Source organism: Phasianus colchicus, chromosome 6 (assembly GCF_987193195.1).
Source record: "Phasianus colchicus chromosome 6, bPhaCol1.hap1.1, whole genome shotgun sequence".
Taxonomy (NCBI): Eukaryota; Metazoa; Chordata; class Aves; order Galliformes; family Phasianidae; genus Phasianus; species Phasianus colchicus.
Genome location: NC_143441.1, coordinates 23,891,359 through 23,963,447, shown reverse-complemented (window position 1 = coordinate 23,963,447; position 72,089 = coordinate 23,891,359). Strand labels below are relative to the sequence as shown.

Here is a 72,089-nt window from a genome sequence, read left to right as displayed (position 1 = left end):
TGGAAGTGATTTCCAGTAGATATGTATTTCTTCAAAATATTGACTTAATACTTGAAGTTAACTTTAGGATTTGGACCTGCCTTGAGAAAACCATGCATTATAAAGGAGGAGCACTTTGGCTCTTCACTTTATCAAAACCACATTTGCATGCCATTCCCCTAATCCTCCAGAACTCAAAATGCAGTGCTGGTGAAGCAGAACAGTTTCTACTTTTCTATGCAAAATTTATACAAATGCGTCCAGAGCAGAGCTGAGGGTTTCTGAGGCTCATGAACTGCATGGTATGGTCCAAACTAAATGCATGGACTAAGACACAGATGTATATTTCAACAACAGAGTTGCCTGAATAATATGTATAGAGCAGCCAGAGGGAAAGCAGAAATGGAGGGAGGGAGACCTAGATCCTTTTGTGTTTTGCTTCTTATTTCCCCCCTCCCCCCCCCCCCCCCGGGTATTAGCTCTTTGCATCTAAAAAAGAATTCTTTGTCCTAAAATGCACTGTGAAAAGACTGGAGAAAAAGATCCAGAAGATATGAATTCTCTCTGTTGATACTGATTCCCCAGTTCTAAAATTCCTTCTCAGATCAAAACCTTGTATCAGTTACAATGGAGTAGCTCAGCTTCTTACAGGAGCTGGTTCAATATGCCAGTATTCCCATTACACCATTTTCCATGTGTAACACTTAGTCCTGTTTGCCTTTGTCAGAATTTGAAACTAAAGCTGCTAGAAACAAACAGAAAAGGGTGTTTTATTCTATGGAATGCCACAGAATTACTCTCAAAAGACATGTTTTTTGGCTGTTAGGGTGGTTACCCATCTGGTTATACTTTTAAAGAAAAATGATGATTGAATATTCCTTCTTATGTGAAACAGAATTGCTAATTCAGAAATATCAAAGTGATCTGGTTTTTGTTCTGTCACAGCCTGGTGTTCAGGTTAGTCTATTAAACTACTTCAGCACTTTATTTCACCTACTCTGACTCTGCTGTTCTTTAGCCAGCCTTTGATACAGCAGTACTGACTTGTGCTCTTTGCAGCCTTCTCAGATGGCCATAGTGCAAAAATCCACTTAGCATTTAAACCTTAGGCTTAAGAAATGAGCTTTAATGGTCTTGTCCTGCAGAAAGTGTATTTACTGGATTTGTTCACTGTCAGAACCAAAACAGTCAACAGTCTTACCTGTCCACAGATCCAGGGACTGCTTTCCCTTTGGCAAGTCTGTAGTTCTGACACAATTTCATTTACATTTTCATCTTTGCATCTTCTCATCCCTTATGGCAGGTAATTGCCCAGAGAGATCCTTCTCCTGTTTAGTTCCACACGATCACGGTCTTCTCATTTTCTAGCAGTTTTATTCCATCTTGCTTTACTTTTCCTTTCACAGTAAAATTTTGGCCCTTGTTATTGTATATATATGAGACTTCATATATTGCATACTAAGAGAAAAGTGAAGGAACATTGCTACATTTATAAAGACTGAGCAACATCTTGCTATGTCAGAGATACTCCAGAAAGGAGGTACCTGGATAAAAGTGACTGCTGAAAGTGATTGGGATGTCAGACTAGTTCTGTAGTAGTGGATGACATCTGTTTGCCACCCAAAGTCTGGGAAATCCCTACCAACTCACCATTCAGCTTTTGGTTGAAAACTGATTTGCCCTTGATTTTTATAAATAATATTGCATGAAATGCTTGTTTTGAACAATGTGGTTTGGATTAAAGATGCCTGTTCATTGTCATTCCTGTGAACCACCACCTACTCTGATATGAGTGTTTTGCATAATTTATACCCGAGAAGCATTTTGCAAATGTGAATCACTACACGAATGATGATTTATCATTTTTCTGAGATGTGCTATTATTAATTATCCTGTTAAGATTTGTTCCAGAGACTTCTGGAAACTGCACTGACAACACCATGATCTTGGCAAGCCCATGGACAGGGCCTTTGTTACTTAAAGGAAGCAGAAAAGAGCTAAATACTCACAGCACAAACATTTTGCCACCTGGGCTCAGCAGCCTCTAGAGACCTCGGCACTCAGAGGGTGTATGAAGATGTGCGTTATTGTGGGGGACAGCCTTTCCCTCTCCCCACAAGTCTGGGGAGCACCCCTAGCCCACCCTGCCATTAGCCATGCAGGAGCCTAGCAAATGCTTTCCCATCATATTCCCTCTCATCCCAAGAGCAACATGAAGCAAACATGAAACTATATGCAAGCTTTGCTGCCCTCACACCTACATCACACACAAACTCTCATCAAACCTGCAGTCATATTTCTTGGCATCACCTATTGCTTGACTCAGTCTGGGCAATCAATGCCCATTTGCCCCTTTAAGAAAGGGGGGGAAAAAAAGCAGGAAGTTTTTCAAAGATTTTCAATCACAGCGGAGTTCAGTCTTTGGTGAGAGGACACATGGGACAAATGCAGGGCAAGATGCCTTGCCATGATCACTTTGCACTTGTGAACAATTTTTCCCTACCAGTGACAATGAACTGTCAGAACAGAATCCAGCAGAACACCTTAAACCAAGATTCTTAGTACCAGACAGAATTCACGGACTTGAATATCAAATGAAAAAGTAATGTAACTTATTACAACTCTAGAAATAATAAAATAAAATAATAAAAAAATCAAAAAATAAAATCAATCAAATTTTCAGTTCTTCAAAGGGTCCTTCCTTAGCCCTCTGTTCCAGGCTAAAGCCAAATTCATGCTGTCAGGATGCTGCTGCGGGGAGCTAAATTGTGGGATGTCTGAGCCATGAAAGCTGAGAGTCCAGTTGAAGAATCAGTACCTGTATTACAATGTGGAACAGACTTTTTTTCCTGATTTTGCAGCTATTTGTGGTTGTTTTTTTTTTTTCACTGAAAGAAAACTTAGAGGAAGGCTGTTTTCATTGTACTCTTCTCTGTTAATGTGATCAAAATATCTTGTAAAGCAACCATCTTGGGTCAAGATGTAGACAAAGTTGATACTTTTTACAAGTACAAAAGCTATATTCTAACTCTCATCAGGTGATCTACCTGAAACACAAATGGTCAGTGATGTCAGGAAAGGCTTCTGATAACTTCACACTAATGTTTAAAGTAAGGAGATAATAACATATACTAATTACACTTTTGGAAAATTCATTATCATTGGTGGTTTCGTATGACATATGAATTTTTCAGCCTGAGACATGCAGAAACAGAGTTCTGTTATTAGTAAGACTACTTCACAATACCTAACCTGGAAGATTTGTTGTGAAAAGAATGCAGAATTATTCATGAAAAATTGTACTGCCTCGCATAGTCACGCTGAGTCCATTCATACTTACCTCAGCTATGAATGAGGCCCATTCAGTTGAACATAGGAAGGATTTGCAGGGTTCAGATTCCAAGTCTGACACAATTAATAGTGTTTATAAGTTCAAGAATGTTGCTGTTAGGACAGAGTGTATTCAAGACAAGTGATCATATTTCATAGCACACTTAGTGGGTGAAGAGGCACTTGACATAAGACATTCTCGTTTTCATAATCCAAACTGTTTTGTTGTTTAGGAAGGTTTACATTTTCTTCAGCCACTTTCCCTTCCTTTTTCTACTGATTTCATACATAACAGAAGTTTTATTTTCTTGCTATTCCACTGCGTTGCCTTCTGGAAGATGTAAATAAACAAAATAATCTTTTTGTTTGAGTATCAACAAAACTGAGTTTCAAGAAGCTTTTGTATTTAATGGATCTGCAGTTACATGAAAGGAGACCGCAGTGTCACGAAACAAATAACAGCAACACTTTCTGTAGCAGACAAAATTAGGAAGATTCCAAGCTGAGAAGGGTTCATAAAAATAATGGATCTCAAAATAAATAAAAAATAAAGAGGCATTGGAAAAATATCTATTTAGGGAACACTGAATTTGGTAAATATAATTCTTCAGTCAAAATAACAGTGGCATTAACATTTTTGTTTGCTCCAGTATTATTTCCCCCCATATGGCTATGCAGGTATGGTAGGACCACTTCGGTAGTAACATACTGATTTCTGTTCTCAGAACTAGGAAACATTGATAAATCTGTGCAAAAAACATGGGCTCTGCTTATAGGAGAGTATCTATATTTGTATTCTCAAGTCGCATTGAAGTACAACTGATTTAACATCAGCTCACATAGACGTTTCCTTAAACAAAGGGGCACAATGAGGAGCAAAACATACAACCTGAAGGAGATAACTTTCAATAAAATGTGTCTACAAATCAGCAAAGTGGACACATACATCATTTTGTTTTTGGCCACGATTAGACAGAAGTGTTACCTCAATTACAGGAAAGCATACAGGTGTGAGTGATGTAAAAACCAGGAAAAAAAAACAGGCTCCTGCTTGAGGCCCTTGTGGAAATCAAGATAGGCTATGGATATTCTTAAAAAACAGGCTGGACCCAAACCAACGTGAAAGAAAGACTTGAACTGCAAATATCCCCTTGCAGATACAAAAATAGCTTTGAGGGAACTGAGGCAGCTGCAGAGCCCTGAGCCTACAGTGGGAATGAAGCTGTCCCTGTCCGATGAGTAACACACACAGTGAGCTCGCTGTCCAGGTGGTGGGCCTGACTTAAGCTTTTGCCATTTGTCAGCATTTAACATTGAGCAACAACCAAAAAAAAAAAACCACCACCAACCAACAATAACAACAAAAACCCTGTCTTCCTTAACAAGGAGTTCCTTTCAGCTGGTTATTAATTAGAGAAGCAAATGCTGGATCTGTCAACCCTCTGCAGAGCTGCTCGCAGGGGAAAGTACAAAGCAAGGACCTGCTGTGGGGCAAGCTGATGACTCACTTTTAATATCGGGTTGAGCCAGGCTCTCAAATATTGCCAAGTTAACTCTGCAGGGATCCCCACTTCAGCCCACTCAAGTTTCCTAATAACAGCACTGCATTTCAGCAGGCTTTGCTGCGGCAAGGCACTTTGATTTGTAAACAGAGGCAGTCTAGGAAATAATGTGCCGGTGCAGTTAGACATGTAATGTCGTAAGAAAACAAAGTATAATAGGAGCACTGCCATTAAGTGGCCAGGGGATTTTGCTCACATTTGAACATGACAGCGATTAATAAGAGATAATTTTTAACGGTACTTTAAAATTCTACCCATGCCCTCTATAGTCCCAAGAGGGGACTCTCTGCAACATATAAAGAGGAAAAGATTGCTGGTAAAGGTATGCTTACAGAAGCACGCATTTTAGAAAGATTTAATTTGTACTCAGTGCACCAAACAGTGTTTTATTCAAAGAGTGAACGTTCCTGAATTCTGACACTGGGACTTAAACCACTGGGCTCGCTGGAATACATTTACATGTTCTTTAGACATTTACTTGAAGTCCTCTCGTCTCAGCATGGTGAAATTTGGGATGCACAGAAACACTCCAGAGCACTGACTCACTCCTAGCAGATTTGCATCTCATTCTGCCCTGGCATAAACTGCAACTTGTATACTGTTGCCCCACAGTTCAAAAGATGCGTATTTATTGTCCTGGCCATATGACTGAGAATATATTGCTATGTAAACTCCACATTACTCTTCCTGCTTGTGGACAAACCCCTTTCTGTTCAGTCATACAAAGCTTTTCTTAAAACAGACGTCTGTATGGTTATAAGACTTCACCACCAAACTGATTGAAAATCCAGCAGTGTATCCTGAAATGTTAAACAACTCTGTGAAAGAGGTTAACCCACCCCTTTTCCCCTTCAGCCATGTGAGCAAAGCTTCAAATTGGGCTGTGGCTAGCAGTCTTCATACCATCCTGTGCCTGGCACTCCTTCAGCATTACAGCCGTGTACCTTCCCTGCATATGTAGCTTAATGTGCAGCAGGTATAAGTAGTAGTAGTAATTTTTTTTTTTTTTCCTCTCACTAAATCACTTTTGCTTCCACTGAGCGGCCACAGAAAGGAAGAAGAAAAACCCAGCCAAGGGATATATAAAAATCCAAAATCAGACAAAAAGGGAAAAATTCCCAGCAGATTTATGCCTTTACACCCACCTAATCTGCCCCAGCCAGCCAAGGAAATGGGACAGTACACTATGCACTTCTGTTTTGTGTCTAGTCAGTGGGTTGCCAAACCCCTGTGCTCCTTAGTCCATGGCAGGTGACTGGAGATATTCTGTTGCTATAAAGTGCTCACCTCCTATCACTCCTGTAAGTTCTCTGTTTTGATGTACTGGTCATCAAAATGATGTGGTTTCCTAAGATATTCAATTTTTGCATTAAAAAGGAATTATCAGCAGGAATATCCGGATAAATCTCATCAGTGCTACCAAGTCACTCATTAAACAAAACCTCTTTTAGCACTCCCTTAAATACATTGTACAAATTCAAAGCAAATACTATTTTTAACTATTATTAATTAATCCTCAAGTGTCTCTCTGTCTCACTGCAAGTCTCAGCAGGCAATAACAGACACCACATAGTAGTATATGCAGCATAGCACTTAAAAAATAGTTTTCCATTAATAGGTACCATCTTCTCAGGAGCTTATACATTTATAAAAATAGTGAATCTATTAATCATTTACAATGATCTTAATGTCTTGGTTTTTCTTCAGTCCAAAACAGGCTTTTGGATTGTTTTTGAATGCTGCTTGGACTGAAGAAGTGCATTAAAGTGTGAATGCTGCTTTGAGAAGTGTCAAAACAAGAAGCACATAAAAGAGAGATCTTTGGCTGGCGTAAAATACAATAATTCCAGTGAGGAAAGAGACACCAGTGAGGATTTAGTGCTGGCTGTACACAGCCATGGACATGCACAGAGACATTCTTACACATTTTACTTGTCATTTAACAGCATTATCCATGTGTCTCTCAAACAATGGTCATGAGATGTGAGGTTGTCAGGAAAAACTGATTTTCTCGGAATTAACCCAATTTTTATTTACTCCATAGTTATTATCAATTGGCATGTATGTACAGCAGTGGAGAAGTATCTGAAGAATGAAAAAGGCAAGCAACAATAGTGAAAGAGATTAAAGATCTCTAACTCTACTGGGCTTAGTATCTCTCAGATGGATTGGTGACATTACATATCTGTACATGTGTAAGGCAGTTATTTTGGCATGCAACCATTAGCTAGCAGCCTTTATGGAAGGATACAGCCACCAGTCATCTTAGAGAACATAAAATTAAACAATGATGTATGCCTCCATAACATTTTTAGTTCTTCAGTTCCTGGATGGCTGACGATTCCTTCAGAATGTCATGTTTCAGAGTGGAATATTTTCGAAACTAAAAATTTTGTGTAAACAATGTATAGAAATACATATTTCTCTCATATGTAGAGAAAAACTCCAAGGATTTTATTAGGATTGTAGTGCAGGAAGTTCAGAATTTGTCTCAAAGCTTATGTCTGCAGTTACAAAATAAGGCCACACATAGCTTTTCCCCTGTATACATACATTTGGCATTATATCCACAACACTCAAAGCTATGCAGAAATAGTGATTTAATTATAATGAGCCATCACACTTCTTGGCAGTACTAACTGTATCTGACCTTTGCATTCTCAGAGCATTAAAATGGCTTTCCGAAAATGTGTTCATTTTTTATTGCGGGAACATTTTTCCACTAATACAGACACAGACAGAGATAGTATGGATTTACCCTGCTCTATTCTGACTTGATGAGAAAATGCCAAAGGAAAGTTATTCATAGTCTTCAGGGCAATTAAACCTGGCACAGGTGCAGTAAATTCCTTTTTTTCCTGCAGCTGAGACCAATCCCAATGGTGCTAATTTGACTGTTTCTAATTTCAGTATTTTGCATTTGCTAATCTTCTCTGAAAACTGAATAAGACTTTTCTAAATCTTTCTTTCCTTCCCCCCCCCTCCCCCCCCCACCAACAGAACTTCCTAAACTAGTGAAGTGTTTAATGTACGTGCACTTGAGGAAACACAAGCTCCTCAGAACACTCAGAGTGTTTAGGAGACAGAGGTGTACGATGAGAAGCCTGTAGATCAGGAGAGGGACTGAAATGTACTGTATTGCTTTTAGCTATTTGTTGGAAGTGAGAAAGTTGTGAACTTGCAATGTACATCTCTCCATCCTCTCTGTAGACATAGGCTGGAAAATAAGTGTATATACAAGCACTTCAAAAAGTAATTTGTGTTTCCTGAATTGCAAAGATTATAAATTTTACTGAAGATTTTAGGAGTGTATAATTAATGAATGTACAGATGTTATACTTATGAAACATACCAGAAATTTTAGCTACGCAGCTACCATACCAAAACAGAATAGATAGAATGCTTACCCATATCCTGGGCTCACTATGAAAGATCTGGGATCTTCAGACAAAACCTTTCCTGGCTGGTAGTCAGCTCTTAAATGTGTCTAGGAGAGGTGCAGCCAGGCTCCACCCCTTCCAGCAGCACAGATGAATTGCCTTCACCTGCACTCCTCTGGCTGAGTCATTGCTTGCCTCAGGTGGTTAATTAGAGGTTCAGGCCATGATTCAGCAGTTCCCATACAAAGGAGAATAACTGCATTGAATTTGGGAAGAGCGTAAATTGAGTTTTAAGGTGAAAGCCTAATACCTTGCCATTATATTATTAAAGCAATCAGCTGTAGTACACAAGAGGACTGTAATCCTACAAGATTAAAAACAACAACAAAACAGTGTTTTTTGTGCTTATTTTCTTGCTTTTCAGCCTAAACTGTGATAGAGTTTTCTATCTTTTCTTCTAGAAAATTCACTAACAGTCCTAGTTCATATGGAAGATGCTTAGCTATATCAGTGAAGTGCAAGTAGCTGGAAGTGCAATAGAAACTGCATCTAATGAGCATGTGCTTTGACATGACTCCATTAATAAATAAATGATTATCACTAGATAAGGGGCCTAACAGTAGAATTTACCAGTGTGTATGCCATTTGTGCTCCGGTTGCTATTCCTTATTGAATAGTTCAGGACATTGGGGCATACCACATTTAAAATCAGATAGGGTTATTCCTTTCATGTTTCATTGACATTGTGATAAAGATTCTGGGATTTGGTTGAATCTTATTGATTTTTCTCGTGTAGGATTTCATTTTTCCTCAATTTTCAGTCTGGAGGAATGAGCTTCAAAGAGCACGCCCACCACCTTCTGCAAGTCTCAACATCAAGTTACTAATCTAATTAACATCTGTAAAAATTTCAGCATCACATTGACTCAACTGTTCTTGGAGCCCATGACACCTAGTTAAGTTACTTTCCAACACTGCTGTAAAACACAAGAGAAAGCCTAAGGTCACCATGTTTGCTGTACCCTTCAACTTGAGACCCTGATTGCTTTACCAACCGCTCTTGAAGTTGTTTTTATAACTTTCTAAGGAATACTACATATTTGGTCCAATATTTTCATTTCCCATCCTTACCTGTCATAACAAGTAATCTTTAGATTGAATATAAAATTCAAAAACTAAAAATAAAAACAATCAGGAATAATACTTGTGAAAGAAGTGCACAAAGGGTAAACAATATTAGCAGGAAAAAAAAAGTGTATTTCTACAGTTTTACATCTTTTGCCTTAGTTTCAGTTGGGCATGGTCTCCATTCAACAGAGTGCATTAAGGGCATAATTCTTGAGAAGAAAGTAAAAATCTGGACCAAGTTTTCAAGAAAAATTTCTGTTGAGGGAGTGGTCAATAACTGTTTTTGCATTAATAGTTTTGGAGGTATCTGCTCTTCTAGAATTGAGGGAGTTGGCAAATCATAGAATCATCAAATGGCTTGTGTTGGTAATTCAAAGATCATCTTGTTGCAACCCCCCTACTGTGGGAAGGTTTGCCCAGGGACCACCCGGCCTGGCCTTAAACACCTCCAGAGATGGGGGCATCTGTAGCTTCTCTGGGTAACCTGTTTGAGCACCTCACCATCATCTGAGTAAAAAAATTCCTCCTAACGTCAAACCTAAATCTCCCCTCTTTTAGTTTAAACCATTCCTCCTTGTTTTATCACTGTCAGATCATGTAAAAAGACAGTCTTCCTCTAAAGCTCTGTTTAAGAAATGGAAGGCTATAATGAGATTTCCCTGGAGCCTTCTCCAAGCTAATCAAGCCCAGTTCCCTCAACTGTTCTTCACAGGAGACGATGATCATCCTTGTGGCCCCCTCTGGACCTGCTCCACAGCTTCTCCTCATTCTTGTGCTGAGGGCCCCAGATCTGCATGCAGTACTCCAGATGGGGCCTCATAAGGGTGTAGTATAGAGGGGCGATCACCTCCCCCTCCCTTCTGGCCACCCCTCTTTTGATGCACCCCAGCATACAGATGGTCTTCTGGGCAAGTGCATACTGTTGGCTCATGTCAAGCTTTTCATTCATGAGGATCCTCAAGTCCTTCTCAGCAGGACTGCTCTCTATGCTCTCTAGTTATTGTCTGAGGTAGAGATTATACATTCCCTAACAGAAGGCCTTTAAGTTTTATGCTACTACAAATTAAATTGGTTTTAACCATCTTACTTTTGTTCTGTGTTTTATATAATACTTATATAAAATATAATACTTTATATAATACTGTGCAAACTACTGTGCAAACTCTTTAGTTTGAAGAAAAGAACAGTAGCAGAGTTGGGAGACAATGCAAGGTAAATGTATATACTTTCAGGCATAGAATAAATTTTCTTTTAAAGACTTACAACACTTTCTTGAATTTATAACTGAAATGACGATACAGGAATAAAAAAATGATGATACAATAATAAAAAAAAGATGTAGATCTGTTTTGAGATGATTCTACAAAACTTATGCAGCCAAGATGTAAGCAGGAATCTTATTATCGTCTGAATTTGAAAAGCATTCAACACTGTGTGAATGTGATCCTGATTTGGACATGTGGATATGACATACTTTTCTATTTTTCTTATTTTTTCTCCTGAATTTGTAAGTGGATTTTCCTAAGTGTAAAATCTAGTACAATATTTTTCAGGCAACCCAACTACCTTAAGGCTTTTTGTTACTTAAACTGACACTTTTGATAATTCTGGTGCACATGTTTTTTATTAGCTACGTTATTCATTTCTAATTTTCATAGAATCTATCAAACTGTAAATAGACATCAGATATTATTTTTCTATTCCCCCACGTCCAAACAGATTACAATTTAATGAATAATGTGCAGTTTTTAACTGGGTTGGAGTAGAGCTGTGGATCAGATTTTGCAGCTGTAGGGAATGAGGCCTAGCGCCACCCAGAGTGTTTTCTTAAAAAGATGGAATTTCAGTGCATCCCTCTTGTCCCAAAATCTCCATAAAACTTTCCATGGCCAGTGTAGTTCCCAGCCCTTCACAGACACAGCTGTGCAATGAGTGGGATTTACCACAGCCTCTACCACTAAATGACCAGAATATTCCCATGTTCTTAAAAAATCCTCATTTCAAATCATCCAGCCATGAGAGAGTTCTGGAGGCACCCCAAAGAAAGGCATCTGCTGCTCCTCCATGAAAGCCAGTGTTGCTGGCATGTCCATTCTGCCTGAGCTCCTACCTGCAGTTCCAATGGTGCTGATGGAGAAATGTACACCCATAACTCAGGCACATATCTGGGGACAAGCACATTAAGAGATGATTAAAAATGGGACAAAAAGATTCAGCCAAGCCATTAGCCTTAGGCTGTAACCATTGCTTTCTGAACAATACCTAGTCTCATATGTACACTCCTCAGTTTCTCCTTCAGTTTCTGGAAGTGATGATTATTTCAGAAGAAATTGATAAACATAAGCGTACATAAAATATGGGACAGATCAAATAAAGGTATTTTGGTATTAAAAGCTATTAATTTTGTGCAACGTATATTTGAATTTCAATTACTAAATTCCATTAAGCTAAAATGATATATATAACTCAGACTTCAGAGTGTTAATTTCATAGTCCTCTCTAAGCTGTTCCTGCAAAGGTGCTAGGGGTAATTAACTGCCATTTTCTCAGTAATTCAGAATCTGCAATTAATCAAAATGCAGGGCCTGAGTGATTGTAGAAAACAGTAACACTTAGTTCATTATGTAGCACATTCTCATTCTAGTTGTTTTATGTTAGGATCAGCTACACTTTTCTCCCGGAATTTATTATTCTTAACCTTCAGCCAATTAGTTTTTCTCACTTTACTTTAACTTAAAACCTGGTGAGTTTGTTATATATATGTGTACCATTGCTTGTCAGTTACACTGGTTAGAGACCTGCAGGACTACATGTGTTTAAGCAATTAGGAACCTAGTACTGTCCAGAAAAAAAATAAATAAATAAATGCAATTTTCCTTTCTTAAAGCAATAGCTTTTCTTTAAAAAAAAAAAAAAAAAGACTAAGTGAGAATGGAAAAATGAGAGCAATGATAAAACTCAGCTTGCCACAGCTACAAGAATGTGTTTGGCATGGAAGAGAACCCATATGCATTGTGCGTGGAAGAGACAAGAGGTAGAGTTCAAATTTGCATCCTTTGATTGGATATATTGATTGGATAGAGTTTTCCATTCACATTCATGGCACAAAATGAGCTCAAGGCACTGTGATAATGGTGGAGCTGGATTTTTGTATTTAAAATCTAGTTCAGAGTTAGCATTTCACTGAAGTTTTTGTGCATTTGTAGAGCAAAAAGCTGGTGCTCTGTCACATGTTGATTTTACAGCCAGACTCATGGGGAAGGAGATTTTAAAATTATAGACAGTTAAGTGGATAGTTTGCTGAATATTATTTGTATGGATAATAGTAGAAGGCCTCCCTGATGGCCCGGCAGGACAGTTGTAATTAATCGAGTTCATTTTTGCTTCCTAGCTATATACTTCTGCAGCTGGAAGTCCTCTAATTCACGGCTCTGGTGCTAAAGTGTACACTGTGGAGTTCAGTCAGTGTTAGAAAAGGTGGAGCCTCCAGAGCAAACTGAATTTTGACAAGATGATTACTGATGTAAAGCCACAGAAAGGACAATGCTGAAAGACTCTTGCTGATGATAAGAGGGCTCGTAGCTTACTGTTGATTGAATAGTGTAATGTATTAGAAACCCACCACACTACCATTTTGACCATTTATTTATTTATCACAGCTACCATTTATAAATCTCTGCTGCTGGACACTTCTTCCTTACCTATACTTCTAACCTTATCTCTCTGGGCACTCAAAAAAGAGCCCTTATGCACTGAAATACCTCTCAGATGGAGCATATGCTCTTGTTCTGCCACCATGATAAGAGAAGCCCTGTACAAATGCATTCAGAAGACTCTCTTCAGCCTTGTTTGTCCTTCATTGCTTTGGATTTCTAGGGGGCTGGCTATCTCATATGGCAAGGCAATAAAATAGTCATTTATCATTAAGTTCTATTGTGCCAGTACAAGTGCTACTCTCTACTGAGAGCAGATCTGCTCTCATCTGCTCCAAAAAAATAGGTTTTTTTTTGGTTGGTTGGTTTTTTTTTTTTTTTTTTTGTATTTGTGTATTTTTGTATTTTTGGTTGGATTCTACCAGCTACTGCTTTTTCTTACTGATCTACAACAAACAAAAGGTGGGGTCATAGTCTGGGTTCGAGCAGCCCAAATTATAGTGGCATGAAGAGTATCCTGACAGGGAGGAGAGTGGAATACTTCTACAAAGGACAGGCTTCATGAAAAAAGAGTCCACCCAAATGTAATGCTGAAAAATGTGAATACAGATAATTTTTTATTTGTAGACAGCACTTTTAACTGTAAAACTATGGGAATAAAAACAAAGAGTGAGAAGATCAAAACTAAAAACTTGATGTAAAATGAGGTTGGTTTTACAGAAAGGCTCCTTTTTGACCTGTGCATTCTACTTTGATCTGGGTAATCCCAGTGACCTCTCAAAGTATCTGAAAGCACTAAATCTAGCGCAAAATTGGCAAAATAATTTGAATACTCTCTCTTGATAGAGACTAAAGAAAGTATGTGTCAAAGAACTGCCTCAAAAGCATTTTAGGTAACTGTTAGACAGTAGCAAAGTGAAAATATTAGTGTAGCAATGGTTGTGATGATGTAGTAAAAGAATGCTGAGAGACACTTAGTCTTATTTTGCGTGGCACCTCCCAATTATATTAATCTGTTCTCTTGGAAAAAAAAAATAGCAACAAGGTTCCAAAAATAGGTTCCAAAAATATAGAATTATCTAGAAAGATGGGGAAGAAGCACATTCTGGGGGCACTGAAAGCAAAGCATACAGGAAAATGAGGTAATAGAGAAATCAAGAGAAAAGAAAAACTTCAACAGTGTTTATTATTTTTCTTTCCCCTTCATTATGATTGTAATTAATTATCTCTTCTTGAAATTATTAGGAACAAAGTGAATTACAGCAATGTCGGACAGAAACATTATATAAAACAGGGTATAAGTCCACATAAATCCCTTCTGTGCAAATCTGGTGGTTTACCTTTGTGAGGCTGTCGACACAGTGAATTATGTTGATGCAAACTTTGAAAGAAAAAGTGAGAGGAGTTTGATCTGGCCCTCCAATTTTTTTTTTATATTTCAAGATTTGGAGATGGCATTAATGAAGTAGAGTATCCAAACATTTGCATATGTAATTTTGTCTAAAACAGAAATTACAGGACAAGCAGGTTAGGCTTTACAGAGGCCAAAAGCAAAGGCCACGTCAGAAAAAGAACGGAGTTATTGCACATATTTCTGTGTCACTGATAAGAGAACGATAGTTTGTCTGAATTGTCTATAGTACTTTAACATCATTGAAGAACTACCAATTTAGTTTATTACATTTCTCACTGTTCATCCTGTTTGCCTGCTCTTGTTCAAATCTGAACTTGGAAAATCAAAACACATTTTAAAGCAGATTTTCAGCTCTCTCTTCCAAGAATGTATGCCATATTCCAAAATTTAAGACTAGATCCAAATTCACTGCTCTTTGTATTGCACCTCTGAGAATTCTAGGCTGAATAAAAGTAATGGTACTCACCTTCATTTCTTTTTCTAATATATGCATAAAAATCAAGTCAATTATAGCAAAAATCAAAAATCCTAGCAAAAACCCTCTGTGCTTTCATGAACATGAGCGTGATAAATTTTAAAATTTCAGTGAAAATAACTTCTGTGATAAATATATGGGCTTCTTACAAGTTTCTACTTTGGAAACCCTCCTGTTTTAGATCACGAAGGAAATGATGGATTTTTGTTGGTTTTTTTTTTTTCCTTTACATTCAGACAGGTCATACTGCTTATCTACATTATAGAGAAAAACCACTATGCAGTTTTCAACAAACTGTATTGGAGCTGAGACTCTCAGGCCACAGAAAGCCCAACAAGGTCTCAAAAAATGGATACCAGTGAATAAAGAATAAAATTACTGGAGCATCTCCACTTAGTCTGAATCACTTGGAAAATAATAAAAATGGCCAAAACGCATGCAGATTGTCACAAGCCATACAGATTCAGCTTCTAAAACAAACTGTTACATTTACTACTAGTTTATGAACTATTACTTCTTGCAAAAATGTACAACTTTTTATCTTTTCCTCCCATTAAACCATGTGAAGCTTTTTGCCTGGCTAGTAAGTATTAGCAAAAATGTTTAATGTTAGTTTTGTATTGTAGAAATATTTCTCCTGGGATATAGATACAGTATCATGATTTAAAGCTCTACTGTACTAACATTTTTTAAGTTTCTGCACATGTTGCAATTTTAATAGAACACATACATTCTTTCTGCACCCAAAAGATTTTGTATTATACTTTGTTCTGTTAAAAAAAAAATGATGCATTTGCCACTGAAGTTAGGGTTAATGGTAAATGTGGGACTATTTCATTATATAATTTTCATACTTTCAGGAAAGATTTCCTTAAGAAGATGGTTTAAGCTGAAACTTGGCATACAAAGCTCTGGTTTGGGAAAGGCTGGCTTAAAGAAATGTTTTACAAAGTTTCACTTAAATCAGCCCTGTCATTTTTTTATTATCTTTACAGAAGGGCGCAACACTGGTTTTAGTACCATTACTTGTTCTCTTAATGTTTGTTGAGTCTTAAATAAAAATAAGTTATTTTTCTGAGTTGTTTTCACAGCCTCTTCTTGTCAGTTTAAATGATTGTTTCATCTTAAATAGAAAGTTTACCAAGTCTCAAATCTGACTCAGTACTTGTTTTGTTTCTCTCAAAGCCTATGTAGTGATGAATGTTTTAAGTTAATTTAGTGCTGTGAAAGGTGCCAAACAGTCAGCTATGGAAACTAAAATAGTCTATTTGTGCTGGGAATGTTTATTTTATTTTATTGTTAAAACTGCAGTTGGAGGCTTCTCCAGCTGAGCTGCATTGCGAGCCATGAAGACCTGTAATGCTGGCAGGCACGGGAGCTGGTGGAAGGGATGGGTCTGTAAATGGAAGTATGCTGGCTGATCTGTGTGATGGAAAAGATGACCTGGCATCAAATGTTGCATTTTAAGTACTTCTAAGATATTCATCTCCTCCTCAACATTCTACCCATTTTTATTTTTATTTTTTTTTCTGAAGGCAAAGGAAATCAGTCTGCGTTTGACAGAAACTCAGTGCTTGGTAGAAACTCATTGCCAACATACAGCAAAAAGATCATCAAAGTCATTTCCAAGGTGAAGCACAGTGAGAGCTACTGGCTGAGACTTTTCACTACAAACTGTTCCCGCCTGCTTCTCTGAAAATCTAATTATTCAGTGAATTTCCCATAGCCACAAAGGTAAATAATAATAAGACAAACTTGTTCTCTGGTTGGGGATAGCAATGTTGTATCACTTGTTACCAGTCTAGCACATCCTTCCTTCATCTCTTTATGATTTTAACACTTTTTTTTCAAGTTAGGAAGGCATTTACACATGTATTCTGCATAGGTACATTCAAAATGACTAGCAACTAACAGACCTGCACAGATCCATTTATGAGGAAGGATAAATTGGGATTTTATTCCCTTGTTAACAGTATCTTGGTTTTGTTCTGCATTAAGAACAGCACAGTACAGAAAGAACAACCTCTCACTCTTGAGTCAAGTATCTATATTCTCAGTGACAATCACTGAACTGTGCATTAGAGAATACATCACAACATACCTTAAGACCATTGTTTGTTATTATTAAGTTTTTACTCCCTAACCAGAAACATTTTCTTGATAACAAATTCATAAAAATAATTCAAAGCCTTTGGGGCTGTTGGGGAGGGGAGGGAAGTGGGGCTCCTCTATTTGGTAGATTTTGTATCTGCTACAGTCTGTTCAGTGTCACAGTGCTAGTACAGGAATATGGCTATAACATTCTTGCATGTGAAGCTGTACATCAGGCACATTTTAACAGATTTATGTCATCAATCCCCACACACTATTAATCATTCTTTAAGGTCATTTTTAGCTATCAAAGTAAGTGCCTTAGTAAAATTGCCAAGGCAGCTTTCAAGCCAGGCCAGTTGCATGTTTTCAGGTGCTGGAAAAGAAGGAAAAAGAAAAAAAAAGTTGAGGAATTCACAAAACAAGCTTCTTGGCAATGCGTCCATAAAGGTCTGTGATGGGAGAGTAACCATTCCTCAGCATACATGCAGGCCGTCTCTGTTATGGAAACCAGGGAACATTTAAGGCAAAACAAACAGATTTATCAGTCTGGTCACAATTTCATAAAGTACAACAGTGAAAAGTTTCTCTTGTCTGTTTCAGACACTGACAAGGTAAACTAGATGTGGCTAAGGCTGAATGTGTCACTTCTGTCAGGTATTGTGATAAGTCTGAAAAGTCAGGTATGTTTCACACATGGTCTCCAAATAAATCTCAGACAAAGTTTATGTTCTTTCATTTTGTTTTCTATATTTCATCATCACTGAAGCCAAATAATCACATAAGATATAAGAAAGCTTATTAATACACCGAATGAAGGAAGGCTGCAAGCACGGAAAAAACACATCAGATTGTTAGTTTTATGGGAGACCGTGTTGATATTTAATAAAAATATATGTATTTCCATTGTAATCACTTGGGAATTCCTTTGTTTGAATTCTTGCTTTACATTTTGGGGCACTCAGTGACAAGAACATGCTGGCTTTTCTGGGTCAAACTCAATGACAAAATCTGTGGAGGCACAACATGTGGCCTGGAAGAGCATTTTATCAGCATATGGGTACCAACTCTCTGCTGCAGAGCAATTTCAAGAGATATCTAAGCCTTCTACATTACAGTTAGGACTTTTTACAAAAATAAAGCTTGTCGGTGTTATTTACAGCACCTTCTCCTTGATTTATTAGATAGTATCACAGCAGAGCTGGCAGGTTTCTCAGTAAGCCTGCCAAGATGCTCAAACTGCCAAAGAAACAAAGTCAGGAGCTACACAGGACTCCAGCTTGGTCTCTCAGCTTCACAGTTACCTTTAGTGGTACCTACCCTATTTGAATGATGTTGATATCAAATATGGATTATTACCATTTGCCTTGTCCTTCCTTTGTATCATCCACTGTTACACAGAGAAGCAGAACTCAGTGGATTTTCTTGCATGATGCACAGACTGATTTTATCGTGGTCAAAATATGGAGGAAAAAAGACAAGACAAAAACAAACTAAGCGGAAGTTATGTATTTAAGCATATTGCTATGTTCACTTTCAGGACAGATCCCTGGTGATGGGAAATTATGTTGAGAAGTCAGCCATACATTAAATTATAACTTCCTTTATAGTTTGTACATGGAAATAATCAGAAATTCATTTTGAGAGAAGCTGAGCATCATGACTACCTGTCAGAGAGGCAAAAGCACACTTTTTTTTTTCCTGACATGCATTTGAAGTCTTTTTTTTTTTTTTTTTTTTTTTTTTTTAACAAAATTACATCTTTTTGACAAAGAGATTCCCTTTTGGAAGTGTCCAGCTTTCTCCGAGAGCAATTTCTCCAGTGAAATAAAAGCCATAGCTCACCTGTTTCTGTGCAGGAATAACTGATGTCATGCTGCACCAGAATAGCAGAATAGGGACAACACAGTCTTTTTGTGTTAAGACATTTTATGGCTGGATACTGCCGATTACATGTTCATAAGGGCTGACGAGGGCATTTTCTACTTCTCAGAAGAAAGAAAATGGTTGATTTCAATCTGCTACCCAAAGTATTGAAATAGGGAACTGTTAACAAACTGATCTTTACTGCCTCCATCTGCCCGCAAGTAAAATTACACTCCCTTTTTAGCACTTAACGGAGTACTGCTAAATATTGGTACTTTATAATGAAGATTTGGATCTATTTCCATGTTTGCTGGATCCTCAGGTACTTGGTCACGCTTTTGATCTCAATATTCAGTATTTAGGTTCTTATTATGTCAGATAGAGGCTTTGGTTTTCATCCATGATCACTTAGAAAGATTAAGGAACACAGAATGAAGAGGATTTTTTTCTTATGCAACTATATACATTTGATAATTAAAAAAGGAAACAGGAAAAGAATGCAAAACAAGATATTGGTAGATTTACATTGTAAGCATAGAGAATTTGAAAGGTTTAGCTTACTAAAATATTGCTACTTTGAACAATAAAAAAATAAAAATAAAAAAAAATAATGGTGGACCCAGAAGAGACATTTTCTCTCTTATGCACAAAGATTAAAAAATCTAAGCATAAAAAGAACAAATTAAAATAAGCTGGCTACCGTGAGTTTTATTTCTAACTCTGATAGCTGACTGAATGCTTTAAGCTAGGTTGATTTTTATCTTAGATAAAAATCGAGCATTACTAGGGAGACAGCAATGAAGGAATCAAGGGGAAGAGGCAAGAAGATGTTTGCAAATAAAAAAGAACATCCCAAAACATGGTTTTGTTTTTGTTTTTGTTTTCTCTGGGATTCTGGTGTTGAACAGAGTACCTCCATTACTCTATAGTAAAAATGCTATTTACTTGATTAAGGCTGGGCTTTCAACCTTACTTTTAAAGGAAGAAATACTTTTAAAGAAATAACAGAGGTGTGTACCAAGTGCACATTAAAAACAGCTAGAGATTCCCATGTAACTTCTGCTTCAGTTGCTGAAAACAGGCACTTATGATTAGAATATAAAAAAAAATCTGTGATTCTTTGAAGTCTACAAGGAACAGGATTTGTTGGAATCATGCTAAGAACAGAATGACAGAAATAGCACTCAGTGAAGAGGATCAACAACAAACCATGCTGTAAACATTGAATAAGAGGGGATAAACTACCAGTAAAAATACATTACAAGAAGAGGATGAAAAATCTTGGGGGCAGAAAAGAAAGTAATGGCAGGACAAGAAAGAGCTTCATAACATTTAAACCAAGATGAGGACAGGCTGGAGTTTTCTTAACCCAGGCATAAGCATCATAAATCACTACTCAACTATATCTCAGGGGAAACAAGGATGAGCATGGATAATAAAGCAAGATTAGAAACTCATTGAGTATGTCTACTGGAATCTCACCTTTGATGTAATTGAACATATGTATGACACTGGAAAAGTTCATGAAAATTGCTCTAACTTGCCAAAGCCAGTCATCACCTAAAAGCAACCTAATAGTTTCACTGTCAAGAACCTCCTAATGCTAATAATCACTGACCAAAAGCTATGTGAGATTTATGAAAGTCAGGATAGGGTCCAAGATGTGGTCTTCTTGCATGCAGGATGTTTATACATGCAACACTCTCTGAATTATCCTGCAAGCCTGCTTTTGCATGGCTAGGTAAGAATCTTCTCAAAAATCAACCCTGCTTCATTCAGCAGTCCACTCCTTTCTCAGGAATAGCTGCTAATGACTGAAACATGACAAAGATCCACTTGCATAACTGAGACAATAAATGACATACATATTTAGTGTGATATGAAGGAGGACAGCAAATAGTCATCTCCCTTCAGGACAGTCCTAAGTTGTTTAACTGTGTTTGTTGTTTTTATTTATTTGAATAATCATGCAGAACTGAATATATCCTGTTACCAAATGCAATCTGACAGACAAGGGTTGATGAAGGGGGATGAAGAGAGACAAAAATTTCATCTTCATTATTCCTACTTCCATTTGGAAATTGATGGCAAAACTTAACTCACAAGAAAATAACATCGGACTGCAGCTGTCACCCTGCAGCATACCATTAACATAACATACATTGTTATTTGGGACTTTTTTTAAGCTATTAGAGCACTACTTATTTCACTAGTTTCAACTAGAAGTGAGAATATCAATAAAGGGTGAAAAGCCTTTCCAGGAAATATTATTTATTTATCCAGACTAAGCAAAACCAACACTGATAACCATTATTTCAAAATGCAACTTGAATTCATGAAATTTCCAGACCAAACAAGGTTAAATGTGCCTGGAAGAAGTTCAGCCATAGTTCTGCATTTTGGACACATGTCCCTTCATAACACTGGACACTTGCTCATCATTTCTTTCTCAAATGATACTTCCAGATCAACAAACTTATCCTTCTCTGGATAAGTCATTTCTCTCCAGTCATTTCTTGAATATTCCCTTTCAGAATGCAACCCATTTTCTGTCTGTTTTATGACAACTAGTAACACTCTGTGCTCCAGCTCTGCATTAATCTTCTGAGAATGTTATTTATTTTACAGTATTGGCACAGTAGGAGACTTTCCTCTCCTTCTGACAGGGGCCCCTGGAGACAGCTGAAACACTGCTAGTAGAGTGCCAAAACAGTATTGTTGGATGTTCCGTCTAAATTAGCAAAAAATACTAAGATGATGCAATTCCTTTTTTTTTTTTTTTTTTCAATACTGATAAGACTGATGTTATGTTACAAAGATGAAGATCAACATTTTACTCTCCTGTTCAAATCCTCTAGACATAACCTTCTTTTACCTTTAGGCCTTGAGTGGAGCTTCTGCTATTCCCCATCTTGGCCTTGCTGCACAGTGCTATAAATCACACCACATAAATTGCACAGACAAACTAAGAACTTACTTTATTTGTCACTTAAACAATATTTTAGTACTAATCTCACAGATGGCCTTTTAATTGAACTAGTGGGTATACTACTTTTAATTTGAGTGCAAAGGTTTTCCAGATATCGATGAAGAGGAAGGGAAAAATTATTTTGGCTTAAATTTTCTACCTGAGAACAAACAAACATTACTGATTTGCTTATATGAAAGACTATTCACACAAAGACATTTTTAAAAGGCCTCTTTTTATTAACTAATACATATTGTGTGTATTTAAATATTAAAAGAAGATGAAATAACTCAATACTAAAAGACATATTTTAATAAGACTGACATGATGAAAGTCATTACATATGATGGTAGAAGAGAAACTCCCATTTCCTAGAGTGTTAAAGAGCACAGTGAGCACGGTTGTATGAACAGTGATCGCACATAGACTGCTTATCTTGATAGAGTCCTGCACTTATTTTAACATTAGAGAGCAGCATGAATATTTTTCATAGTTTAGGGCACAGGTCCATTATTTCCCTTAGCTGTCTTTCATAGCATGTTTATTCAAAACTGCCTCTAAAGTTATGAATTAGTCTTTTTCTAACTGAGATTTTGGAGAATCCTCTCAATACGGTTGAGTTAATCTTAAAAATCATGCAATTCCCAGAATACGTCAATGGATACCAATGGTTGCCCAGAGATGTGGTGGAAGTTCCACCTCTGGAGACATTCGAGGCCTGGCTGGACCAGACTCTGAGCAACCTGTTCACTGGTTGGTGTTGGACTAGATGATCTTTAAAGGTCCCTTCCAATTCTAAGGATTCTATGATGTTTTTCATGACTGAGCCTGAAGAAAAATGACCCAAGTCTAGCAATACATATTCAATACAAAGCCTCTTAGAGGCCTTCACAGAAAAGATACTACTTCCAAATTGCTCCCAAACACAAATCCTTAAAATCACTCCATAAGAAGAGCACAGTTAGCTTTACAAATACAACTCATTACTACAGTTAAATATGTTATCTACTGTTTATTTTTTGTTGGTATTATTGTATTGTGGTTTTTTGTTGTTATTCTTGTTGTTTTGTTTTGGTGTTTGTTTTTCTAAATTGAAACTGTTACATTGCAACTGTTACATTGCTTGCATTTAAAACAGTTGGATTTTTGTTTGGGTTTAGTGGGAACATCATTCATCATGCTAAGTTGTATTAAGAAAACTTTTAAACCTTCCCAGTGAAGCTCTACAGACAAGCACTTAAGACACCCTTATTCAGAACAAGGAGAAGCATAAATGAGCATTCAACAGTAACAGCAGCTCAGGGTAGTCAAGTAGATATCCTGCTATAGAGTCCAAAGAAGATCTACAGCTGACAAAAGCTGATCTTGTGTCTCCTTTTCTTCAAACAGAGAAACTAACGTAGTTTCTCTCCTCTGCCAACAATCTATTTCCAGTAAACTTAAGTGAATTCAGTATATATGTTAAGCGAATTGAATCCTGAAAATTTGCAAAAAGCTAAATGTTCAGTGTCGTAGTAGGACAAACAAATGAACCTGCTGATCATCACATTTGCTTTAGCTTGTATTCAAAGCATGGTCACATATGAATCTTTCCCTACAAAGTCAAACTAATGAAAGAATCAGAACTACAAACAGTGAAAAATTGGATGAATATGTATATTAACTGTATTTTCAGATACACCAAAACTAGAAAATAAACTAACATAGCAGTTGGAGTGGAGACAAATATTTTGATGCTGAGATACAGAACACAAAATTTCTGTTTGACTCTTCCAGTTTTATTTTAGTAACCTCCTCCGTTGTGGTTGTACTATAGACCACCTTGCTAAAATATTACTTAGTTACAAAGTGTGACTTTACATACTAGTTCATTTTCCATCTGAACAACCACATTTTCTTTTTTTCTTTCTCACAAAGGAAGGAGTGAAAAAGTCTGCAGTCACTCACTGACTTTATTAATTGAAGAGACATTATGCAAGTAGACTAGAAGAGGGACAGCAACCAACAAGAAGTACAGAAGTGGAGACCTTTGGTAGCGCAGCAGTATCAGAAAGTTATGCTCTGAAGCAAAAATGTCTCAACTTACAAACAACTTCCCTTAACTAAACACCAGTTCACAGAAATTTGAAGCTCTTCAACTGACAAATGTGGTGAAAAACTCTCAAAGGAAAAGCAATACTCCACCATGTGGCATTGCATGAGAACAGACAGAAATCTCTTGGAAGCCAGACTTTTCAGTCCTGTGCTGATTTGACATATAAAGTGTAAACTGATAGTGACCAAAAAAAAAAAAAAAAAAAAAAAAAAAAAAAAACCTATAAATAAAAAATCAATAAATCAGTCCACGTCACCAATATCTGAATTTGGAAGGAAAATGTATTTTGGTTCCTTACCCAACAGTCTAATTAAGATGCTTAGAATGAAACACAAATTTTCTACCTGAAATGACTAGGCATACATTTTAAACATATCATACATTTGAAAACTAAAGAAGCATTTTTAATGGACTAAAAATGTTTGGTGGAGAGAAGATAGAAATTTTCTTGAAGATATGCCTTCAAGTTTCTTTCTGTTTTTAGGCAAGATCTTGAAGTTTCAAAAATTTTTTAGAACTGAAATTTTACCCTTAGTATTCTGGGTTTATGAAGAAATTCAAATTATTTTTTTGTAATCATTCTCTCCTTGATAGTTTTCTGTTAAATTTACCAAATTTTCTTACATCATTTTCCAAAGCATGGACCAATTAAAAAAAAAAAAAAAATCTAAACATAAATAATGGCATTTGTATAAAAAAAAGTTTCAGACCTAGAGTTTTCTAACCACCTCTTCTCTGAGAGTTCTTGCTGGGCTTGTGGTAGGTTGCAGTTCTAAACACTCTCAGGTTGCAATGAAGCATGGCACTTAAATGTCACAGTCAAGAGACTGCAGTGTTTCTTCATATTATAAATATTGTATGAAAAATTGGTGAAGGATTGTTTCTCTCCATGTTCTTCTATTGAACACTTCTAATTCTGTAATTCTGTAATGAGAAAGTTAATCATAGTTGATCATATATTTTCATTTTCTGTAGCACTTTTAGTTTAGCAATCATCTATGTAAGTATGACATTTTACTTTGCACCCACAGTTACTATTTGGTTAAAAACTATCAATCTTTTTCTTCTTTTCTCAAGAAACAGTTATCTTTCTTTTGCTGCTATTATTTGCATTTGAATTTAATCCAGTTGGTCAATATCTTTCCATATCCCCGCTCTTGAAGATAATTCAGGAATATGAATCACTGTCTCACAAATACATTAATTATGCCTCTATTTCTAATACTTGTTCATAAAATGAGGAAACAGCCTTTGGGGATTTCATTTTGTTAAAGAAGAGAAGACATTTGCTGTACTTAATTAATAGGAAGATAAAAAGTAATTTGCAACAGCTTGTCCTCACATTTGCCATCATAATGCTGTAAAACCACAGATTTATTGAATACAAATCAAGAATGAATAAGATGATGCTGAGCTCTATTTTGGGATCATGTCTGACAATGTTTTTGCAAACTAGGCATTGATGTGTGATGGAAATAACCACAATACAAAATATTACAGAACTAGTCTACTGACATCTGCATATTTTAGTAAGTACTTTATAAAGACAGGCTGAGTAAATGCACTTGAATCTTCACAAACACACACACACAATTTTTGCTACTTCAGAAACCCTACAACTATTCATAACATTCTCTTGGCCAAAGGAAGATAGGAGTTGAGTTTAAATAATGCCTATTCTAAATGAAAAGACAAATTGTGAAATCACACACATGAAACAGGAATTATCCTCTTTCCCCTAAAACTAGTAAAACATGAGATTTGGCAACAACACATCTACAAGTAATCCACATTCTAAATTCAGTTTAACATAAAGAAAATCATATTAAAACAAGTTATCAGCATATCCTATTTATCAACTGTGCACACAGCTCTGTGTATTTACTTTTTTGCCATCTTGTATGGAACTTATTTGAAAGGCAAAGGTCCTCACCTATTTATCTGCCTTCCGCACAGAGAACACCAGAAGCAAAATCCCCAACTCACAAAGTCACTACATATCATTAACAGGCTTAATAAAGAAACATTAAATGCCTACACACTGTCTGTGCACTTCTGGTGGATTTGCTGTTGTTGTTGTTTTTTCCCCTCCAACCACTCTTTTTTGCTTTCCCAGTAGGGAAATAAACTGTCATCCTGAATACTTTAAGGAAGTTGTTTGAGTTCATAGAGAACTGGCCAAATCAGTAGAAAAAAAGATTCTTCAAGCACATAAACTGGCATTATTCTGAAAGATGGACAGATATCAGTGATTTTTATATCTGAAATAAAAAAAGGAGCTGACAAAAATGTAACAGTGCTCCAAAACTATGCCTGGTTACTTGTAAAGGTGTTTGTAATGATTACCAATGCAGCATAAATTCAGTCTGTCTTTTTAACCTGGCTTTTAAATGGTGGTTTCAGAGATCTGTGGAGAATTTTTAATTTATCCATACATTCACAGTTCAGTTTGGAGAAAACAAAAGCACAGATTGCATCTTTGCACAGTAACTAACAAGCCAAACCAGTAGACTTTACCAAGACTAGTAGTCTAGTCCAAGCCTCTTTGAAAGCAAGGTGACTCCGACTTCAGCCATGAAATGGCAGGAGTTATTTTACAATAGTTTTGACAAAATATTCCAGTGAATTCCAAGATCATACTTGTACCATTTATCTTGCTATGTGTTCCTAAGTCTTCAGCTCAATTTGTGTGTGCATACACATCACAGTGAACTTATGCCCACTGATCACGGCCCTGCAGATAGAGCTGCAATAGTATTTCCAAATACAATCTTATTTGCAACTCAAAGATTTGACAAATATTTGCTTCTTTTAGCATCCAAAATTCCAGTGAATCATACATGCCAAACAGGAGCTTCTAAACAACAGTTGCTGAAAGTCTGGCTCCTGTAGAACAGGAGTACAGTAGAAATCCTACTCTTGCATGACACCAGGTTTCAGATGTAGTAAGACCATTGCTAGACAATTCCTCATCCACTAGAGAAAGGAAGCACAAAGGAAGAAGCAGCACAGTGGATAAGGGGCAGGAGAACCTCCTTGCAACTGTCCATCAAGCGCTTAAGACGCCTGCATAGTTCAAAAGGACTATGTGGCTGTAGAGAGCAAAGATCACAGCTCAGCCCTCTAGTAATATGAAAATCACTAAAATTATCCATAGAAAAGGAAGGTATTGACAATGAGACTTATGCCAAAACTGTTATATCTATTCATAAGGTTTCTTTGCTGTGTACTAAGAACTGTTGCAGTTCAGTTCATTAACCATCTATGCAAAAAATTCGTTTTAGCTCTTTCCCTAGAATGATTCCTCAAAGAAGTCTTTATGGGGTTGAATTGTGTCTTTGGCCAAAATAAAAGCATTTCTACAACAGCAGATGTATTATTCTGAGAGATGGCAGGAGACCATCTATTCATTTCTTTAAAGTCCTTCAAAAGCTCTTGAGGACATGCAAAGTAGGAAAATTAAAGCTCATTTCTTCTTACCTATCTTCACTCTTCACTGGGACAGATGGCTTCAAGAAATCTTGAAATCCTTGCCAGGCTGCAATTGTTCCCAATTGCTTAACAGCAGGGCAATTCAGTGGCTTCCTACTGGACTTGTAGTTAAAGTTAGCCTAGCTCTAATGTAGTTATAAGTAAAGTCAAGATAAAAGACAAACATTATGATTTGTGTCCACAAATAACTTCTTACTGAGGATACTGAGAAGAACAAAGCTTGATTTTCTGAGTCTTATTTTTGTTCACAAGAATCTAGAAGACAAAGCATCTTTTTGTAAAGAGTCTACTGGATACTGAAGTCCTTCTGGAATTATCAAAATTATAGAACTTCTGAAATCTAAATAACAGAATAGAATCAACATTATGGTAAGAGAAATATGCCTTCAGGAGCTATTAGCATGAAATTATTATGATCCTTTCCTAGCCAAGACTAATCATCCTGAGAGCAACAGATCATACAACCTCTCCTTCAGTACATGGAAAAAGTACAACTCCAACAATTTGGTATGTAAAAAGCATGGGGGTTGCTACAGCAAAGGGTTGCATGTCTGAGGGCTGTCAAAGGCTGGGATGTTTCCAAAGACAAACTGCTTATGCAGAGGCAGATTTGATCAAGGCTCATGTTTTCCAAAAGGCAGCTAGCTTACTTTGGCCCTTTTCAAAATCCTTTCACAAGAGCTCCTCCACTCTGCTGTTACTGCTGCGTATTTTAAGAAAAAGAAAGCCTAGCCTATCCAATAGCACAGAACTTGTTTCTAAGAGGGGTGAGGAGAAGAGCAAAAGTTAACAATGCAGTTCACTGAAAGCTTCAGAGAATACAAAGCAATTGTTTTAAAGATAGCTAAAAATACTTTCTTCGATAAGTGTTTCCTCTTCTGCCAAACACATGCAATACACTGAGGAATGTAAGTCTTCAGAATGAAATATTTGTAATAGCATGAAGAAGCAGTCCCAGCTTCAGAAACATTTGTTATAGCTGGTTAAGTTGGAACTGCATTTTGCATAATGCAGACAAAAGATGATCAACGACAGACAGAAGCGAACATTGGTTTCTTTGCCAACTTACAATTAAAATATGGGGAAAAAAAGCAACACATACACCAATATTTCAGGTGATCTGGAGAAAATGTAACTGCAACTATATGCAGTTATAGGACAAAATATAGTTTTGCCTTATAATCTTCTCTTTGATATGTGCCAGAAATGAATTATATGAGAATGCACTGTGGGAAAAAAAATAAAAAATGAACAGAAGACCGTACAAACAAATACAAAGTCACCTGCCTTCAATGGAAGCTTTGCAAATGTTTGCTCTCTATAACCAGAATTTTGTCTCAACTCAAAATTCAGTATAACTTTTCACTCACCATCCAGGGGAACAGAGAAAGTGAATATTTATAATGATCAGATTTTAACGGAAAGTGTCTTAAATTTGGCTTCTTATTTTCAAGTATTGGAAAATCTTGCCTTTCTAAAGGGAAAAAAAAAAAAAAAAAAAAAAAAAAGCTTATTCAAAGTCATGAAAAGAGTGACAATTCACTTCTGAAAATCCTTTTCTTGCCATATTTAGCTAAACTGAAACAGTGTCCACAGCAACATCAACAGCACAGCTGCAAGGCTGCCAATACTGGCTCCAACTGGGAAAAGCTCTTGTTATGTTTTCTTTTCTTTTTCAAGTTTTTTTTTTTTCTTCACTTTTTCCTTTTCAAAGACAAAAGAAGTCATTTGCTTCATATAAGTGTCAGGAAAAGGAATCTAAAAATGTATTTTATTGCACAGTTACTATTTGCAATACTAACATAACAAGAAATTCATGTGACTGTTATGGTATTTGCAATACTAGAGCAACTTTTTCAGCAATTGTGAATTGCCAGCTCCTGCACTTAATTTATTTGTAATTGCCCTCTTCTACAGTAAGCCAGGAAAGAAAAGCAAAACTTGATACAAGAGAAAGCAGGCCACACTCACTTGACAGAAAGTAAGATAAAATAACAATAATAAATAATTTTAAAAGATTGACTTTAAATAAGGTCCCAAATTGAGACAGATTATATTAGACTTTCAGAAAAGCCACTTAATACACTCAAAAAAAATCACTTTGCATAGTTTGTTAAAGGACAGTATGCAATTTTCTTTCACTATGAGGATATTAAGACAGCAGTAGCGACAATTCAAAGTGCGGAAAGCATTTACATTGTATCTGTAACTTATTTTGTTAGTTGCAATGACTGCTACAGCTCCATCTGTTCCTGCTGATGAAAAGCTGAAACAAAGCAAGACAATCTCTCTGTGCTACAAGATGTTTCTACGAACTGGCTTGGCTTGATTCACGCCTCACTCACCAACAGCTTGTCTACTGGAGATGTTTTCCTTTTCTAAAATAGAAAGTGAGCTGCAATGATTATTAAAGACTAACTTTGGTGCATTTGCAGCAGTAATTGTTTCCAACTTTCCTTTCCCTTCCCTTCCCAGAGACATCAGCAAATACTCCTCACTTGCCATGTTCCTGACATAGACTCTATACTTATCTATCTAATTTATTCCTTCTACATCAATATCCATTAAAAAAGGGGACATCAGAACATTTCTAACCGTAAATTATGTCCCAACCTGTGATCTTTCCTGTACAGTTAAGCTTCAGTCAGATTTTTTCTCGCTTTCCTTAGCAACACTTAAGACACCAAAAGACTGCCCCGTCAACCTTGCAGTACTCTGTAAGAAATACATTTAATTTTGTCACAGGAGAGAAAGAATGGACAATCCAAGGAGATAGCATCAATGAAAGTTCATGTAGTTCAAATGTCCACATTGTCATATGTAAAAACACAAGGACAATTTGTGTATATCTTGTGACTATCTTACATGTCAGAAATTGGCTCCAAGATCTTCTGGCTTTGAGATCAAGCACGCTAAAGATCAAGAAAGAAAACAAAAGAATATATTGAAGTTTCTGCTCTCCTTAAAAATCTATGCAAGCTCATCCTGTAAGGTCACAAAAAAACTCTTAACTTGGTTCTTCATATTAATTTTAAAATGCCTATGATGGACTGTCATGCAATCAAAACTTTAAAATAGACATTTAGGTCTTTGTCTTGCAAGTCTAGAAATTTCAAGGTGTTTTTTTTTTTTTTTTTAATTTTTACTACAGCACAAAGTGATACCTAAAAGAAGCCCTTTAAATCTAGAACACATTCTATGGATATTTGCTTATGCCATTGCATGTAAGTCTATAAAAATCAGCTAATAGCATCAACATAACCACCACAGCAGCATTTAGTCTGAGAATACCTAGAGATCAGGCAGATGAACAGCAAGTGCTCACAGATGTGCTGATTACTGACATGTTTCAGAAAAGATGGTGATGTCTTCTTGTAACAGGTAGTAGTACCAAAGTAATCATTGCTTCCTACCTCAGTTAAAAAAACTAGCACGCCACATTACAGCTCTCTCCAAAACTCCTCACAGGAGAAACGAGCTGTAACAAAAAATATCAATACTCAAAAAATTATAATGCATCTACACCAGGAATAGTTCTTAATAGAAGTACATTAATTAGCATTTGACTGTCATTTTTCAATCGTCACTGCTTTATTAAACAGTCTGGGAAATACTGATAATATACACCTACCAATATAGAGATCAGCATTTTAAAGTTACAGCAGGTACAAAAGGTTAAAGCTGTCTTTCAGTTTTTTGTGAATGAAAACTGTTGCAAGTTTAATGTATGAGCTCTCGTAACTTTCCCATGTCGCATAAGGAACAGCTTAAATTGGTCTATATATTGGTATTAGATTCTAACCAGCGGGCACATGCTATTTCACTATATTAAACTGCAACCGTTCTCTCTACTCCCTGCTCACTCTTAATTAAGTTATCCAACTGTTGGTCTTCTTTGCATCGTTTTGTTGTTTTTTGTTGTTGGTTTTTTTTTCCCCAAAACAGAGTACTGCAAAAGCTTTATTCTGAAAGAACCAGAACAATGGCAGTTTGGGGTTTTTTTTTTAACCTTTGAGATAGATAGGTTGCACATTTTCATTCAAAAGGTATTCAAGGCCCATTACTACTCCCATGTCCTTCACCAACTAAAAAAAAAAAAAAAAAAGAAAGAAAAAAAGCTTTACTCAGGCCCTGGGAATTCAGGAATGTCTCCCAGAACTCCAGCAGTAAGATTCCTCTGGAACAAATCAAGCAGAGGTGAAATTAGATTAGCAAAGATCATAACTAGCTGCCTCTTACTGGGAAGAACTGGGAAGCAGACAAAAGAAGCGATACAAGTGATCCTGACATTACATCCCACAGCTCTTTGCCACTTGTTCTTTGTGCCACTTTCTGGTCAAAGAAATGCATGTGTAGCCACTACTGTTTCTTGCACTGCTTTACAAACTACTGGTGTACACAGCACCCAAACATAATCCCACCTAACAGTTCGCACTGTTTAGCAGAAAATATACGCGTATATTTTGAAAATAGGGTTTTATTGGAAGTTTATAAAAAAAACTCTGAAATCATCAGTAAGAAAGGCACATCAGACTTCAGTCCCTTTTCTTTTTTGCTTTAGGTTCTTGTGACAGCTCCAGCAATTCACTTTCTTCAACTTCACAATGCTTTCTTTTCTTTTTCTTTGACTTTTTAAGGTCACTTTGGTAACCACTAGAGTCACTGGCAGGCAATACATGTTCCTGCTCTTCCTGCTTATGCTTTTTCTTTTTCTTCTTCTTCTTTTTATCATCACATATTTCATTCTCAGCATCGATACTTTGTTCTTCTGTATTTCCCCCCACAGTGTTATCTGCCTCACCTGGAGGATCTTCTGTGACATTATCTCCCCCGCAGTCATTTAAGTCATTTTTCTCATTATCAAAGTCTTGAATTTGCTCTCCATTTGTGCCATCAGTCACTGCATCAGTAACAGGATCAGACTGCTTGGGCTGCATACTGCAAGAAAACATACGAGGTAAGTTGAAGCAGAAACATCTAAAGACACAAAATGAAATGTTAAAATTTGCTAAAACACAATATTTACAAATAGATAAAGATAAGCATTTGTTATAAATACTAAATACAGAAAAATATAAACACAGTTAACACTTTCAGCTTAATCTATACTACCTGACTAGCTTCTTGTTTCCATGGAGTTACTGCTCTTCCTCAAAGCTTAGCCAAAATTTATTCTCTAAAATCCTATACACACCATTAAGTATTGCATTTTCTCTTTTATTCCTTCATCCATAATTACCTACTGTGCAGTGGACCTTCTCAGGTTCATTAGTTAATCTCAAACACAGTGTCCTGTTCAATCATACCAACCATTTGGTCATACTGAAATCTGTACAGTTCAACAATGATTCCAGAGGAATTAAAAAAAACCAAACCAACAAAGTCACAACAGCAACAACAGCAGCAACAAAAATCATATCCAGTCAACTAACGAAAAAAAACACTAAAAACAAAAACCTAGTAGGTACCACTCTGCAAATGAGAGCTGTGGGGAAAACATCTAAGACGATTCATATGCAGTTAAAATTATGAAGGAGTAAATGGCACTGAGAACAAGACAGTTAATTCTGAATGCATGAAAACAATCCAGAGTACTCTTCCAGATTAAACAGACCTCCAAAAACACTATGATTTCATCAACAGTATCTACAGTGTGCATTTTAAAATAAGAAATTAATCACACTGGTAGAACAATTTGTTGAGCAAATGACTACTAAAAAAGCTTTTTAAAAGATACCACTATTAAGATTTTTTAGCAAGCTGCTATGCAGATCTCCAGAGGCAAAAGGATGAATGTCATGTATTTTCTCATGTCACCTTTGAGCTCAGGCTTATTCTTATGTTTCAGCAAGCATTTAAGTAATCTGCATGTAACTCTTTATGACTGTGTAACTGCTGGTAAGTGTAGGTGCGTGTAGAAATACCAGCATAAACACTGTGTTCAGAAATTGGAATTTTTTAAATATAAAAGCCTGGACATATTCATGAACAAATCTACTCTAAATGTTATTTTGAACATGCACTATTTGCCCAATCAGTAGCTCAAGAGTTAGAATATAACTTTTTAATTTTAAAATTAATTTTATTAACTATTTCTATTAACATTAAAAAGTTTAGTTTGGCTAACACAAATTATTTTTATACAAAGGTTTGTGTGAAAACAAGGAAGCTTAAGGAGTGAGATGTTGAATCAAATGATTCACCTCATAACTAATCTATTTAAACAATTAAGAAAAACATTTTCTCCTATGGCACAGTACCTGGTTTTAGTCAATTGTCCTCGAATGAAGAACACTCCTGCTGCATCAGAATCTAAGTGCACCACTTGAAATTTCAGTTCATCTCCTATTTTAAACCCCAACTTTTGCCACTCTGCAGCTGACATGTATTCAGGCTTAGGGATAGAAGCATTGAAGCACCCATGTATCAGACAGCCAATATGACTGGGGGCCACTTTGTTAATTACACCCTATAAAAGAAAAGGAAAGTCATATGGAGTTCAATTAAAGACGACATCTTTAAATGCAGACATAAAGTATATTTAGTTTCTTATATTGACACTCTCGGACAAGACTGCATGCAAAAGTTACAAAGTAAGCTCATCTAGCAAATAAGCAAACTACTCTATACTAAAATAGAAACTACTCCTAAATACTTTTCATGAAGGTCTACAAAATATAGAACTGAACCTGTACCTGTATCTGCAAAAAAGAACAAAGTCAAAGCATGGAATGTAACCACAGTAAGAACATGCATCAAACTGTTACTTCTTTCCTCACAGCCATCAACTATGCTTTACAGCACTATGGTACTTTTCTACCTAAACATTAATGCTGGCACCAAACTATTTTGCAGCTGAAGATACAGATGACTCATAAAAAAAAGCTTCAAATAATCCATTCCATGCGTTTCTGACACATGTGCACTTCACCTCATCCACTTTTGAGCTTCACAAAGATGAATGAAAGATACAGTGCAGATGTTTCTACCCCTTTCTAATAAGGGAACATATTCACTTCTTACATTTATAGAGTCAGAAGCCATGCTGCAAAACAGTCGCACAAAAATGAATATGGAAAAACAGAACTTAGAGTTGGTATACATGCACCAACAAGAAGGTTCCTCCTGCCATATATTTTCTTTTACTGAAAAACAGGTTTAAACTCGATGCTCTGCCTTTGTACTTAATGAAAAGAAACTCATCAGTGTATCCTGACATGAACATATGAACAAATACACTCACATAAGAATCATTTACTCTCTAAAAAGCTTTGCAATTTAGCAAATTTAGAGACAGACGCATGAAAATGTAGAAAAAAAAAATATTCTAAAGAATTACTCATGTGAACTAAAATACAATTCTACCTAAGCCTCAAACCGTTGTTTTTGACGGCGATAAGCCAAGCTTTGTTAAGTTAATGTCGACCCATTTGCATACCACCATCTTCTTCCCTTTCTTAGGACTGAAGATGACGAAGTCCGCCTCCACGTCCAGGTGGATGAAGCCCTGGTCGTCGTGGATGTCCCCGAGCTCTCCCACCACCTTGACGTTGTCGTAGGCCACCGGCACGCCCTGCAGGCTAGGGACAAGCACAGTTAGCTGCGGGACCACCCCCACCAAGGCGAACCGCGTGCTGCCGGACCCGAGGGCCTCACCTCTCGGAGTAGCGCAGCAGCTCAGCATCCAGCTGGGCGCGGATACCCGTGCGCTTGCGGCCCAGGAAGCGCGGCGGCAGCGCGACGTGCCGCCGGTGCGGAGCCACGACCAGGCACGAGTAGCGCCGGCACACCAGCGCGCAGGCCGCGGCGAAGGACGGCAGCTCGGCGGCGGGCAGCGGGCGGGCGGCGGGCGGCGGCAGCTCCCCCGCCACGGCCATGCTGCCGGGCCACGCCGCGGCGCGGCAAGATGGCGTCACACATCGCCGCGGACAGTGACGCAGTTCCGCGTGCGCAGCGCTGGTGTAGAGGTCACTGATCTGCGAGTTGAGCGGCCGCCTTGCTGTAAGCAGTGGAAGGTGTGGCTCGCTGTTAAAAGCAGGTTTTGTCCATAAAAGTTGGCCAGACTTTATAAAAGCAGAGGGTTGCACAGTATTGCCTTCAGGTTTGATTTTGAACTGATTTGCTGCAAAATCTTGAAAAGGCGTTCTTTGACTTAAATCCAGTTTGTGGCAGCTAAACGTGTATTAGTAAATGTATGCTTTTAAACTGATTGATCCAGTTTAGGGATTTTTGCTATATCAGTTCCATTAAAGGCATTGGATTTTCTTTGTAACATGGAGGCTTCAGAAACTGGTTCTATAAGGACAAGCCTTGCTTCATCTATCAGAAATCCCCAAATTCCACATAAAATGTTCAGTGAGGCAAAAACCTTTAGAAACTATTTAAATACTACACCAGAAATTTTTCTTTGACGATGCAATACAGTGAAGATAAGACACTATTATTTTTCACAGTCAAAACAAATGGCACTTCACTGTACTTTGCTGCAAGTAAAGTTGGATTAATGTGAATGAATTGCCATAAAAATGGCTTTTAGATCACTGAAATTGCAGGACTGAAAATATCTTGAATTACCATAATCTGTATCCTGTTGTAGCTTTAATCCTCCAGAGCATTGAATGTCTATCAAAATCAATTGTAAGTTATGCTCTCAGCTTTCTGGAGAAATACCTTTATTTTATGTTTTCATATATTTGGGTCGTGTTTAATCCTTGCAGTGTGTTTTCAATCTCAGTAAAAGACCTTATACAATAATGGCATACGCTTTTATTCCTAAATGAAATATACATTTTATAACTCTTATTTATGAGCAGATTAAGTTTGCAGTGAGGAATATAACCCTCTAAGCTCTATACTCCATTTTATCCAAGATAATAAAAAGCTAGCTGGGCTCATGAAATGAAAACTCGGAATAAGATGCAAAGACAACATGAACAAAAATGTGGACTTGTGTGTTTCTCCCTATAAACAGCTTGGACAAGTGGGTGCCAGGAGGACTCCCTCTCTCTCTGCCTTCTGCAGCAAGCTGGTGCTAACCCTGCAGGGTGACTGTCCTCAGAAAACTTACTGTCACCAGCCATGCCCCAAGCATGCTGCATGCACCCTTTCTGTCCGGCTACAAAATGTATTTTACTGTATTTCATACAGTGTAAACTGAAAACCTACAACAAAATAAAGTCTTCAGGCCTATACATACTGTGTGGAGTATGTATAGTACAGAGGGCTAGGCTAAGCCTAAACAACATGGACAAGGCTTTTAAAGAGTTCTCTTTTAGCTGTGCGGTCACTTGGTCTTCTCCCCAAGGCAGATGAACATAGCAGTGGCGGTGTGGCCGAGCAGAGGTATTTTAGTTCAGATCAGGTCTGCACTATCTAATCGAATCTCCATTTATACTTGCTTCTGTGCTTTGGTTTTGATTGCAAAGTCCTTTGGAACTTCCAGAATTCCTTTCACATTAAAGTAAACTGACACATTAAATCTTAACAGTCATTAAGTCTACAGTTGGCTAGTTCAGAATAACCTCCTTTAAACTCTTGCAGTGTAGATATCTACTCCCAGACCCAACTATTTTACTCGTCACATTGCTTGCTGATGCAACATAACCTATCTAGACCAAAAGCAGAGTTGTTTTCTGTCTTTTAGGGACTACAGAGTTATCACAGGACTTGGGTCTTCATTACTTGGTTGTGAAAGATGTGACCAAATGGAGGAATCTTAGTGGTACTTCCATCTTCTCCAGTCACAGTTCAGTTCTGAAAACCACTGAGACAATAACACTTACATTTTTATTGTTCTTTTTTTCTTTTTCTTCCATTGTTGTCTATCTTCTTTTTACTCCTTGATGTTAGCTTTCAGTTTAAAAACAGAGTATCTTAGCTAACCTTTTTTTGCTGCAGTGAGCCTGTGTCCAAAAAGGCAGCAAAAATAGATGTCTTAAACAGCACAGTGCTGGTATATTTGCCAAGTCTCACAGTGGCTGCTAAAACTCTGCTGAACCAGTTTTTCTCTTGCAGTGAAGTTGCCAGTAACAATCAGGACCAAAACCAAAAGCTGTGTTTTCAATCACTGCTGTTCTTTTCCTTTCTATTTTATCTGTGTTACTTTAGTTTTCTTTTTATGGAAACATGGCCAGCCTCCAATAAGAACATTAATTATCAACCACGTATCTAGCACCTCTCAGCTGGTCTTTTTTTTTAATTCCAAAATAGTCATTGCTATCTTCAGTCCAGCATCATGATTAGAATCATATGTTGGTTTGGAGCCTCATACAACTGCCCATTCATGTTCTTTTGTGGCAACTGTAGCTCATTCATTCAGCAGCCTTCATCCAGCACTAAAATCCTGGAAGTCTCAGTTGTGTTTGAATATACTGCATCTTGTGCAGAGGGGAAGAATAGCTGTGGCACTGTGCTGAAGTAGAACATATATTTCTTCGTAGGCCATGCACTCACAGGACCTTTTATGTTCCGAAACTGAATCCATCCCAGGTTTCTCATCAAACAACCATTCTCTATAAAAAAGAGAAATGAAGAAATGATTTACAGTGATAAGACTACGAAGATGTAGTTGAAAACTCATGCTCGTAATTTATTTTCAAATATCTTAGCTAGTTTTGCATTTTTCATGTGGTATCAAAAAATGCACACTATTGTTAATGTGTTGTTAATTGGTACATATTGGGCTGAAGAATGTGTACTCAAACTCAGTTTTATTTGAAGTTCTATGGCAGTAGATTTGTTTCAGAATCTTTGATCATCATCCACAGTAGGGACTGATGAGAGCAAGTCAGGCACTAAAGGATATAGTAGAGTGATGGGACTTGATACGTTAGGTTCATGGCTGAACTTGATGATCACAGAATCACAGAATTGTAAGGGTTGGAAGGAAGATCTGGAGATCATCTACTCCCCCTTCCTGCTAGAGCAGGTTGCCTACAGTAAGTTGCACAAGTAAGTATCCAGACGGGTTTTGAATATCTCAAGAGGAGGAGATTCCACACCTGCTCTTGTTCCAGTGGTCTGCCACTTTCAAAGTAAAGTTTTTTTCTCATGTTCATGTGTAACCTCCTATGTTCCAGTTTGTGCCCATTGCCTCTTGTCCTGTCTCTGGGCACCACTAGAAATAGTCTGGCCGCAACCACTTGACACCCATCCTTCAGATATTTGTAAGCGTTGATATGATCCCCTCTGAATCTTCTCTTCTCCAGGCATGATCTTGAAGATCTTTTCCAGCCTAATTGATTCTGATTCTGTGATCCTATTCTATCATTCTGTGTGTAGTCAGTGAGGATTAGGCATTTAAATGTCATAGAGGGAGTCAATATTTGGAGCTTGCTTAGGCTGGTTTTCTGGACTTCTTTGTTGAGAGAGAAATGATTTCTTTACATATCAAATTTATCAGTATAAGAAGTTAGCTAAATATCCAGTACTTACAGTGCTAAAAACTCACTTAACTGGAAATGTGAGTAGAATTAAGCTTGGGAGGCAATGTCACCTTTAAAGGAAAAAAAAAAAAAAAAAAAAAAAACAACGAAAAAGGAAAAGAAAAAAAGAATGTAGTTCTACCATCTCATTTGTTCTTAAAGACATAATTTCAGCAAAATCCACCAGATGGCACACTAAAGCCTTGATACCGAAGAATGCAGTCATCCAGGAGAATGATAGTAACTGCACAGCAGGCTAAAAATTTAATCTGTAATACAATATGCAGACTGTGCTTTGTTTTGTCAGTGATTACTATGTCAATCCTTAATAGGAAAGAAATGGCTTAGAGAAACATTAAGGAAAAGAAATGGGATAAGATAGCAATTATGTTAATTTATTTCAGTTAATAATTTGTCTTAATTTGTAATGACGTTTATGATGTCTGGGATGGACGTTTCCTAACAGCTGGGTCTGGCTAGATTTGCCTTTGGTTCTTGGTTGTTGAGGCAGAGTGTTGTATGCCAGGAAATGGTTGATGTAGCTGGCCGTAAGTATTGTCTGTGAATCATCCTTGGAGCAAAAACATCTTGTCTCTAAATATCTTGCTGAAAGACCTGTACCTAAGTACTTGCCTGTCCTTTTATCTGGGAAATAAGAAAATCCACATCAGAAGAGCTGGTCACTGCGGTGCCTTTCTCCAGCTCTGCTGGTATTTGAAGGCAATGTTTTTCAGAACATAGTTTCAGTGATACAGTGACATTGTGATCTGTGGAGATCTAGCTGTTGATATGATGCTGAATCTCTCCTCCAACCTTCTCCATCTTTCTCAGGCAGCATATGCTACTTCAGAAACCCTTTGATGTCATTGATTTTCTTAAATCTAGTCTTAAATCTTAAAGCTAAGAGCTTTTCTACATTTGACTATCAATATCAGCATTATATACCTTCAGACAAATGAGGGATAGGGGTCATTATTATGAATAAATACTGAGGAGCTTCATGTAACCGTTTTCATTTGAGCACAGTATCTTTAGGCACTGAAGAAAATATATCTGCTGTAGTTTAGGCAATCTCCAATGTACTGTAGCAATAGCAGCTCTTATCTAGTAAATTATTTGAGTATCACTGCCTCTGGGTGGTTCAGTGCTAGGTGCCAATTCATACCTGAACGATATCTCTGAGTGACAAATAATAAGATCAGCATAATTTTTAGGCAGTTGCCAGCTTGTCCTTGGTTTAATGAAAAAAAGATTCTGCTCTCCCTTAGCTTTCTGCAGAATCCATGGTTTAGTTTGGCAGTGCACAGGGTTCTCACTGACCTGGCTCAGCCTTTTACCATCACATCCATCCACCCACATGCAAAAAATCCCAAGATAATAGAAGTCATAGTTATAGTAAAAACAAAAACAAAACAATACATATATATATATATATATATATATAATTGCAACAACAGCAACAGAAAAACAGCAACCAAATCAAAACAAAACAGGAGAATGAGGCACTCTTCTGTGAGAGCCATGACAAAAGTAGAAATGTTCTCTGGACTGGTGAAAGTATTGAAAAAAATAAATACACGGTGGGCAAAATCTTGCTCTCATTTTAGATTCTCTTTTACTTACCCAAATCCCTTAAAAACATGAGAAATTTCTGAAGTATGTAGATTTAAATGTGATATTAATCACAAGAATCTCATCATTATTTGTACCACCACCCCCTCTGTTGAAGTGCAACAGTCAAATCCCAAGGTATGTGTTAGCCTTCAATCAAGCAAAATTTCACAGACGCCAAAGGAATTTGTCTCAGTAAAGACCAGCATGGCACATTTGTCCCATCAGAAGTTTACTCCAGTGTGGCCCTCCACACTGCATCTGCTCTCCAAGGGAAAGGTATCTGCTTAATGTAGCTTTGGGCCTTGGCTGCCATATGAGTAATATATTGCACTGAGTTTTCACTCCTGTGGATACACAGTGCTGTGCCATGTGCAGAATGTAAACATAATGGTTATAAAATGAAGAAGCAGGGAGAACTGGAGAGGGCCAACGGGAACTACTTCGGCTATCTTTGACAACCTGGTGATTAGCTGTGGGGAAGATGGATCCATAGTCTTCTTGAAAGAATGAGAGGCATCAGTAAGGAAAATTCTTGCTAGATATAAGGAAATAATTCTTTACAGCTAGAGTGATCAAATGCTAGAAAAGGTTGTCCAGAGAGGCTGTGGGATTCCTATTCTTGGAGTAATAAAAAATGCTTTGGACCAGACAGCCTCCATACATCCCATCTATTTTCACTTCTTACAATTCTAAATTAAGAAAAATAAACATTTGGCAGTGATACAGACAAGAGTAGTCTTGTAAATCCAAGTTCGTACTAGTAAAAGCTGAAGAATGCAAAGCAGTTGTGACTGTGCCCCAGAGCAGTCCTCAATCTGTCCTTTGTTTTGAGAAGCTCTTTCTATACCTACATGGCAGCCATCAGCAGAAGCATTCTGTATGCCCCAGGGAGCGCTCAGAAAGTTCTCACTGATTGCAAGACTGGGAACAAATACAGGACAAATACAGACTTCTCTGTGTCAATTTATCATGGGCAGATGGTCCAGAGACCCCATTTTCTGTGTGCTGTGAGTTGAGTTTGCATTCTTCAAGTATGCCTCTTGCACAGCTGTTAACTTCTTGTACCTACAACATTTTCTATGCACCTCACTTAACCACAAGCTGGGCTAATCTGTAATCATTTATAATCTTTAATTTAACCCACATGAGGGTATTTTTTAGGCTCAACAGTAATGTCGTCATTCTGTTGCTCTTAGAAATAACCAACTTCCTTTCACCAAAAATTACAGCACTGTGGTTGCTGAGTTCTGCAGTGTTCATCTCAACCCAAATCAGGAAATAGATGTTCTAGATGTAACTGTGTGGTTTCTGTTGATTCACTGATATCGTAATGTTTGTGGTAACTTCTGCTCAGCTGATATTTCAGATTGCGTAGTATGTGCTAGATGAGGCAAAGCATAAAATGTTTACTCAGCACAACTGCAGCATGTTGCATCAGCGTGCTTTGAAAATTGAAATAGGCTCCAAGAAGAACGTGACTCCCCAATTGCAGCTGTCAGCACTGCTCAGCTTGGTGACACTGCTGGCATTTGCTACCGATTAAGATATGCTGGTGCTGAAGGAAATTCAGAGATGTCACACTGCCAGCCTCTAGTTGCAAAATATTTTAAATCCCAGCTCTTCAGCACTTAGGCACATACATAGTTTTATGCTGAGGCCTTACTTGCTTCCAAAGGCAAGTGTGCATGTTCCTCCAGTGTCTGGCAGCCTTTCCATAGCATGATTACTGTGGTGCGTGAGGAGGAGAGAGGTGTAGACTAGGACTGCAGAGCATAGAACAATCATGTTAACAACGTGTTGACCTTGTCTATACTCCACATACAAACTTGCATATTTTCCACTTGATATTCTCATCAGTATTGTAAGGCATGTGAATGAGAACTTATAGTGAAAGCAGTACAACTTCCTGCCAGCTTTTTCTTCATTGCACACATTTCTTCAAGGATAAGGACTGTTTATATCAGCTACATGAGAGAGACGAGAGATGAGTGAGAAGTTTAAATGCTAAGTGTATTTTTTTATACAGCATTATATTTGAAGTCTAATGAGCTAATAATGATATAATTTAAATAATACATACATTTTAGGAAGAAATTTGAATCTACAGACAGCTTTATGGGTTTGTGCAATTAGAATATTTTGCATTTACCACATAGACCATAGATTTTTACATTGTAAATATATATATTAGCATGTTTTGCATGGCTTTAAAAATATTTGGTTTTGTTTTGTTTAATCAAATGAATTTCTTGAAAATATCTTCAGTCATATGTGATATTTGCAAGTGCTTCTCTCAAAAAAGGAACTAATACAAAATTATCTGATTTCCTGAAATGCATTTGCTAACTATGCAGCTTAGCTGTTTGAGTATTCTGTAAAATCAACTAAAAAGTCTTCTTCTTGGGTCTGGCTACTATTGTTATGGCACTGTGTTAGATCAGCAAGAGGTTCATGGTATGTGATTTTTTTTATTACTGCTGGTTAATGAGTAGCTAAAGGCCATAATAATCCATTGAACTGATGAGGCAAAGCACACCAAAAGTTCTTACTGGTAGTGATAAGAAGCTATATGTTACTGCTATTAAAACTCTTTTACTATTGCCATAAAAAAGTTTCTCAGACACCTTGTCTGAAAATCAAACAATTCTGTTGAAAATTATGAATATATAATTGGCATATTGCTTTTGTAAGCCTCGCTTTGTGTTTATGTTGACTTGCATCTTTAAGGCATGTTGCCTAAATGGAAAAGGTAAAAATATAAATTTGGTTCTTGCAGTGCAGTGCAGGAGGGAGAGACTGCATTTGAAGTTCTACCAGGGGTGGAGGTGGAACAATTAATTCTCGGAAAGAATGGTAATGCATCGGAACAGGCTGCCAAGGGAGGTGGTGGAATCACTGTCTCTGGTGGTATTTGAGAACCATGTAGAGGTGGCATTGAGGGACATGGTTTAGTGGACATGGTGAACATGGGTTGGTGGTTGGATGAGATGATCTTAGTGGTCTTTTCTAACTTTAGTGATTATTTGATTCTATGACTCTTCGAACCCTGAGCTGTTGTAAGCAACAGCTTTGTACAGAAGCTTCAGTGTAGCGATGGTGTAATCTCATCAAATTTATTGCAATAAATTATTGTGATTCAGTTTTCTGTCATGCAAAGTATTTTATATGTTTTTTGCTTTGTTTTTATCACAGGTAGAAGAAACGACTATTTGTCATCTTTAAAATAAATCAAATGAAATATGGTTTGCAGCACAGTCGATTCCCTCAGACTGATAAACTGTGGTAAGTTATCATCATTTTCCTATCTTCACAGAATCACAGAATTGCAGAGGTTGGAAGGAATCTCAAGAGATCATTGAGTCTGACCCCTCTGCTAAAGCAGGTACCCTACAATAGCTCGCACAGGTGAGCATCCAGACAGATCTTGAATGTCTCCGTGGAAGGAGACTCCATACCCTCTCTGGGGAACTTGTTCCAGTGCTCCATCACCCTTACTGTAAAGAAGTTCTTCCTCCTATTTGTATGGAACTTCTTATGTTCAAGTTTTAGGCTATCTTCCTCAGAAACAGTAGAAAGAAGCAATCTGAAAAACACTAACACACAAATTATTTCAGTTGCATTTTATGCATCTCAGTTCATACGTTTTCAATTTCATACACAAATTGTAGGTTTGCAGGGCTTTTAAAAGATCTCCTTATTGGGCAGTCAGAATTGGTTCTTCTGCCATGTCTGATTTTAACCTTACTGACTTAAATGGGGATAATTTCAACCAGAGTAAGAAAGAGGAGATAACAGGCATCAGTGGTTTAGTTTGGATTTTTGCTAGTTTGCGAAATCTGAAATGGGATTTTCAACTAAATTTCAACATTCAACTAAAATTTCAACATTTTTTCTTTTTTTAATGGATTGCTAGTGGCAAAGGCAAAGAATCAGTGACATTCTACAGGTTCATGCCTGGACGTACCGCTGTGAGAACAGTTGCTAGGCTGCATTGCAGTGATGAAACAAAGGTCTGAACCATCTTATACAGAAAGAATCAGATCCTATAAAGATTAAAATGGCAAAAAAAGGGGCTGGGATGGACTTCAGGTGCCAGTTCAGAAACCTTGTGTCAATCCTGAGACAAAGGTCCATCTGAGCTGTTCTCTGATGTCCTGAGCTGACCTGCTCCATTTCAAAAGCTCCATCCAGCACCTTGCTGGGATGCAGGCTTTACGCAGAACAGGTCTTAAGGGGCCCTAATCTGTGATGTGTGATGAGAAAACTTGTTGAGTACATGGATAGAATCAGCTGCTTGCCCTCCTGCCCTCCCCCCCCCCAACATATCTGTAGTATTTTGAAAATGCAGGTGGGTGACATGCCCTTGTTCGATACAGGGGCCAGAAGAGTGAGCCAGGAAGTGGGGAGCACTGCTTCACTTCCCTTCTCAGCAGAAGATGCAAACCTGCAGCATGAAAGTGTGTAACAACCCAGCTGCATGCCTGGGAGAGGGCAGAAAAAAAGAGCAGGACTGAAACAGCTGTCCTAAAGATGTGGAAGAGGGAGGTGCCGCTGAGCTAGTGCTGATTTGTCAGTAATATGCTTCTGCTTTCAGGTTTGCTTCAGCAAACACTGAGCAAAGAAGCAGCTCAGCCACCGGCCCTGCACCCAGCGCTGACAGGAACACTGCGGCAAGTGACGTCAGAGCAGCTGCGTGTCCTCATCTGCAGGGCACGACCTGCTGATGTGCGGCTCTCCTGTGCCGTCAGTCACGCATGCTACATTCCGACAGAAGAGGGCTTCCCAGCTTCACCTTCAGCGAGGCAGGTCCTGAGGTATGGGGGTAGGAACTCCAACGTGTTCTGATCGAGCAAAGCGAGTCTGGCTAATGAGATATGCGTAGGTCGCTCCGAAAGTAATGCCTCCTGTTTTTTCCTCCCATAGAAACTTCAAGATGCAGAGGGCACAAGAATGCTATTTGCTAGAGCAAATTTTCAGTTACAAAATGCTGTTTTTCAACATAAGCACTACTATTAGCTATGTATTTTCTTCAGCAGTGAACAAGAGCCTGCATGCTGTGTTCGTTACAATCTGCACCAGTGGAGGTGATCCACTGTCACTGTCACCACAGCTGAAACGAACCACCCACCACCTCACTGTGCTCACATCCACTGTTCAATATCCATAAATGTACAGCAAGTGTCAGTGAATGTCAGTGGGCACTGAGGAATGCAGAGACATCGCTTTGTATCATACCTACTTCCATGTCAGATGCCATCCTGTCAGGCTTTCCCTCTGCTGCCATCTGTCCCACAGCAACAACATGTAATTGGATATTGCTGGGAAGATTCAACCTCTACTGCCATACCATCAACATCCACCCCCATGTCATAGGCCAACATAAAAAAAAATAGGAGGCATTGCTTTTGGAGCACCTCTTGTAGTTCAAAAAGCAGAACCAGGAGTTCCTCTCAAGGTTGCTGGGTTTTTAAGTGCCCAGCTCCTGAACAGATTCATGATTTAAGGGGCAGAATCTGAGTTCTGTATCCCAACAGGAGGAAGTATTTCCTCTGGTGAGGCAAAGCTCACCTGCTTCTTTCAGGCCAGTATAATACTCAGCACTTCACCTTCTTGATGTTTTCTCCTGATGGTACACGAAGCCAGACACCAAAACAGACTTTGGAGATTCATCTTTGAGAGCTAGGCATAGAAGACATCTGGCTTGCAAAGCCTAGCTTGTAGCTACCCAGAGCTTCTTTCTGTACCAGAAACATAAGTGGGATTTAATTTTGCATGATCTGAAGTTTTGCTTAGTGTCAGTTAGAATCCATGTTGTATTATTTTCATTAGAGAAAGAAAAGAAGAAACTCTGAGGCTGCTTTTGAGCTCAGATTCAGCTGCACAGCTGAGCTGAAGCCAAGCACAAGATAGAAGCAGAGTGAGGACATGCCACGCATTAGCATTCCCCCAGCAATGTGAGGAGACCTCTTGCAATAGTATGTGCCAGAACAAAACAGTATGAGGACACCCCATGCGTGAGCATTCTCCCAACTGGCCAGATGAGTCAGAGTATGAGGACATGCAGCCCGGGCCCTCACAATGAGCCAAGGGTTGGATCTTCCAAAGCAATGTGACTGCAGTAGGCAGGCTAATTTTAAACTAGGCAGAGAACAGCGGACACTTAGGAGGAAAATGTCTCCTGACATTTCTCACTGCAACTGACTTCCAATAAGTCTTCATAATATTCTAATAGACACTATTATTTTTCTGGAAAGTTACTGTCATTTCATACTTAGGTGGTATTTATTTATTTGCATTTCCTAAACAAGTATATTTATAATTATGCCTGGGTTGATCCTTTATTTTGGATGAGCTGTCTTGCTTTGATTTAGAGATTGAGAATAATTGAACTTTTTGACTGTCACACAATTTTGCTAGGAAATATTACACATGTTTATATGGAAAAGGATTTAAAGTTCCTATATTTATAAAGTGAGATCAGCCTGCCAAGTTATGAAACTTTATTTGGAAATAAAGTTTTTCCTCAAGTTTTCTTTAGACACTGGTATAAACATTGGAAATTTAAATGCCAAAGATATGAGTGTCACCAAAGGAGATTTAAAATTAGACTCTTCATTACACATAAATATGCTGTTTTGACAGACCATCTTCTTTTCGCCAGAAAGCTAGTGGGCATCTGTTATGCTTCCATTCCTTGACAAGTGAATAGTCTGGAAGTCCCAGAATGATTTCTTTGAAATCAGAAGTAAATCCTTCACAGCAAACCTTCAGAGTTCAAGCATGAGCTTTTTATTTGGTTTATAGTACGTTTGGGGGAGCCATTAAAAGAAGTCATCCTCAAGATTTACATACACTGCAAACTATAAACATAGGTGCTGCAAAGGGTGAAGGAATGTGCCATCTACCCTGGGAGGATTGCACTATTTTGTAGTGTTCAGGGTGATGCAGGTTAGGGGCCTGATTCTCGCTTTTATATCACTGTGAAACAAGAGTAATTATCAAAGTCATTGGACTCATCTCAGTATTAGATGGCCATTTAAGAAAGAATTCTTGTTTGAGACAGTTGTCTGGGTTTAACTTGGATTATAAGTCTTAGTGGGTGCTTAAGCATTTCCTTAAATACCTCTTTATATGTAACCTTCAAAATGGACATTAATTTAGTGTTTTAAAAGTTGGGTCCCAAGATACATGTACCTATTATCCTCTTTTCACAAAGTACCAACAAATAACTAAATATTTTTCATTACTTTATATGTATCAGATTTTCAAACCACATATTGAATATAACAATACTCTACAGCATTGAGGAGTCCCAACATATGAAATAAAAGAATAAAGTGAACACATAAGATGTTAAAATCAAAGAATTCAAAAACACATAGAGTAAGCCTACATTGTTTATCTTTTTGCTCTTTTTTTTTCTTTTGTTACCATTAGATGTATGACCTGACAATACTTTGCAAGACTTTGCTAGATTTTGCTTTTTTCTCAGGATTTTTTTTTCTTTAAATTTTTCAGCTTTGTAACGGGGTACTGTTGAGCCTTCACAAGCTCATCCCGGCAGTGACAGAATCACTACATAGTTAAGAATGTTGCAACACTGACCTGAATGGTAAGTTGCTACAAGTTAGCATCTATTCATCAGAGGAGCCTTTTTTTTTGAATGTTTTTGCCTGCATTACTTGCCAAAAGGCTCTTATGACCAAAGTCCCTAGCAGAGACTCTGAAAAAGCTATGTATGACGTTGGAGGGGGGAAGAAGCATTCCCTCTTGAGAACACCATTTAACATAAGGCAAACGTCTTTCTTTTGACAGATGGGAATGTAATCTCTATGTAGTCTTTCAGCTTTGTTTGACAGTTAGCTTTGAAAGCTGGAGAGAGATGAGCTGGTTCTGTTCAGAGCTAAGCATGCATCTGAAGCGCTAGGTATGTCAGTGACACGCAATGCGCCTTTAAGATCCTTGGTCTGTAGGCATCAGTGTCAAAGCAAACTTACCAGCCTGAAACAAACTCAGATATAAGATCTGTCCAATGGAAATCAGGGAAGGAGATGGATTCTAAAATACAAAGAATTTATTTTCCTCATTACTCTGAATGGTAAAAAAAAAAGCCAGTTGTCTGTAAAGAAGCAGAGAGAAGAGAATTGAGAGGGTATGAAATTTTATTCAATTTCAAAATCCTTGCAGTATAAAGATTAATTCCAATCAGGGTAAGATGAGAACTCTTAGCCTGCTGACTGTCAGTCCAGTGTAGCTTTGGTAAAGCAGGGATAAATGGGATAAGTAGTTAAAGTCATAATGTGTGAGCACAGAAAAAGAAGAATAATTTTACATGGAAAAATTGGAAATGGTTTAACGAAGAACTGAAAAAAAAAAGTAAAAAATGATGTCTGGAAATGTGCCCCACAGTTAGGGAATTATGGAAGCTCATCCAAGAAAAGGTTAAGGCATGACTTGACCCCAGTTTCTGCAAGGATCCTTAATTTAGCAGACAATAGCATAATGAGAGCTGGTGCCTGGAAAAAAAAAAAAAAAAAAAAAAAAAAAAAAAAAAAAAAAGCCAAATAATTCTGCATAGAAACTCATCCCTTTAAAATGGGAAAAATTCTGCTCACTGGAATAAGGGAGGTGATAGATTCCATCTTCTGAAGTCTTTAAATAAAGAGCAGATTTCATTCTAAAAATAACTATAGCTCACACATGTTATGTGATTGATATAAGGAATATCAGATGAAGTATTATTTCTTGAGCCATACAAAAGTAAAACTAGTTGGCTATAAGGTGGCTTACAGTCTTAAAATCTGTTCTGGTATTTCTTCATGTTTGAATGCTTTACTTTACAACCTTAACAGCATTATTCATCTTTTATACACTATTTTTAGCAATTCTAAAATACAGTACCTTTTGTGGGGTTTAGATCCAGAGCTCCTAGGACATTTCAAGACCATGGTGCTGCTACCACAATATTGGTATCAATATTAGCTTACTGTGTAAAGGTTACCAGCGGAATTCTGACACACATACCATGCCAGAGTGCTACAGAGCTAATAAAGAGTCCTCAGAAGAATGTTAGCTGCTAGCATTCCTGGAGTTTATGCCTAGATTTGGCACACTAAGACAGCAATGCTATCAGTAAGTGTAGCAAACCACTGGAATTCAATATTGTTAGTCTGAGTGTTTGAGATTCATGGTTTACATATAGACTCACCTCAATCATTGCCTGTTAGATGAATGCATTGATCTGTGTTTGCCTTCTTTGGGTGGAGGAGGTAAGAATTTATTTAGTACTTTAAAGGATATAGCTGTATTTTAATAGAAGGAGAGAAATGAGAGAAGGTACAAACATGACTTCTGGCACAGGAATGAAGTGGAAGAGAGAATAAAGGGTTCACCTAACAAAGTGTGGGAGAAGCTGCATAAGCTTGTGGTCTCAGTTACATCATTTGATGTGTCTCACACTCGCTACTAGTAATTGGATGTGAGGAGGAAATCTTCATCCTGCTTAGATATTTTAAATTCATACTTGCTTTCTTAGGCATGCAAAGAGAGGTTGTGTTGACTCATGTACCTGCTTCTTATCAGTGGAATTACATGTAGCACTGCAGTGACGCTTTATAGCTCAGGGCTTTTCCAGTGCATGCTGTGTTCTTACTATACATCATGCCAGTTTGTCAAAAAATGGATCTTCATGGATGCAGAGTAATTTTAAATTTGTATACAGTCAACTCATTCAGCATATTATAAAAACTGAATGTATTTTTAGAAGGACTCATTGCAGCTTATGGAGGATTAAAACTTTTTTTAAACAAAAAACAAACAACTTTCCACTTGATTACAAAGCAAAATTTCCCTGATGTGAAAGTCATTAAAGCAACCTGCTATGAGTCAGCAGTTACAGGACATAAAAGATACCTTATAGCAAATCAGATGTAATGCAAGGGAAAAAACAAACCAATTGCCAATTTGTTCTGTGCTTGGGTCTCATGTGAAGGAATCAGAAAGCAACAGGGAGGCTGCTTTACAAAGCTTATGCAGTTGGCAGAATATCTATCCTGTGGCTTAGGCATTTCTTCAACTACTTCATTGAGCTATGACAAGAGAGACTTTGGTGCAGCCCTCTAGACGTTTTGCTCCAAATCAAAGTTGGTTCCTTCTGAAGTGGAACTATGTTTTACAGCAAAACAAGTCTCTCCAGGCACATAACTTTCTGCTGAAATTCCAGCTACTGATTCATGCCACCCAGTTCACTCTTTTCTGTCTGAACACGGAACTGTATTTCTACAACTTCACAGTTAGAAAGAAAAAAGGCCTTCCTGAGCAAGATTCCCGTGTTCACTCAGAATTCCTCATGCTAATAATATTAAACCAGGTGGGTTTCATGTCTTCAAGCCAATCAAATTTTGTTTTACAAAAATCTGGAGATTGAGAGTCTATCTGGATAGTCCTTGTTTAAATTCTAAAAACATTCAGAATCTGTCTCTGGATGCAAGTACAGAAACCTCATGGAACTTGCTGGAGATTTATAGTGGAGCTAAAGATGTCCCTTTGATACAAGAAGTGAAAACGAGTTAGAATAATTTTAGGCAGAAGGGTTACATCTGTAATGATACTGTAGTGTGATACCAATCTGCTGTTAGATATCCTCAGGCTTTAAAATTATAGAAATCCCCTTTTTAGTTCTTAACCTGTCTGGGGCCTTAAATGATTAAACTCATTTTAATCTCCTTTATGATCTATCTTCAAAATCACTATCTCAAAGAAAAAAAATTATATAAATGTCACTACTTGTGATTGAGACCTACTGCATTTAAATTTCATATTGGATTTGACCTGGCCCATTTTTTTTTATACTTCTCCAGATCATCCAAAGGTAAATTTGTATGTCCTAATACAACAAATAAATATAGTGCCAGAGAAGGATTTTTAACATATATGTGCTGATATTCAAGACCTGCCCAGATGCTTCCCTGTGCAACCTGCTGTAGGGAACTTGCTTTAGCAGGGGATTGGAATCAAAGATCCCAGAGCTCCCTTCTAACACCTATGATTCTGTGATTCTGTGATATGCTTATTTTCTCTAAAGTTTGGAATAAAATCAGTTGACTGGTCTAAATTTAAAACATCTGTGTGCGTCTCATAATCTGAAGTTCTCTGAAGCATAACTTAAAATATAGCCTAAGATACATGTTAAGGATTTACCAGCAAAGTCCTATGCACGAAGTAACTCCCTTCAGGAAGAATGTTACATTATTTGACCTGTTAAATGACTGAGTGTCTCTGACAGAATCTGAGCCAGTATCTGTTTTCACAGCAGCATTAATCAGAAATAATTGCATCAAAGCCAACACATACTTCCTCTTATTCAGAATTAAATGAATTTTGATGCTTAACATTAAAATTCTTGTAAATATGTTTATTTGTCACATTCTGTAAACTAAAATCTTCATTGTCCGTATAGTTGGATGAGTGTCCTTTCAACTGCACCAGCGATGAGAAAATTTAGAAAATGCTTCCATTACAGTTGAACACAGTATGCAGCTATAGAACTGAACTTCATGAAATGAAATGAAATATTTCTTAGAATTCCCTTATCACGTTCATATATTATAGTAATTTACTTTGATTTTAAGAATTCCAATCCTTTTTTTATGTCCAGAGTAGGACCAGTCTTTTTTGTTAACAGATCTCTTGGATTCCAGCTTTGCGTTTTCAAGGCTTTTGTTAATGTAGGGACCAGCCTACATTAACAAAAGCTTTTTCTGCATTCTACAGACCAGGCAGCAAAAGAAAAAAAGAAAATAAGTAAATAAATAAATAAAATGAAGTTGAATCTTTTGTTCCCTAAAGTCCAGGTTTCTCCTCTCTTATTCCACTCCCCACCCTGAAAAGAAGCAGAAGTGATGCAGTTTTATTTCTTACGCTACAAAGAGGCTTCAAACACTGTGAACCTGTGGAATGTATCGTATCCTCTTTTCCTTTACAAAGTGTGAGAAAGTGGTTGTTGCACTGAAGTATGCTATGTTGGACATAGAAAAATCACCTGTTCCCCTGCACCATTGAATACTCTTACTACTGTGCTGGGAAAATGAGTTGTTTGTGATAAGCAAACAGGAGATATTGTGGCACTTCGTGTCATCCCTGAGCAGACTCCAAACTGAATTTCCATCCCACTCTCTAGCTCTGAAGCTACTGTTCTTCTTTCACTTCTTTTTACTTCTCCTATTGTTCTTTTAGAGACCTAAAGGTGAACCTCAGCGAGAGAGTTCTGAAATGGATTTCTGAGTCATTTTTATTTTGCTCTCTCTCTTCCTTTGATAAGGGCCTTTTGCACTTTTTACACTAATACAATGAAAAATACAGACCTACAGAACCATCTACTCTGGTTCCTCGCTTGTTATGAATTTCTTTAATCTGTATGAAACTCCACAGCCCATTTAGGCAGTAGTTCAGTCTTGATACATTGTGGCTGTAACTGCAGCAAAAATGCCTGCAGAAGTGGCAGATGCTGGGGACAGATAAATCCCATGTTTCTTGCTGCTGACAAAGAAGAGAATTAAGCTGAGGAGGAAAAGTCATTGAAAAAGAGCCCAGTGTGAAATACAGAAACAGAAACAGCCTAAAGACTTGTGGGACCCCAGAAAGGGAGCGCTTTCCCTGAGCAGAGATGTCTTACCATCAAATTCTCTTGCTGTGACAGTATTCTGCTCTTTATGAACCTAAACAATCTCTTTAGCAATTAGTGATATATATTGATAAATATTAATATATATTGATAATGTATTTAGAAATTATTGACATAATACTTATATCAGGGCATAGAGAATACTCAAAAGCCCTATCAGATGGTAGATAATTGCAGGAAAGCCTTATGAAATGAATAAGCTTTTGACTACTTAGCTAATCAGGTAATTTTCATGAAGTGAGATCTTAAATCACAGTGAAGAAGTTTTTTATGTTGTAATGGAATGGGAGACTTCCCTATAGATGTAGAATAAGTTAACTGACTTGAAGATTATTTTATACTACGTAAATTCACAAACAATTTCATGTAGTTTCTACATGTTTTTATGGTAAGTCTTGAACCCTGGACAGCCTAGGTAGAGTAATACAGAACTTTGTTTTACAGCTAAAAATACCACTTGAATATTCCCTTATGACTTTGTCTGGACAACATGGTATCCATCTGGACAACATGATATCCATCTGCTGAATACATAGACTGGTGGGAGGTAAAATTCTATTCACACTTGTCTAGGTACATCAGATGTTGCCAGTCAGCATTAATAGTTGCATCTCAAATACATGCCTAAGTGCTGGGCTTTACAGCACTGTGTAACTTACAAATGATCTTATAGGAATATTTTATATGTATATTATGCTGAATATATTCTGTTACTGATGGCATCTTCCATTTTTTTTTTGTGACTGTAAGAGATTGTAGGTCTCACAATAGAGTCTGAGGACAGTTAAAGTTGCTGCTTTAACATATTCATTGCTTTAACAGACTCCTAAGTTGGTTAACAGATGTTCAGAAATGCGAGTATGTCCTGCTCATGATAATACCTTGCTTCAACGTTCATTTTTATCCTTTCAGAGCTTGCTTTGTTTCTTTAAGAACCTTCCAACGAGTTGTGCAATACAGCAAGCCTGATGGTAAGGCCTTGCTGATTATTCTAGCAAGAAAAAAAATCTCTAAAATAAATGTTTTGGATTTCATTTTATTTGTCATCTTTTATGAACAAATTAAGAAATATACTTCATTCACAAATTGGAAATATTTACAATTTCTTTACAACAAGGCATTGTTGAGGTTTTGATTTATGGCATTCTTAGAGCATTCTGTCTTTCAAAACAAAGACATTGGCGTTGTTTTCAGCACACTGTTCTTTTACACTCTGCATGTGAAATGGGAGCATTTTGGAAGAGTAATTTGCACTCTCTTTTCGATACAATCTACTGGGCAAACAGGCTGGATGCATTTGCAGTGTGAAAAGGAGGCTTGTGCAGATGCGTTGCTGGTACCATGCCACATGATCTGAAGCCACCATAGTACACCAGATGCTGCTGACTGCAGAGAAAAAAAACATTCTCCAGAGCCATCCTTCCTCTGCCCTTTTCCATTCTCTTCAGGAATCGTGTGGTTGGGTTAGGTGTGGTACAGTTACATTATTTCATCATTATTTCTTCATAAGAAGAGTCTTGAAAAGTCTATTTCAAATACTATCACAATTCTGAAAAGTTTTTCAGACAAAGAGTATCCAGAAAGTGAATAAATACTGTATATCCGCAAAATGTTTAGGAGATAAATTTTGAACATGTTTCTAAAAGGGAAATGCAACTGTGCTGTTCTGCAGTTGTGACACTTGAGCCATAAAAGCTAAGATAATTCCATTTTCTCAATTTCTGGAAGTCATTTTTATTTTCCTGAAGAAAATTCTAAAACCATTTCATTCCACGGAACTTTAAAAAATCTCTTAGTATACGCTTCCGTTATAAATCAGATGTGGACCACCATTGCTTAGGTTGTCTGTCATTTCCTACAATAAGAAAAGAAGACACTGTTACAAATTACAATTAGCTCATGGTGTTTGGAATTTAGTTATCTAAGGTTGGAATAAATACTTAAATTCTGAATGCCAAACATTCTGAAAAACTGCATTTTTTATTTAGCTTTGTAAATTTTACTGTAAGGGAAAAATAATCTCCATATATAAAATTAAATACATTGGAAAGCTTCTTGAGTCGTTGATACTGATTGAGTTGTACATTACTCTCAGGCCGTGTATAAAGCACTGATGGCATCCCTGCAAGTTTTGTGACATTGTCCTTTGAAAGTGCATCAACTCAAACTTGTGCAGTGACCTACAAAGGAACGAGACAGTAATCAAGTTTTCATTTCCATTCAAACCTTTTTCCTGTGCTGACATACTACAAACAGATACCATTTGATGCCAGCTGGGATAGACATTTTGTCATGTAAATCTAGATCCAAAGAAGATCCAAAGGGCTTTCATGCCTGAGTGGAGACAACTTGTCTTGGGATAGGACTGATTTTGATTTTCCCTTAATTTGCCAGACTACAATTTTAGCAATTCAGCAGTTGCTCTTCAAGTGGCAGATGAGTCATCCCAAAGAAAGGTGATCTGCTCATGAGTCAGAATCCTAAGGCACCTAAACCAGGATTTGTTTCGAGTTAGATTTTCTAACTCTCGAATTGTGGTTCAAATCATACCTGCTTAGCAGCTGTCTAAGCTCTCAGATGACTATATTCATTAAACACTTCTCTAACCTTCAAGGCTGCTAATCCTCATGGAATTTATGCCCAGAAATGCCTGATTTTGAGCAGTCCTAAGCCTATTTCACACCAAATTGAATTAGGATGCGGAAATAAATTGATCTGTTGCTTACATTCAGTGACAGATCCCAGAGAACATCCAACAGTGCCAATGAATGCACATAAATATGCAGTTTGGGCTATTCTTTTTAAACTTAGACAGGTAAAGTAGAGGTACCACTGTTATGCTAGTTTTAAAATATTTGCTTGAGAACCAGTAGCTTTTCTCTGCATGGAAATATTGAAATTCACCTCTTGTACCTCCTAGGCATAGTTGGAGGAAATGTTGAAGAAAATAGTTGTATTTTTTGCCCTTCCTGTGGAAGCTTCTGTCAAGAAAATAAAGCAAGAATCACTGGGCTAAAAAAAGAGAAGGGGAAGGATAGAAGGAAAAGCCCTGACTCTATAGTATAGTAGCTGGTAAATTTGGTAAATATAAGGCAATTATGGGGCCTGGTCTTTATTCTGAGTTGGCCCCTTTCTCTTTCTCCTTTTAATCTGTTTATTGCATTTATATATAGTATGGGAAGCACAAACCAGAACTCACAGTTTCACATAAAGCTACAATTTAAAATAGATCACAAAACTTAATTGTTCCCTTTATGTTTTCTGAAAGAAGAGACATACTATTCTCTATAGTAAACTTAGGGCCATGAAACCAAGTGAACAAACCAATCATTAGTTTCAGGCTTCAAATAAGAGAAGGCATATAAACTTTCCAAATTTTGAGCATTTTCTATCACCCAGATCTCAATTTGGATACTGATGCTAGGTGTTTTTATATGTTGCCTTATTCTCCTTAAATGCTGAAGAAACATCTAGAAAACATTGTTTTCTAGATTCCTGTCTGGAGGCTACCTGCTCAAAAACAAGGCAGTACAACTTCCAGGTTGTATGTGCCTGAAACCTTTGTCTGTTATAAAATGAAGTTATTGGTCAGCTGGGAAAGCGAGCAAGAACACCAGTATAATTTAATATTAATTATCAGCCACAAGTAAAAAGTAATGCTCTGTCAGAAAGCTACCCATGAGTGAGTGACAAAATGTATGTTTCCTTTTGTCAGTTTTACCACTTGAATTCTTTGTAGACATTAGCAGAACAGGTATCAGCAGAACTTCAGAAAAAATTCAGAACCATTTATTTTCCCCAATATTTCTATCCTCAAAAATAAAAGTACTAATAAATTAAAAGATGTTGCTGAATTCAAGAAATGAAGGAGCACACAGATTAGAAGCAAAGTGAATCAATGGTGGCAACATCCAAATAAGAGCATTTGGATGTCTGTAACTAGGGTGAATATTTTAAATACTCAACTTACTTCCAGATTGTAGCATTCACCACGTAGAATTATGTCACCACCTGGAAGCACCATTCCTGACCTAGAGTGACATCACAGCATCAGCCAACTTTGATTAGCAAAAACTGTGACTTCCTCTTAGAGATGGCACTTCCTGAGGTGACATAACAACGTGGTAGCTCCCTAGTGGTCAGCGTACCTTGGAGGTAACTCTGGTGTCGGGGGAACCACCGGGCAGCTGGGCAGGTCGGTTATTTCAATACCCCTCAATCTCTAATATAAATATAACAATTATACAATAAATATAGCACAAACAAATACACATGCAGTACATGTCCATATTACTGTATATCAGTATAAATATACAAAAAAAGTTTTATATATAAAACACTAGAACTATTTTTTAAATTAAAGCCTAATTTATTATGACTTTTTAAGTTGTTTTCATTCTTTTTTAAGGGCATGCCTTGAGCTAATGTACTCAGACCTGCCAGCAGCAGGCAGTCTGCAGTCTGTAGGTCTGAGAAGTCCCAGATTACATCAACTACACATGCATACTTGATTCTACACATGCAGCGAGTCCACTACTGGTGGAACTCATTTCACATTCACTGAGCATGTGCAATAAAGTTGCTCTGCTCATGCATCATGGCCCTTCACTCAAGGTAAGTAGGCATCTGGCAGTCCTCACAGCTACTTGTCTAAAACCTCAGTAGATCAACAGGCAAGCAAATGGGGCAGAGAACTACTGCTATACTTGGTCACCTCCAGCCCAAATTGATAGGGTTAGCAGTTGCTTGTTTTTTGAAAGACGTTTTGCCAAGCCATTTCTTTTGTCTATACCTTTCTTTTTGTCTCAGATGGGCTTCATCTTTGTCCTTAGTGAGGTAAGAGCCTCCTTGAAAGGCAGGATCTAGCCTACTGTCTGCAAAACCATGATTATGTTTGCCTATGTAGCTTATCAGAATTACTCTTCATTTTAAAATGAAGAGAAATGTATTTCTTCTCTAGATTTTATTGTCCTGTTTTATGTTGCTGTTGTAACCTATACTAAATAATTTTAAAAACTTGTTTCAAACATTTTTTAACGTGAATTAATCTGAATTCCTGCTTGGATTCTCATTGCAGATAAAAAAAAAAAAAAAAAAAAAAAAAAAAAATCTAAGAATAGTGACAAGTAATGTTTATTTAATGGACAATTAGTTGCTATATTGTGAACAGGGAATCTGAAAACATTCTACAGTCTGAATGAATTAATCTCCTTGCTAGTATTCAGAGATCTCAGTTGTTGAACTTAGCTGTAATGTGAACTGGCATGTGATAGGCAATCCACATGACTGCTGTTTATTTCCCTAGTCATTTCTCAAATGAAAGTCATTCAATACTAACCCAAAACATAAAGAAGAGGATGTCAGTAAACATCTTACTCCTTGAAAATGAATCAGAACCCTAATTTCAATTGCTTATTTCAAGAACTACATTAAATTTATTTATTTATTTTTGTCCTTTTATACTCAACTTTACACTGTGGTAAGCTTCCTTCGAGCAGAGAAATGCAATAAACGCTTGGTGCTGCCGCAAATCAGACCAGTTTCATTTAGGTGTCTAAATATGCCCTTAGGTGCTTACGTTTAGTCTTCTGGGTTTGTGAGCTACGGCTTTTGTGTTTAAATAACCTACATTATGAGTTGAGTACTTGGGAGAGGAAGAAATTTATTAAACCTGGAAGCATGCAATGATGTGGTTACAGAAAGCATTCCGTGCTTTTTCACAGTACAGTACATGATAATCCATATTAATAAGGCTTCCAATTATTTATGATGTGCTATATTTAGCAGCTGAGCCCCTGGATAGCTATACAATGGAATTGTGTTGAAAATGGATGTACTTCATTGAAATGGATGTACTGCAAATATACAGTACCTAAAAATAGCTCCATATAACGCAACATAACAAAGCGTACACAGAATGGCAGCGTTTCATTTCCCAGAAGCTCTGTCTCATATAAAACTAAAAATTGAATACACTTATTGCCAATTGTATACGTTAACACATATAGTAGTTTTTTAAAGGAAGCAGAACAAATAAAGAAAAACACACAACTCACTTTTTCTGCCATTTCATGGGAGTGATGCAATGAATGTTCTCTTTCTGAGAACATTCGCCTTTGTTCATAGCTGGCTAGCCGACAAGTGAGCCATGAAGAAAGGGTGCAACCACCAATTCCAATGCATGCAAGAGACATGGAGGCAAGATGCAAAGAATAGAGAGCAGACGACTTCTTTGTGAGAGCACGAAGAAATTGAAAATTTAAAATTCCTCCGATTAGTCCACAGATGCAACAGGCAGAAAAAAGTATCATCTGTCAGGAAAGACAAGAGGTTATGTCACAGTAACATTTCTTAGAGACAGGTTCATTCATATAAAAAATGAGACCAGCTCAGACCCCTCACTAAGATTCAGTTTGTAACTCCCACAACTCCCACAGAACTCCAAGGGAATACAGTACTCTTGGGTACAACAGTTAAGATTGATATTGCATATAAGGTAAAGTTTGGTAGACTAAGTTGCCCATCCTAAAAAAATAATAAATGAAAAGACTGCTAGGATACAAATATTCTGATTCCCAGTCTTTCACTCAGGACAGTAATGTAACAGAATACATCATAATTTTCTATTGTGCAGTTTCTCACCAATCCTCACAAGTGAATGCCTCATGTATTTGTGCAATTCTCTCTTGTTTGTGTAACAACTGTCTGTGCCTCCTTGATTCTAATTTGTTCAGTCTAACACCAACTTGCAGACTTTCTACAGTTTTTTTGTGGGGGCTCCAGATGTGTTTAATGTGACTGTGCTGGATGAGGAAACAACAGAAATTAAAAAATTTAGGCATCTCTACTGCAGTAGAGAGTGGACTACATTTTGTATTTTTTTTTTTAATGTGGTTAAAATGCTTTTGGGAAGTGAAACAGGCTGCAATTGTGGAAACATATTTAAACACCTCACTACTATAATCACGAAGATACCACCTCTGATTCAGGATGTCTTTCAGCCACAGATCACTTGAGGTCAAAAGACCTTATTATGGGCCTATTGCTAAATGATTGTCTTATTCACTTCCCCAGATGTTGATCTAGATGGGCCTTTGATATGACTCAGTATGGTTTCATATATCTACTTATTTAATATTAAATAAACAGTTTATGGAGCTTTACAGACTACTTCTGTGCCCAACTGAGATGAGAATTTTGTCAGGGAGGTGGCAATCAGACTCTATTCTGCAGTTCACTAGGAATTGGCTACTGCTTGAGACCACCTGAACAGACAGCTTTTAGGAAATGAGTATGGTCAACATGTTTTAAAGAATGACACTGTCATTGGATCAGAGTAATTCATTGGTATTCAAAAATAGTAAGCGAGAGATTGATTCCCTTCATATTTATACTTGTTTTACAAGACTTCCACATCTTCACAGCAGGACATCCAAACTGACTGAGAATTAAAGCCAGACATTATCACATATAGTAGGGCTGGGTCTTTAACATAAAGACAAAATGTGTGTGGTGACAAAAGGCCTGTTTCAATCACATCATTTTACTGCAGTCAGAAAAATGACTGTATTTCTGATTCTTAGTAGAAATAAAATGTGATCATCTTAAAATTGGCTTTTTCACAATTCTGATTTAAAAAAAAAAAAAAAAAAAAAAAAAAAGTTATTAAAACCATGAACAGTAAAAAATACCTGAAATTAAACTAGTCAGTAACTTCACTGAAGTGGTAGCAGTCATACCCCACTTTACAAAAGTGAATTACCATTCCTTCTTTTGTAAAGAAAATTCAATGATTCAATCCAACATTCAATCCTCTTTCTTGATCTGTCATAGGTTTCTGTCAAGAGTTTTTCCATCTCCACAGGGAGAATTAGGGATGTATAGCTTAAATGGGCATGACATAAATATGCCATTTCAGAACTGCTGTGTATTGCTTGATGAACCCAAGGTACTGACTGCTTTCTTTGGACTGCTGGCTTGCAATGTTTACTGATTTTTTACCAGAAACACTTGGAAACAGTAAATCTCAAATAGAAAGTTCAAATTAGATAAGTATGACTTTCAAATATTTATGTGTTATATATGTACTGGAAAAACTTACGATAAGTCCAGATTTTTTTTTGGCACACAATATTCCACATATGCCACAAAGCAGAAACTGAAAAGAAAAAAAGAAAAAAAAAAAACAACACAATTATTTCATCATTAAGGTCTCAAATTTAAATCTTTCTGTGTTGCTATAGTGGTGACCACAACAGTAGGTTAGGCAATGATCATAGTTGTCAGCATTTTCATTACAAACCTTGTATTTCAGGAAGATATAACTCAGCTTTAAACACACTTATCCAAGCAGAAACTAGATTGAGAAGGCAGATTGAGGATGATTAAACATAAAAATAGAAAATAAAAAAAAAGCTTCATAAGGTAGTAATTGGTGATCCAAATCCTACTTCATCTAATTTCAAGTTTACCAAATGCCCTAATCCTGAGGTGTGAACTACTAAGGGATCATGTATGGATTCCTGTCCTCAAGATTGTGGAACTCTGGGCACGTCAGTCAACTTGTCGGGTGCAAATGGAAATACTGAAGAAATCTGTTGATGTGGTTACAATGAATGTGCTGTAGAAATTGTTTCAGATTCTAGATAGTCCATGCTGTGAGAAATAGCATGAAGGTATCTGTCCTTTTTCATGCAGTTCCCTTTTACAAACAGATCTGACAGTTACAACATCAAGCATTAGGCAAAATTTGATTAACAAAACCAAAGACACCCCCACACCAGCTCATATGATATGAGTAAATTTTAATGTGTTTTAATGACCCCTGCCGAAGACCAGTAACATTCTCTAATGTCTCTTTCTCCTCCTATAGAGAAGTTTAAGAATAGTTCCTGAAGGCATAGTCATGGCAGTAACACCATTAGTTGCATGAAAGCAAGAAGAACTTCTCCAGGTGTTTGTAATTCTGCAAAAGATTCCTTCAATACCTCATAAACTCCGTGGTTAAGAAGTCCATGCTACTTATTTTCAGTAAAACTAACCCTACGTCCTTACTGGGAAGTAGTTTTGTAGTTTTAAGATTGGATTTTTCCAAATCCTTTTTACTCTGAGGTTGTATTTCTAGCAAAAAACGTCAGTTGAGCTTGTCAGGCTGGCTATAACATAAGCAGTTAAAAAAAAAAAAAAAAAAAAAAGTTGTTTCTATACAGCATATATGTATATTGCATATACATTTTATTTACCCTCCAAAATTTTGCAGTTTCAGTATCTCAGCTGAGAAGCTGCTTTAATATATAGTTTATCTCCCTTTCAAATAAAATTGTTCATGCATGTTGGTAGGTATAAGCCTTGAGATGTATTTTTGCTCTGAGTTAGGCCCATTTAATTGATTTCCCACAGTTAATATAGTTAAATGCTGCGTGTTATTTGCCAGTCTGCTATGAATGGGATGTATGGTATATGGACATAATACCAATCTGATCAGAGAGAAGGCTGGGTCATGCACACCATGGCACTGGATGACTCAGGACACACACAGCTGATAATTGCTGCTAAGGCTGGAATAATAACAAAAAAAACAGCAGCAACAAAAAACTAGTATGAATAACTCTGTCATTTTCCCACAGGCAGAAGAGTTCTTAACTAGCATACCTGCTTTGTAAGTTTTTACTCAAGCTTTCTGTAAAGTTTTAAAATTTCACTCCCAGTTCACTCCAAATCACCTTTAAGCAGTGCTGTATACTTATATTACTAGAATATTTCCCCGTTGAAATCCAAAGAATATTGAAAAAGGTGATCTGCAGGATGTAAGATGCTGGCTTCCAAAAAATGAGTGATTATGTTTTTCCATAGATATTGAAGTATTTGAAGGGACTACCTGGAGTAAGGTTTTATTGTGTTAGTCTCTATTTTCTGTATGCATTTTCTTTCTCTGTACATCTACTATATATACACAAGAAAAAAATATATAAATAAGAAATGCAACAATATAAGAAATAAGATATTCTGCATTGAAAGAACAGTGAAAGGTTGGACTAGGTGATCTAACAGGTCCTTTCCAACCTTGTGATTCTATGATAACTCAGCAGAGAACTCAAAGGAATTGGTTATCCCTGGTCCTCTAACATTCTTTTCTGCAAGCCTGTAAAAGTCATGCCTAAATTTTAGAATTCATATGACTACCAGACAAACAGGTTGTAAAACTGAATGAACTAGTGAGCATGAACGTACTAAAAACCATTGATGAAAAACATCTGGGGAGTAGCAAAGGATAACTTTATTATCTATTGTTGTTTTGTGGTTTCTGTTGTTTTGTTTTGTTTTGTTTTGTTTTGTTTTGTTTTGTTTTGTTTTTACATAATAGTGGTCAGGCATGGAAACAGACTGCCCAAGGATGTCACCATCCCAGGAGGTTTTCAAGAAACACGTGGATGTGGCATTGTGGGAGGTGGCTTTGTGGACATGAGTTGACAGTTGAACTAGATAATCTTAGTGATCTTTTCCAATCTTATTAATTCTATGATTCTATGATTCCCAGAGAAAAGTTTTGTTCAAAAAACAATGATTATTTATTTATAAAAATAGTTATTTTTCTATTAAAACCAGTGGATGAGTTTGAACTACGTCAGACAATTAAACCTCATTCAAAGCTTTGAAAATGCTTATCCCTCTCTTTGGAGGCTGTAGAGAATTCTGGTCTACTAGGAAAAAAATGGAATCTTGCTTTACAGAGAGAAAATTAGTGACACATGGAGCGCAAGAGCACTGCTCAGAGTTGTCTTAGCCAGGCTTCTCAGTGTAAAAACCTTTAGAAAGGTTAGGAAGTCAGACAACGTTTCGTGATTGACTGTGATAAGTTCTTTTTGACAGACCAACTAACAGCTCTGGAATTTTCTTCTTGGTGCTATAGTAATTTTCTGTAACATTTTTGAGGTCCTAAAGCTATAGTCAGCAGTAGTGAAAAGTAGATGGGAAAAACTATTGTGACTCTTTGTACCACAAAAATACTGAGTACACATCAGTCCCAAAAGGAATTTCCTATGTTTGTTCTGGTTTATCTTTTAGTTTTCAGTTTTTCTTTTTTATAATACTGCCAGCTGGAATACAGCCATCAGGGGCTCTGCTGTATTGCCACTCCCTATGTATTCTTAGTAATCTTGAAATATTTAATCTTCATGTTGATATGCCATAGCATTTAAACTTGACTTGTATCTGTTGACTGTGGTTTATGCATGCCTAACTAATACTGTCATGTTGAGGAATTGCTCCCTTCTACATGACTATTGATTATATCCAGGCAATTTACCAACCTCCTGGACTCTTTAATGTAATTACATTTTCTAACTATGTCAAACCTGTAGTAAGTTAAGGCAAACAGACTTGTGTTAAAATACAGTAAATTAGGAGCAGAAAAAAAATATATCATTGAAGATAAGCTCCATATAAAGACTGATCAATTGTTCAAGTATTCACAACTTATACTGCAAATAAGTCTAAAACATTTCATAAAGGATAAGCCAAATGAATAAACCCTCCAAGATTCCCTGGAAACTAGAGAGAAATGTTGAAGCATGTTTCACAGTTGTACCTTGTTTTAAAGAAGATTCATAAATAAAAAGATCAAAACCTCACTTCTAAAAAGTGACATATTTCACTATTTACAAGCAATTCCCATTATTTCTGGGGTTACTTTTGCTTGCAGATTTAGTCATACATGCCATAATACATGGTGTTTCAGGTTAAGATTATCAGAAGGAGGCAGGGACTGAATGTATAATAGATAAGAGCAGAATCTCTCTTGGATGATTGGTAGAAAATTCAGAGGAAGATATCACAAAACTCAAAAGCTTTTTAGACTCCTTTTGAATCTCAGTAGGCTGTGAGAGCTTTACTCCCACTTCCAATGAAAATTTTCTAGGAACCTACCAGAGTCAGAGTCCTCCTGTTAGCACAAGTGTGATTGCAAGGTGATGCACTGTCTATGTGCCTGTGGAGACTTTGCCACTCACCTTACAGCTGTGCCTGCTTCTGTTTAATATGCACATTTGAAAATCTCTCTTTTGGCCTATTGAACCTTGGAGTAAAGAAACAAAGACCACCCAGGAAAGGGGAATGTATATTTTAAGCTTGCTTTAATATATTTTATATTAAATTGGGCTTGAAACAGAAGCTCATATCCAAACACCCAGAAATTTTGGTAAGGAGGCTGAAATCTCAATTTAGATTCAAGTTTTGTGGCTTGGATCAATCCCTATTTCATATTCTCAGAAACAAAAGACTTGGCCTCATTCACTTTCTCCTGGAAAAAAGGTGCTTTTCTTACTTGCATTCTGGAAAAAAAGATTCAGTTTTAGTTATATTTGCAGAAAGCAAAAGATTTGATGATTTCCATCGTGCAGAAGAAAATGAACTGCTTTTACACTTCATGTTGAACTTCATTGGAGGAGGAGATAAAAGTAGTGGTGAATAAAATTCCTCTGAGAAAATAAACTGTCCATGGAAACTTTCTGGAGAGAGAAAGAAAAGAGTGAAGAAAACCTGTTGAACATAAGGACTGCATGATCACAAGTTATTGCTCATGACAAAGCACAGACTACATTCACTGAGTGGAGAGCCCTCTGGCATTTTAGGTCATCCATATGTATCTGATGAAATAGAGGAAATTATTTCAAATCTGTGTTGGATTAGTGTTTCCTTTCATCTGGTTCTAGGCCTTCAGAGATGCTTTAAAATTGGGAAATGGTTTTTAGAAGAACTCAGGGAAATTTAGAAGTGAGTCTCTGAAGCTGAATGTCTTCCTGCCATCAGTGATTCACAAAATATCTCCCTGTCTGAAAAAACACCCAACTTCTCGGCACAAAAGAATGTTTATTTACTTGTTTAGGACTTACTTTAGAGTAACAGATACTAAATGATTTTTAAGTATGTTGTTTAGTATCACACACATAGAGTATGACTGCTTTATTCTCAGAAACTAATAAATTAAGAATTATTCCCTGCAGGTTAATGAAAGCCTTAGCAAAAGATTTCAGCTTATACTTAAGTCAATCTATATTCAGCAGATATTCCTAAATACAAGCCAGGCAGTAGAAGTTTATGTGAACAGATCATCTTGCAGATTGGTGTGTGCTTCTGGGAGGTCTGAATGATAAAGAAAATCCACTGAAAGACTCCTCAGCTGGAGTGAATTGTTCTGGTTCCATGCAAAGCAAGAAGCTTCTACACTTGGTACACCCTCCCTCATCTACAGATACAGAAGTCTCTCCAGTTCCACTGAGTTCACTGACAGTGCTGCAATTCATTTCATCAGGATAAGTAGCCAGCCAGAAATAGGGTCAGTTTAATGAAAATTCAGTGCACATGTTGAAATAAAGTAGGATCACATCTGCATTTGGTCTGCATGATAAACAATAGTGTGACTTTTCTGTGTTCTTTAAAATCAAAACAAAAAAAATTACTAGATGTTCCTTTCCAAAAGAAACTTGGCAACAGTAAGAGCTAAATGCAAAAATGAATGTTTTAAAATTTTAGACCACCGACATTATTTAATAGTCCAAAATGATACTCCTGCTCTGGGAAAGTTTCCTACTGACTGGACCTTTCTCTTTTCCTTCAAATCCTGGATTTAAAAAGAAAGTCATTGAAATGAGTGCTTTAAGTGCCAACTTGGAGCAAATTTCTATAGCTAAACTGTAAATGCACATTTTTAATGGATGGAGAATTCTACAGTGCTACAATCAAGAATTATGGAAATATCTGGTGCTACAGACAAACATCCAGAGATTGCATATTGATTAAACATATTTAGGTATATATCTCTATAAGCAAAGAGGCTGTCTCTCTGAGGGGCATAACCAGAAGTGAAACGTCAGGTATCTCTCTTGTAAGTGAATATAGATGGCACATTTGGCTGAAGATGTGGCTTTTGTCTCATTCTCTTTCTGTCTCATGAAGAGTCTTGTCTGTAGCAAGAACTTCTTCATCATTGCAGAATAAAAGAGAATTAAAGCCATATATGTATATGTGTGTGAGTGTATAAATAGTGATAGTGATGCAACTACATGTTCCAAATATAAATGGGCGAGTATATGACCACTTAAAAATATTTATGAATATGTTTTGAAATATCATCTTTTCTTCTTCTTCTATTTATTTATTTACTTAGTACAAAAGTATTTGCAATGAGTGCTGTCATTCTTGCTAATTTAGTGGTAGTGGTTCAGCAAACAATCCTTGGATGGATCGTTTCTATGGTACACCATATAACTGAATTGGAATAGTAGATTTCAGAACTGTGCCTCAGTCTCTAGTTACAGAAATTTGGGAGGCACCGAGTACAGCCTATGGTGCTTGTGGAGTAGATTACATCAAGGCAATCATTAAAAACAAACAAAAAAAAAAAAAAAAAAAACACCAGAAATCAAGAACATGTCCATCTTTAGACTGTTTGGACTGTATGTTACTTTGGTAATTTATCATAGAATCATAGAATGGCTTGGGTTGGAAGGTACCTCAAGATCATCAAGCTCCAACCCCCCTGCCGCATGCAGAGCCACCAACCAAATTTAGCAACCATGGCCAATTTTTAAAAGAACAGATTGCATATAATGTAAAAGAAATTAGATATTCATCTACACCTGCTCTGGAGAATTTGCTTTAGCTGTTTTATTTTGGCTTCTTTTTAAACAACTCTTAGCATCTTAATCCAGCTCAACTTAAATGAGAACAACAAATTTAGAATCTATTTTCCCATTTCCATGCATTTTTTATGTAGACATTCTCTAGGTTTTCCATTTCTTCATTATTGTCTACTCCATTTTCTCAGGCTTCCTCATAAATAATGCAGAGCATGCAATGATCAGAGCACTTTAGCCCAAGCTTAACTTCACTTGTATCTAATCTCATGGGCAAGATTCACATGTTTAAAGTAAGGTGTGCTAGTAAATTATCTGGCTGAATGAAGATGATGAACAAAAAGAACAACTCTTTAAGAAAAAAGCTAATGTATGTCAAATAAAAGACATCAGAGGGAGGCAAGTATAACAGATAGAATGTGTATAATTTTAAGATTCCCAAATTTTAGGAATGCAGGCTAAGGTTTCCATGGTGATGCTATATTCATCTGTTTCGTTATGAACTTGGACCTCTGCTGAGTTCCACCCACATCAGTAAAGAGCAGAACAGGGTCAAAAGTATATTTTCAGGTAAATTACTAGAGGACACTGTTCCACTTAACTCAAGTGTTGGTTTGTATCCTAACATATCAAAGTGTCAGTTTTTCCTCTAATCTCACTTTCTTTTTTTTCTCATTGTTCATTTCTCCAAGGAAAACCCTGATTCAAGAAAGTTAATCAGAAAAAAAAAAAAAAAAAAAAAAAAAAAACCCTTTATGCAAGACATATTCTTTAATACAGCCAGCATGTGTTCAGTGTAAGACCCAGTGAATAGAAATAGAAAGGTGAATTATGCCATTTCTGCAGCATCACAGTTCTGGGTATTGTGTAAACAAACCTTTCTCCAGATCTTTTGATTTGGACTTAAGCATCCCTGGAGAGCAGTAGGTCTCTGGCTCTGTTCTTGTCCCATCTCAACTGCCAGTCCTCTAGTAAGGACACAGCTTTACAGACATTTGAACCACTGGAGTGATACAAAGAGGATGTGACGATGTGACAATTTAGACAAAGGTCGTTAGCTCAGTGCAAAGTAAGTAAACCTTATGATGTGTAATCCCAATCTGCAGGCTGCTGATTTCTCCTTTTCTTTACTACACACAACATAAGCTATTTGCTTTTGCTGTACAATTTCTTTGTGGCCTCCTCCTGTCTACCCATCCTGCTGACAACGGTCAAACAGTTGATGCCTGTCTCTACTGCCTCTAATTGTGGCACCCACGTGTTACATGTTCTAACAAATCTCTTTGGTTTCCCTTCCATGACTCCACATTCACATAAGGGAAAAATTTTCTATAATCACCTGGAAAATCACTTCATTGTCCTCTGTTACCTCTGTCTAAATCTCTACCTACAAACAGCTTGAAATCAGCCAGACTGCTGATGTGCTAATGCAGCCACCTGTTATACCAATCAATTTTGATTTGTCCTTTAATTCTACATCTGTCTCTTTCTTTGTTTGTAAGGTTCTTGGAGGCAACAACTAATACAACAGAATCTTAATCTGTGTCTAGTACAAACTGTGGGATAACAGAAACCATAAAAATTAATTAAGCAGTTGTGCAGGAAATGTGCATTGTCATAGAATGGTATCAGCTGTGATTGCATTCTCACAAAATGCAATCACTGCATAAAATTCTGATCTCACTGACTGGTCAGAATTCTCAGAAGCCAGGATGTTACTTCATTAGATCCTCAGCTAGACACATTTTTGAGTAATCTTTTTTCTTCATCAACAATGATCAGAAGCCTTCCTTTTTGAACTGATTTTGATAATAACATTACCTGCTGGCTGGTGTCCTACATCACTGTGTCTTCATTCTCATATCTCACCTACCTGTGCTGTAGTGCAGAATTATGTGTTTATGTACTGCCATAGATATTTATGACTGTCGTCAATAATTAATAAGTATTGACAGTGAGAATATTACATGAAGCACTCTGTCAGAATTAATCTATAAATCACAGGAGGTTACACCTTTGAATAACCCAGAATTTGTTGCACTTAACGTCTCATCTCAAGCAATGCAAACAATGCTTTTAGAAATACTGTTGTTCAATCCAGGCTGGCAAAAAAAAACAAAAACAAACAAACAAACAAACAACAAAAAAAAAACAGCTTTGGAGTTCAAAAATGCCCACTCATGTTTAGGATGAATTTTCAGTATTACCTACTCTTTTCTCCCTAAAGATACATAACAATTTGGAGGAAAATACTTCCTAGAAGCATGTTTATCTCAAACTGAAGAATTAAGAAAGGCTTTTGAGAAGTGGGAAATGCTTATTGCTAAGGACGTGGTTCTTCTCTGTTATGAACATGCTTCTACTATTAACCCTTGCTGCTTGATATTTATGGTCATTTCATGAGAAGCTCAGGGTGCTCAAATCATGAGAACATCTTTCATTTTCCTTCCAATTTCCATTTTCTCTTTTCCTTCTAGAAGCTCAAAACTCACAACTTGACATTATTTTAAAGCACTTTTTGACAGTCTTGCCATAAGGGACAGGGCTGCTCTTTTTGAAAAACAAAGCTCTTAATTTGAAGATTACAAGCTATGGCCCAGGCTCCTTAATGCTGGAAGCTCTTGAGGCATCTGCCAAGTGTGAGAATGGGTTCACAGAAAGTTCAGTTGTTTACAGCAAAATAAAATAATAATAATAACAAAAGGGAGAAAAAAAATAAATGAAAAAAATGAAAAAAAGCGAGAAAGAAATGTTCCCATGCCCCGACACAGACACATCTCTTCCCGCCGTGCCGTCCCGCCGCCCCGCGAGAATGCAGACTATACCCCATGCACATCGGAAATGGACCCGGCGCGGCTCCCGGAGCAGCATGCACACGCGGAAGGGAAGGGAAGGGAGGGGACGGGGGTGCCTTCGCACGGTCTGATCATCACCGTAAAGAGTTAAAGAGAGAGTGAAATGGCTAACGTACACACACCCCGCTCCATACCGGAGAAGAGTCTCCCAGTTGAGGTTTATGCTCTGTGAGGACCAGGCTGAAACTGACCGCCCCCACGGCCACGCTGGACACCCCTAACCCTATCTCCAGCACGGAGAGCACCAGGAGGCTCCCGATGATCTGGCTGCTGGTGCACATCCTCCCTCGGTCATCCTTCCTTCCCGATCAGCCGGGGAAACCGCGCCTCCGCCTTCTCCTCCGCCGCTCCCGCGGCCCTAAGTCGCCCCCAAACTTTTCTTCCTTCGCCGGCAGCCGAGGCGGAGCGGAGCATCCGCGACCGCCGAGCGCTGCCGAGGGGCGGCGGGGCGGCCCCGGCGCCGCCGGGCCCCGCGTAGAGCCGCGCAGCGCCGCGCAGCGCCCGACCGGTAGCGAGTGCGGCGGCGGCGCGGAGCTCTCCAAGGTGCCGGGCCGGCGGCGGGGACAGGGCGCCGCTGGCGGCCGGCCGGGCAGCGCGGCGGTATGCAGCACCACGCTCCTCAGGGGCTGCGCCTCCTCCGGAAAAGTCGACCTTGTCTGATCGCCTCCTGCGCTCACATTGAAATGACCTCACTGGGATTTTTTTATTTTTTTTTTAAATTTCTCCCCCTCTTTCTCTTCTTGGGTTGGGAATGGAGGGGAGAGGAGCGTGGCGAGCCCACCACAGCTATATTTATGTATGAATCTAGACCCAATGCACGGGCGAGGCGCTTCGACAGCCCCGCCCCAGGGCCACAGGGCACGGCACCTTCCTCCCGTCCTCCCCCCAGCAGCCGGTAAGCACACGTCCTCCGTCCCGCAATACTTGCACAAAAAGTGAGCCCCCTGGACGGAGTGCACATAGGCCTCTCTCATCCCAGGGGCTTCTATAAAAAAAGCAAGAGGAAGTCCATCTTCCCTTTGTATGAGTAAAAGAACTAGAGTCTATCATGTCTTACCACTGCAAAACTCTCAGATCTCTTCCAAAATGCTGCTGCCAAAATAGGCAACTGCTGTAGACAGTCCTGTCACTCTGACAATGGCCAGAACTGTCTCAGTCCTAAAGTAAATGACCAGCAAAGCAAAATATAATAAGAGATCAACAGCCTCTTATTGAACCATCCTGAATTACTTAGTACCAATCTCTATTTCTGGTACTCTTCTACAGGGAAGGCTTTGCCACTTTTGCTGCAGTTTTACAACTGAGATATACTGTGCAACATGGAGACATATAAATACTCAGTCTAGAACATGTGCTCTCATAAATATGGATAATCAGCTTGTGAACCGTTCACCTTAATAGAGCAGAAAGACTACATGAAAAATTCTAACCCCATCATGCTTCACAAAT

The 72,089-nt window shown here is 37.5% G+C and overlaps 2 protein-coding genes and 1 long non-coding RNA gene across 10 annotated transcripts; 1 reads left to right on the top strand and 2 right to left on the bottom strand.

Moving 5' to 3' along the window:
• Positions 1-31,892: 31,892 nt before the first annotated feature.
• Positions 31,893-35,325, bottom strand: POLR1F (RNA polymerase I subunit F). Its single transcript, XM_031590076.2, has 4 exons — positions 35,090-35,325; positions 34,872-35,013; positions 33,694-33,902; positions 31,893-32,371 (listed from the first exon to the last, which is right to left on the bottom strand). The coding sequence occupies exons 1-4, from the start codon at positions 35,308-35,310 to the stop codon at positions 31,969-31,971; spliced, it is 975 nt and encodes a 324-aa protein (XP_031445936.2). The 5' UTR covers positions 35,311-35,325; the 3' UTR covers positions 31,893-31,968.
• Positions 35,326-43,668: 8,343 nt separating this feature from the next.
• Positions 43,669-54,195, top strand: LOC116226951 (uncharacterized). Of its 4 annotated transcripts, XR_016467490.1 has the most exons (5): positions 43,669-43,752; positions 45,065-45,284; positions 47,989-48,082; positions 53,597-53,699; positions 54,065-54,195. It is a non-coding gene; the product is annotated as an uncharacterized LOC116226951 (long non-coding RNA). The 4 variants fall into 4 exon arrangements; XR_016467489.1 differs by having other exon boundaries at positions 53,597-54,195; XR_004166439.2 differs by having other exon boundaries at positions 45,065-45,292; positions 53,597-54,195.
• TMEM196 (transmembrane protein 196) lies at positions 54,187-71,597 on the bottom strand. Of its 5 annotated transcripts, XM_090142149.1 has the most exons (5): positions 70,757-71,595; positions 61,254-61,310; positions 59,209-59,463; positions 57,301-57,374; positions 54,187-55,007 (listed from the first exon to the last, which is right to left on the bottom strand). In XM_090142149.1, the coding sequence occupies exons 1-5, from the start codon at positions 70,919-70,921 to the stop codon at positions 55,001-55,003; spliced, it is 558 nt and encodes a 185-aa protein (XP_089998275.1). In that variant the 5' UTR covers positions 70,922-71,595; the 3' UTR covers positions 54,187-55,000. The 5 variants fall into 5 exon arrangements, with proteins under 5 accessions (XP_089998275.1, XP_031445871.1, XP_031445872.1 ...); XM_031590011.2 differs by lacking the exon at positions 57,301-57,374 and having other exon boundaries at positions 70,757-71,597; XM_031590012.2 differs by lacking the exon at positions 57,301-57,374 and having other exon boundaries at positions 54,198-55,007; positions 70,775-71,586.
• Positions 71,598-72,089: the final 492 nt, after the last annotated feature.

Bases quoted from the DNA above. Each gene is read 5' to 3' on its own strand.
- POLR1F (XM_031590076.2), bottom strand. From the start codon at position 35,310: ATGGCCGTGGCGGGGGAGCTGCCGCCGCCCGCCGCCCGCCCGCTGCCC. The intron at 35,014-35,089 runs GTGAGGCCCTCG...GCTTGTCCCTAG, and splicing joins CTGCTGCGCTACTCCGAGAG to CCTGCAGGGCGTGCCGGTGG. The intron at 33,903-34,871 runs GTATGCAAATGG...TTTCTTTTATAG, and splicing joins AGAAAGGGAAGAAGATGGTG to GGTGTAATTAACAAAGTGGC.
- TMEM196 (XM_031590009.2), bottom strand. From the start codon at position 70,921: ATGTGCACCAGCAGCCAGATCATCGGGAGCCTCCTGGTGCTCTCCGTG. The intron at 59,464-61,253 runs GTAAGTTTTTCC...CTTTCCTGACAG, and splicing joins AAAAAAAATCTGGACTTATC to ATGATACTTTTTTCTGCCTG. The intron at 57,375-59,208 runs GTGAGTTGTGTG...TATTTATATTAG, and splicing joins CCCATGAAATGGCAGAAAAA to AGATTGAGGGGTATTGAAAT.